Below are 70,638 nucleotides of genomic sequence, written 5' to 3'. Positions count from 1 at the left end.
CTTAGTTTTAATGTAGGGACAGTTTTCCCTTATCTTTCCTTAGTACATGTTGCAAATCATAACAGTAAGTCCAGTCCAAAAAAAAACTAAAAGGAAAGAAATTCGGGGATCAGTATGGTTTGCATCCAGGATTTGGCTCAACGCTTGCAGGGATTGTCTCTGGAGGTATAGCTTGTTTACGCTTTGCAGGAGTATTTCTTTCTGGGAGTACTACTTTGCAGCAAAATTTGATTGAATTTCAGGTATTTGTGGATTGTGGTTCAACACTTAATGTGATTGATAAAGGGTTTTTGGAAAACCTTAAATTGAAATCCAAACCTTTGTCATCACCTATTTCTGTGATTGCAATTGATAACACTCCCTTGAAATGTATTACTCACAAGGTTGCTGCATTTCCCCTCACTATCAATGGAGTTCACCAAGAACTTATGGACTTGGTTGTATTAGATAATTTACCCTCTCCGGTCGTTCTAGGATTGCCTTGTTTAAAACTGCACAATCCTTTGCTGGACTGGTCTACTAATGTGATAAAGTCTATGTGCCCACGATGCAGAAATGCTCTGGATTTTTCCTGAGCGTTTCTGCATCTCCCTGGCAGAAAAAACGCATCCGGATTGTACATGCGTTTTTTCCTGCCAGGGACATGCGGATGTGAAGCGTTCTTCACATGCATTTCCGCATGCGGGTTGACAAGCGCTTTCCAATCGATTTTAGCATCACTTGGAAAGTGCTTGTCAACTTGGTCACACTATATAAATCCATGCAAACGCATGGATTTATATAGTGTGACCGTAAAAGAATGGTTAAAAATAAAAAAATAAATCTATACTTACCTTCCGATGGCCCCCGGAGTCTTGCTTCGCTCTGTCCTGGCTGCCGGCAGATCGCGGTACACTGAAGGACCTGCCGACGTCAGCATCGCGTGACCCGTCACATGACTATGACGTCAGCGCAGGTCCTTAAGTCCATCGCGAGCTGCCGGCATGGGAGGACGAGCGCAGCGGGGGCCATCAGAAGGTAAATATAACATTTATTTTTTATTTTATTCTTTTTTTCACAGGTTCTATGGTACCCGGGTCCGGAGGAGAGTCTCCTGTCCTCCACACCCGGGTATCATCCGCTCATTGGAACGCATGGAATGCGCATCTACATATACAGTGATGCGGAATCCATGTGTTCCAATGCAAGTCAATGGCGGCGAAAACGCAGCGCTTCCACAAAATGATTGGTAGTGCTGCGTTTTTTTCCGCAGCGATAATCCGCAGCGGAAATTTCCGCAGCATGTGCACAGCACATGCGGATTATCATTGGTGAAGATGGCAGGCCTTCTACCATGCATTTTTTAAGCGTTTCTGCAGCATTTTTGCCGCTGCGGAAACGCTTAAAAAACGCATCGTGGGCACACAGCCTAAGTCTTGGTGTCCGAAATGCTATGATAAATGTTGTAATGGTCGCATTGCGGCTGTGGAAAAAGGGGAATTACCTGTACCTATTTAAGATTTTTGGAGGGTTTTTTCAGAGGAGTCGTCGCAAGTTTTACCTCCTAATAGGGATTATGATTGCGCCATTGAGTTTGTTCCTGGAGCTACTCTTCCCAAGAGTCGCTTGTTTAATCTGACTATCCCTGAAAGAAAGACTTTGGAGGAATACATACAGACTAGCCTGGCTGCTGGTCACATTAGACCTTATAAGTCGCCTGTGGCAGTTGGATTTTTCTTTGTTAAAAAAAAAAAGGACGGGGGTTTACGTCCATGTCTGGATTTTCGTGAAATTAATAAGATTACCGTACGCAATTCCTACCCATTGCCGTTAATTCCTGTTTAACCAGTTGGTGGGGGCCAAGTGGTTCTCTAAAATTGATCTCCGGGGAGTATACAATTTGTTACGAATGAAGGAGGGTAATGAATGGAAAATTGCTTTTAACACTCCGGTAGGTCATTTTGAGAATCTGGTGATGCCTTTTGGTCTGACCAATGCACCTGCATTTTTTCAGAACCTTATTAATGACATCCTGAGACCTTTGATTGGTAAGAATGTGGTTGTGTATTTGGATGACATTTTGATTTATTCACCAGATCTAGAGACCCATTGGCAGAGTGTACGTGAAGTCTTATTGAGTGATAATTCACTCTTTGCTAAGCTGGAGAAATGTGAGTTCGCTGTGCAGAAAATGAGTTTTTTGGGCTACATTGTCTCTAGCGAGGGCTTTGAGATGGACCCGGTGAAGGTTCAGGCTGTGCAGGAATGGCCTAGGCCTATTGGTTTGAAATCTATACAGAGATTTTTGGGTTTTGCCAATTATTACAGGAAATTCATTAAGAATTTTTCTGTAATTGTTAAGCCTCTAACCGATCTCACCAGAAGAGGTGCGAATACGGTCCAATGGACTACTGAGGCCATTGAAGCGTTTAAGTATCTCAAAGAGAGGTTCAGTTCTGCCCCTATCCTTATGCAGCCTGATGAAACCAAGCCTTTTTTGGTCGAGGTTGATGCTTCATCGGTGGGGGTCAGAGTAGTTTTGTCTCAGGAGAACAAGGATGGGGTACATCCTTGTGCCTCCTTTTCGAAAAAAATTTCGGAAACCGAACTGAATTATGATGTTGGAAATTGGGAGTTGCTGGCTATTAAACTCACATTTGAACATTTGGCGTCATTTTTTGGAAGGCGCTAGATTTCCTATCAGGTTTTCTCAGATCATAAGAATTTGATCTATCTGGATGCTGCCAAGCGCTTGAATACTCGTCAAGCTACAATAGGTGGGCACTTTTTTTTTCTCTGTTTCATTTTTCTGTTAGCTATATCCCTGGTACTGAGAATGTTAAAGCCGATGCTTTATCTCGCAGCTTCTCTTCTACGGTCGGTGCCGAGGAGGAGGAGAGCATTTTACAGAAAGGAGTTGTGGTGGCGGCATTGGACTCTTTTGGAGAATGGGATTCTGAAAGCTCAAGATGATGCTCCATCTAACACTCCCCATGGGAGGTTGTTCGTGCCTAGAGCCTTTAGGAGAGATTTGTTTGTGGAGTGTCATGAGTCTCGGTTGGCAGGTCATACAGGAATTTCGGAGACTAAGAGACTTATCAGTCGCTGTTTTTGGTGGCCTGGATGGCAGAAGGAAGTCATCAAGTGGGTGCGTCAATGTACTGTGTGTGCTAGGTCAAAGGCTTCACATACTCCTGCTGCGGGGTTGCTTTGCCCTCTGGAGGTTCCTAGTGCGCCTTGGACGCTTCTCACAATGGATTATATTACTGATCTTCCTGTGTCTGAGGGTTTTACTGTCATCTGGGTGGTCGTGGACCGTTTTAGTAAGATGTGTCACTTGGTTCCATTCATTAAGTTGCCCTGCGCCAAGACACTCGCTAAGGCATTTGTTAAGGAGATTGTCAAGCTCCATGGCATTCCCACGGATATTGTTTCTGATAGAGGACCTCAGTTTGTGGCTCGCTTTTGGCGTGCTTTTTGTGACAGGTTGGGAGTCCATTTGTCATTTTCGTCTGGGTATCATCCTGAGTCTAATGGACAGACTGAAATAAAGAACCAGGATGTTGAATAGTTTTTGCGTTGTTTTGTGGCGGACAATCAAGAGGTGTGGTCTGAGTTTCTGCCTCTCGCAGAATTTGCTCTCAACAATCATATACCCTCCTCTGCTGGGTGTTCTCCTTTTTTTTGTTGTACTGGGAGACATCCGTCTTTTGGTTCGTTCTCCAAATTGGGGTCGGCGGTGCCAGAGGAGGAGAATTTTTCCGGTGATTTGGAGAGAGTTTGGACTAATGTACGTTGCAACCTTCAAGAGGCTAACAAGAAGTCCAAGAAGTATTTTGACAGGAAACAAAAGGAGGTTTTGTTTACTGTGGGTGACATGGTTTGGTTGTCCTCAAAGAACCTGCAGTTGAGGATTCCCTCTAAAAAAGTGGGTCCTAAGTTTGTGGGTCTATTTAAGGTGCTTCAGGTTGTTAACCCGTCTGCTGTTAGGTTGGATGTCCCTACTTCCTGGAAGATTAATCCTGTGTTTCATGTTTCCTTGTTGAAAAAATACAAAGAGAGAGAGAGCGCAAAGCCCAATAGGGTTACACCTGTAGGCATAGGGAATAATAGTAAAAAGGTGGTTCTCACCTGGTTAGGTTGTTTGTGGACACAACTACCATAACATATAAAAGGCAGCTGCAGCGGATCTTAAATAGGTGTCCCACAGGACCAGAATAAATCCAAAGGTGGTGAAGGTAGAGATATATGTCCGCGCCGCTGAAAAATCCTCAAATCAGGAACATAAAATAAAATCCTTGTTTATTGGTAAATGCTTATGCGTTTCTGGGTGTTCCACACCCCTTCATCAGGGTACCAACAGATATCCACTGTGCCACCACTGTGGCTTTACGGCTTCCCAGATGGGGGTCTCCAGCCCTCATCCCTTCAAAGGCTACTGGTATGTGGTCTCACCTCACATCCAGCCTTTGCCTTCCAGAACTCTTGCCTTCCAAACCTCTGGCCCTCCAAGGCTACTGGGATCGCTTACACCTTAGGATCCAGCCTCCGCCTTTCAGGCTCCACCAGGCTTCAATAGGCCTCACTAGGCCTCTCACTCTAGCGGTGTCCCACACAGGAACAGGCCTCACGCCTTACACACCCTGTCTCAAGACTACCAGGGTTTATATATCTTCCAGTGCACAGGACCTGTGCTGATGTCACAGTCATGTGATCAGACATTCTGTGTGCACAGGACCTGTGCTAGGTCACAGTCATGTGACCAGTCACCTGAGAGGGAGGTACATGGTCAGCCAAAACACATCCTGGACCAATACAGTAATGCCGCAAGCCGCTGCATTACATATCCCCCCACTCTGTTCAAACTTGTGGGGTTGAACACATAATATACACAATCACATTATAACCCCCAGTTCACACAGAGACCATGTACTTGACAATTGCGCTGCTCAGCCCCTGGAACATTAGTCAATGACATTAGCCCATTCCTTAGGGACCTACCATCTGTCATTGTCACTGACTTCGTCAAGTCACCTTTCCGGGTCGTAACCTTGTCAGACCTCCCCCGCTCCCAGCGTCAGTCGTAACCTAGTCAGACCTCCCCCGCTCCCAGCGGTCCATACAGCAGTGTGACTTACATGCCATGGTATCTAAGGTCCGGTTCGACTCCGTACTGTCCCGTACTCTATTGGGTCGTTTGTATAAGCCTCTCAAACCTGAGTTACTGGAGGTCTCACTACCTCTAAACCCACGCCCACAACTCTCAGGACATCTTGAAAGGTCCCTAACTTCAGCTGTAGCTGTTCTCTTATTTAGGGGGCACTTTCTCTGTCTGGTCTCACAATTTCTAGACGGCTGCCATCTTCTGCTGCTCAGATGATGCTGTCTATCCACTCGCAGTCTAGCGAGATTCAACTGTTCTACCTCTCGCAGGTCGGTCACTCGGTACTCCATCAGCATGCGTACATATGCAAGACTTTCTTCCGTTCCTACAGCGGAGAATGACACCATGCCGTCTTCATCTGGTATCCAGTCCTGACGATCACGTGGACTGCTTACTTTCACCAGACCAGACTTCTTTACCATCATCTGCATGGCTCGGCCATTTCTCCCAATGAGTTTTCTCACCAGAACATGAGGCACCTGGATGACCTCTTCCCGCCGACTGTGAGCTTTTCTCATAAGCTCCAGTTGTCTAACGGCTTGTTCCGTCTTCAACCGGAGAAACCGCTTCGTGCGAATACATCGCCAGTGCATGTCACTTAGGATCACCACCCTCTTCACTGTGACTTCAGTCGTGGACAAGACCACCAGCTGTTTAGCTTCTGAGGTCGAGTACACCTTACAGGCTCCCACGGCCTTCTTAAAATCTTCATGCACGGACTCACTGGTGCATTCTTCTCTCAAATCCTTGGGTACATCTATGAGGCACTTGTACCGAGAGGTTTCTGTCTCACCAGTGGTCTCCAAACGATCATCTAGCTCAGGTTTCAGTGGCAACTGACTTTCAGCTTCTTCACCCTGTATGCTTCCCCTGAGCTGACTCACAGCTACAAATTCAAGAATTTTCATCTTGACCACTTCCATCTCATACTTATCTTCTGTTAACACTCTCTTAGCTCTCCTCAGGTTCACCTTCTCATGGTTTAAGGGAGTGAGTGCAACTTGTTTGCCCTTTTCCTTTTCCAAGGAGGCCTCGTTCACTAAGTGATACTTTGCTAGGCGACCATTGAGCTCGAAAACTTCTTCCTCTAGCTCAGCTACTCGCCTCTCAGCAGCCCATCTCTGAAGCTCTTCCTGCTTCAACTGCTCCTTTAACAGTAGAGTTCTCTCAGACCTGTCTCCAATGCGCCCACTCGGCTCTCAACAGCCAATCTCTCAAGCTTCTCTTGCTTCAAATGGGTTTTTAGCGACTCCTTGAGCTCCTTGATCTCGGCTCCTACATCCACCGAATCACCCGAGCTCGTATTATTCGAGGAGGTATCTGTTTCATACCTCCCATCTCCAGTGGCCAACTACTGGCCCTGGTCTGTGGCTTCTCCGATAGACTCCTCCATCTTTTTCTGCTCAGCTTCCATCTTGCTGATTCTTTCCTTAAGGCACGTCTCTGCCCTCTGGAGATTATCACAGAATGTCTGCTGCTCCTTCACCTGAGCTTTCAGTCCTAGGGTCTTTCTGCGGAGATCATCATTTTCATCACGGGTGTCCTGCAGAGTGGTCTCAACCACTTGGCGCATGTGTTCTGCACCCGCCTTATCCTCTAGTTTTTCTTTAACCCTGAGGAGATCCTCATAGTCTCTCTTAATTTGTTGCAGTTCCCCACTGCGTTCACTATATTCCTTCTTGGATTCACAGCTCCCGGTTGAACTGTTCGCGCAGACGTTCTAGGTTTTGTTCACGCCCAGAAACTTCATCCTGCAGCGCCTCCTTGAGGGCAGACAGCTCTAACTGTACCAGAGAGAAGCGATCTTTCACCTCGCACAACTCATCTTCACACTTCGCTTTGTCAATCTCCAATTGAAAAACCTCCTCCTTGATTTTGCGGCGGTCCTCCTTAATTTTGTAGAACATTTCCTTCCATTGGTTAATTTCCTCGTTGCTTCCCTCCATGTCTCGCTGTAAGTTCCTCACAACCTGGTATATTTTCTGCTGTTCAGACTCCAGGCTCCGCTGGTCTGAGGACACGTTCTCCAGGTTTTCCCATGGTTGCTGCACGTCACTCTGATACTGCTGCCTGATAGGCTCCAGCTCTTGGTCATGACTGGCCGCCTCCTCTTTCAGGGCTGTCAGATCCTGATCCTTCTGTCTCAGTACTGTACCGGAGGTTGATACTGGCAACGTCACCTCCTCTTCTGCCTCTAAAGGAGGATCCACACTTGAAACAAAGGCACACAGTACTACATTTTCTTTATTTTCACTTTCAGCAAAGACTACAGGAGCAACCTTTTTGTGGCCCTTGCGCCGTCGACGACGAGAGGGGGACTCTCTCCTCTCGTCTAACCCCTCCTGACTTACCTCTCTTTCTACTTTCATAGTGTCACCATCAGCTACGGGGTCTGTGTCACTCCCCATGGTTTTCTGGACTAACAGGTCACCTCCCACTTTGACGTCAACCCCCTCTACTGGAGCTACCCCGTTATCAATGGTCAAATCGTCATTTTTAGGCAGTACCACCCCACAACCAGTAACAAATTTTGGTTTTCTATACTCCACGCTCTTGTGAAAATCCGCCCCCTTTTGAGACTCCGCCCCCTTTTGGACACCCACACCTGTAGGGGGCTTTTTACAAAAAAAATCAGCAATAGTCTTAGGACTCAGTTCACAACATCTCTTACCACCTCCCCGGGCACTTTGGGACAATACTGGCGCCCCCGAAGAGTTCACAGAATGGTTCACTGCCGCCATTCTATATGGTGCCCACAGCTCCTGCGGTTCCTGCACCATGTCCTGCAGACGTTTCTTAAATACCTGCTGCGGTTTTAACCGGCACTTTAATCACTCAATAGCTTCATTTTCTTTTGCTGCTCCGTTCACAGCCATCGCAGTACACTATTCACACTAGACACTTCACCGCTTTCCCCAGAAAATTTTTCGTGGCCCCGCCGAGCTACAGCAAACCAGGTTTGAGTGCGAGGACAATTTTCGGAACCCCTCCGAGTTACAGCAAGATGCTTTAATTTTCATGACCCCGCCGAGCCACAGCAAGATGCCTGTATCCACACTCGTCATCCTGTGGCGTTGCCCCTAGCAACTGGGCTGCAGTTGTCCCTAGCAACCGGGCTGCAGTTGCCCGCATTCTCCAACCACATGTAAGGCAGCGCTAGTCATCATATTGGGGGATACTCGCTGCACCGGGTCAATTAAAGCACATCAGCCACGTTTTTCCAGTTTTCACACTCCAGCAGTTTATTATACATCATAACTGCTATAACCGAGTCCAACTCAGTGGCTCGCTAACATATTATATATAATGTCCAGGAGCCTTTCAAGCAGCAGACAGGCCCACTTGGCTCCAGTTGCAGCCCACAGCAAAGTCACTCATAGAAATGTCCACATCAAGCAGTGTTTTACCTTTTGCCCGGTTTTAGCTGCTCAGATTTGTTCTGCCACTACTGTGGCTTTACGGCTTCCCAGATGGGGGTCTCCAGCCCTCGTTCCTTCAAAGGCTACTGGTATGTGGTCTCACCTCACATCCAGCCTTTGCCTTCCAGGACTCTTGCCTTCCAAACCTCTGGCCCTCCAAGGCTACTGGGATCGCTTACACCATAGGATCCAGCCTCCGCCTTTCAGGCTCCTCCAGGCTTCAATAGGCCTCTCACTCTAGCGGTGTCCCACACGGGAACAGGCCTCACGCCTTACACACCCTGTCTCAAGACTACCAGGGTTTATATATCTTCCTGTGCACAGGACCTGTGCTGATGTCACAGTCATGTGATCAGACATTCTGTGTGCACAGGACCTGTGCTAGGTCACAGTCATGTGACCAGTCACCTGAGGGGGAGTTACATGGTCAGCCAAAACACATCCTGGACCAATACAGTAATGCCGCAAGCCGCTGCATTACAACACTTAAAAGATACATTAGGGATGAATTTCACAGACACGTCCTGCAAAACCCAATTAATCCCACAATTGCCCATAACAGCTGTTCATGGTGCCGCTTTCACTTTATCAGAGCAATTTAAAAACTGGAAGCTGATCTCTGCGAGTCACGACACTACTGGAACGGCGCTGGCACGAGAGGTGAGTATAGGTGTTTTTATTCTAAAAGGGGCAAATGTTCAGATTGAGAAGGGGTTGTCCTAGTAATGGACAACTCCTTTAAGCAAGAGCACAATACCCCAGCAAGCAGGAAGCCAGGAGGCATGAGAGCAGTGTCCTTCAGAAGACAAGATGAGACAACCTCTATTAAAGCACACAGACCTCTTTTATTAAGACCATCAGTAGACTTTTTTTCACACAGGTTTTTTTGTGGATTTTTTTTTGCTTGCAAAAAAAACTCCATTGTTTTCATGCATATTATTACTAGCTTTTTCCATATTTCATTTTATTTAATTCAGATATGTTTGTGTCTTTTTTATGCCTTTTTAAGTCCTGCAAAGAAACTTATGGGAAAACACAAGAAAGAAACACCACACTTAGGGCATGTCAAAAAACGCACTTAATGTGAGCTATCACATAATAAAATAAAAGCCTGAGGTTTGTAGTGCATTTAACATTTACCTGTTGTCTTTTAAGCCCCGGTCTCACATAGCGAGATCGCTAGCGAGATCGCTAGCGAGTCACGGTTTTGGTGACGCGACAGCGACCTCACCAGCGATGTCGCTATGTGTGACACTTTGCAGCGATCAGGCCCCTGCTGTGAGGTCGCTGATCGCTGCAAAATGTCCTGGACCATTTTTTGGTCTTTGCCCTCCCGCTGGTCAGCACACATCGCTGTGTGTGACCAGCGGGACCAGCGATCAGGCTGGTAACCATGATAAACAGCGGGTTACTAGGGGCACACACGCACTTAGTAACCCGCTGTTTATCATGGTTACCACTCTGCTACGGTAAGCGGTAACCTCCCGCTCACCGTAGCAGAGTGGTAACCATGATAAACAGCGGGTTATTAAGTGCGCGTGTGCACTTAATAAAAAAACTTGCTGGCTGCTGTGCACTATGCTGATAGCACACTGTCACAGCGTGGATTGCAATCACTCAGGACAAGACAAGTATGTGCCCCATTAACCCATGAACCATTAGCACTCCCTGAGTCCTTTCCAAAAGCCCAGTATTGCACGTGTATTGTAATTTAAGGAAAATACTGATGTAATTATACTTTGCGATTTCATCTCTTAATTTTTTTCTTCTTTTTGCTGAAATCAGATCTCGAATTTTAAATATATAAAATTGTATACATTATTCTATTTGTTTGCTTTTTATTTTCTTATTACATTTTTCATGTAACAATTTATTACCTTAGCCCCATTCCTAACTTTAACCATAATCCTTATCCTTAACCCTAATCCTAATCTGGTCCCCAACCCCAGCCCTAAACCTAGCCCTAACCATGAGCCTAATCCTAAATCAGTCCCTTGCCTTATTTGTAACACTAGTTCAAATTAGAAAAAATGCTAAACTGTAAAAGCAGCTCCCAGTAATAAATGAAAACAGTATTGAGTGGCAGAGCGAATGCCCACCCAATGCTACTTATGCAGAGCGCAGAAGGTGAGATGAGTTTGCCATTGGCTGCTGCTCTCTACATAAGCAGAGATCGAAATTACAAAGCTTAGTATAATGAAGTGAGCTTTATCATAAAAGTCGCTGACTAAGCAGAGCACAACAACCTATGGCAAACTCATCTCGAGTGCTTCACTCTACATAGGCCGAGACTGAGCCAACAGAAAATGAGTAGCGAATGAATGAACACTGGTTATATGCACTGCACATGATTAGAGCTGTTTTCAATAATTTAATGCTCATTTTCTGTCATTTTAGTCACTGCTTATACATAGCACTGAAGTTGAAATTAGTTTGTCATAGATTTCTGCACTCTGCATAGGCAGCAATTCAAAACAAACATTATTATGCTTAGCTTTGTCATTTTAGCCACTGCTTATGCGGAGTACAGCACTGGATGAGAAACTCATCTTGCTTGCTTTGTTCGCAGCCACTCGATGAAATTAATGTAGCGCTCTCAACTGTTTCTTAATAAGTACAATGGTCAGGTATATAATTTATTGATTTTCATGTGGATAAATAATACAGCATATTGTTAAAATGGGCCCTAAAATCCTAAAATTATCTGTGAGATAATACTGAAGTGATGGAAAATGGAAAAGATAAAGTTTAAATCAAATAACTAAAAAACAGTAGAACAGAAACAAATTTAATTTCATTACAGCCCTTGCATCAAACTGATATATTTCTATACTAATACTGTAGCATACACCTTGGAATCTTATTGGTCAGTTACTGATCACATGACCAGTTCCATCCAGGTGCCCGTGTGCTCAGTTGACAGTTGAGGAAAGTGACAGTTGGAGTTGACTGGTGACAGTGAAGACGCTGTCTGCGGACTGTGAGCAAAGCGCTTATATGGAGAAAGAGGAAGTTGTAGGGAGGAAGAGAATGAGCATTCATCGGTTGATGAGAAGTCTTCAATCAAAAAACCCAAAAGGAGGGGAAGAAAGATTAAAAAACCAGACTCAGGACGGAAGATGTCTTCCACCTCAGAGATGGAGCGAGTGGATGAGGACATCCTTGTCCAGGCAGAAGGACTCAAGAACAGAACACACTTGGACTCATCGGCTTATGAGAAGTCTTCAATCAAAAATCCCAAAAGTAAGGGAAAAAAGAGGAAGAAACCAGACTCAGGACGGAAGCTGTCTCCCACCAGAGAGATGGACCAAGTGGATAAAGACGTCATTGTCCTGAGTAAAGGACTGAAGAACAGAAGAATCAGCCTGGACTGTTCAGAGGAAGGAAAGAAACCAATCATCAAGACCAATATTCAGAAGAAAGAAGACCTACAGGAGGACCTGGGAGGCTCAGGTAAGTAGAGAAATGTAACTAGTAATTATAGGGAACATTATTGTACATGTTTTATACCTCCACATGTAGTCCAGGAATAAAGTCAGCAAAATGATTCCAAATCTACCTTTATAATAAAAAAATTACCCAAGCCAATATTATATTACAGCAGATGATTACATGGGTTGTAGTCAGTTTACCAAGAAAAAGTGGTCAGAGTTATCTGTTCCCAAATCATGGTGAAATGTTCTTATCATTGTGTAATGTCCAGGTTCAGTTCTGCTGAGATTTACCACAAGACATGGAAAATGCTGACACCTTTTTAAACGGAATCTGACAGCAGTTTTTTGTTACTCTATCTGAGAGCAGCATGATATAGGGGCAGGGACCCTTATACCAATGATGTACTACTCATTGGGCTACATAATTATGTTATAATTTTGATAAAATCACAGTTTTATCTACTACAGATTTACCAGTTCTCTGAATTCTGAGCTCTGTATAGCTCTGCTAACAACACTGATTGGCAGCTTTCTGTGTGTATACACTGTGCATAGGCAGAAAGCTCACAATCAGTTGTGGGGGTGGGGTTATACAGAGCTCATGAATATGGATGACTACCTGGCAGTCCTCTAGAGATAATCTACTAGATAAAACGGTAATTTTCTCAAAACTACCGAAAGCATCCAAATAAGTGACACATTTCTCTTTATATACAGAATTATATCTATATATATTCTATCTCAGATTAGGTGTCAAAACCTTGGTGACATAGCCCCTTTAAATGCTACAGTGCCTGAAATAAAATAAAAAGCACATACCTCCTGGAATGGTGCCATTCCAACGATGTTGACACTGAGTCTCTTGGTAAATATGAAGTCTTTTTCGTTTATTTGGGGCACTGTAGCATTTCAGAAGTAGTTGACAAGTAGTGGCAACCCGTTAATTGACTTTTTCTGCAGAAAACTGTCCAATAAGTTGCCAAATTTGTGCAAATGTTAGAATATTGCAATCTCCTTCTCTACTCCCCTCTTATCTCCTCTTCCCACAATCGCATACAAGATTTCTCCCATGCATCCCCCCTACTCTGGAACTCTCTACCCCAACATATCAGACTCTCACCTACTGTGTAAACCCTCAAAAGGAACCTAAAGACCCACCTACTCCTAAAAGCCTACAACCTGCAGTAACCATTACTCCACCATACTGCTGCACGACCAGTTCTATCCTCACCTACTGTATCCTCGTCCATCCCTTGTATACTGTGGCCCTCGCGGGCAGGGTCCTCTCTCCTCCTGGACCAGTCGCTGACTTGTATTGTTCATTATTATTGTACTTGTTTTTACTATGTATGCCCCTTTTCACATGTAAAGCGCAAATGGCACTATAATAATAAAAATAATAATCCTAGTGATACTTGTAAAAGGATTGTCCGTCTCTTAGGAGCTTTATTTCATGAGCATTGCAGTTGCTTCTCATCACCATACGTCGTACATTTAGAAATCCTTGTCTGCCTTGTGTGCCTGCTGTAGCGGATGTGTCATGTCTTCGTTATCTGCCATATTGAGGTCTTCTAAATATGGTTCCTGTAATGCAGACCACATTACCCATAGTGCTAGATTCTCATCAGTTGTTCTTGATCCCATCTCCTGACAGCAGTGGTGGATCAGTGACATAGAGCTGCTGTCCCCTGATGTATAATGCAGAGTCTCAGAGCTTCATTTATCAAAACTGTTCATGAGAAGACGCAAGTGAAAAATGCAGAAAAATGCTCGTTTTTGCCATGGGGTTTTTCCTGCCAAGAGATGCAGAAATTTCTGCACCAAATACTTAATGTGTGCACAGAGCCTCAGACAGGTTTGATGATGCCTTATCTGATGCGGCTTCAGCCGGTCTTCCCTACTATGTCACTGCTCACTTACATAAACTAAATTAAAGCTGTTCTATGGTTGGCTGCTATGGCGGCAAAGACAGGATTTCTTTAGACAAGTCTACAAACATATCTTTAGCTGCATGGGAGGACGTACAGGGCGACCAGGAGGCTGAGGCTGGGGGGTGAGGGGAAGAGTCTGAGCTGACAGGAGGGATTTGATAGGTGATGAGGTCATCGTACAGATCACATGAGATCAGAGTCTGACTCCTGTCAACATTAGTGCATGTACTGGAATAGTCAGACTGGAGATCACATGATCCAATTCCTTATAATGTAGGGGGATGTGTAGATATAACTGAGGTGGGATAAAATAAAGTACTTCTGGACGACCCCTGGATTATAAATTTCTGCGCGGTCCACTCATTACTCTGCATTGACGTTCTAAAACGTCAGTGGAGTGTACGCAGCTTGCACAAGATCGTGAAGCTGTGGGGTGGGAGCAGGCTGTCATACACAGCCAAACAAAAAAACTGACCAGCACATCCAAACTAGTGTGTACAGGTGCCAGCTAAGACACTTATTCTAAGAGAAAATATAGCTGCACTCTGAAATACTAAGAATAATACATTTAGAAAATTGGAGCTGCATTACTGCCATAGAAAATAGGTAAACACTATGTAATGTACAAATAGAATATTGGAAAAAATGGAGCTGCAATATTGCTGTAGAAAAATTCACAGTAAAAAGAAGGTATTTAGCGCTTAAATTGGCCAATATATATGAGCCCAACAGCCATTCTCAAGGCGTACCTTATTGTTGGGTCCCTGTCCTGATAAGACACCTCTCCTGGAATAAAAAGCCCACAATTTATGGGGCAGGAAGGAACCAGCTAATTAAAACCACCTAAGGCTGATGGCAGTAGGAGTGCAAATGTCATAGGACTTTTCTACAAACAAAAAAACTGACCAGCACATCCAAACTAGTGTGTACAGGTGCCAGCTACCTTCTTTATACGGTAATTTTTTTATAGTAATATCGCCGTTCCATTTTTTTCCAATATTCCATATGTACATAATGTAGCATTTACCTATTTTCTATGGCAGTAATGCAGTTCCAATTTTCTACATTTATTATTCTTAGTATTTCAGAGTGCAGCTATATTGTCATACACAGCCAGACATCCCAGACAGACGTTAGAACATGGCATTTTACCAAACTTACCATCTCCATGGCTATATATACAGAGCTAAACCAGCACTTTTGTATACAGATTAAAAATAGATTGGGAAGCACTGACCATGCTGTCTCCTCCAGATCCAGGAAACATGTGATCACTAGCTGTAGGGAAGGAACAGGAGCTGCTGGGTAGCAGGAGATCAAGTCAGCTTTGCCATGCAGTCAGCAGGCTGAAATTCCCCTGTAACTGGGGCGAATATACCAGTGTCAGTTACAGGGCAAATTAGCAATAAGAAGAATATTAATATGTTAAAATGTCCCCCAAAGGTCTTTTAAGACTTTATGGGGAGCATAGTGTGTAAAATGTATGAAACAATAAATGAAAAAAAGCAAAAATAAAATAGAAAAAAATGCATAAATAAAAAAAAAAAAAAAAGAGAGACCCTACTAGTCTGAATCACTGTTTCTAGCTCTGTCCCCATTGAAAAGAAAAATATGTTCAATATCTAAAAATCATTTTTATGAAAAGGGGAATGCAATTTAAAAATGTTTTACTTGTCCTTTGTGGGGAAAAAAAGTGCAAAAATAGACATATATTTCCTATTTTTATTTACATTTTCCGCCCGATATTAACAAGAAAAAAGGAATATAAAAATGACAAATATTAAGCTCCATGTATTGAAAAAAAAGGCAAAACTTTTGAATATCTAAGCAAGAACATTGTTTTCAGAGCCCTTAAAAGCACATGTATGATAAAACCTGAAAATGTGTATGGTCAGGAATAGGGGAAAACAGCCTGTCATAAACTGGTTAAATAACTAGGATATTGATGGCGAGTAATCTTTATATATGGCAAAAAAATTGCTGGAGTGATTTTCTAAGAAGGAGTCTGTCAGCAGGTTTGTCTGCAAATTTTAATTTTTAGCAGTGTTGTGACTGAGAAAATTTAGCTTTATTCTGGTGTACGTTGCTCCCTATTTTTGGGAATTCTGTGACTCTGAAATGCTCTTTGCATTCTGCAGTAAGTGCTTTACCACACTTCTGCTCTTGAGTGACAGTTGTAGCATCCGTCCAGATGCCCATCCAGATGCCCATCCACATGCCTGTCCAGATGCCCAACCACATGCCTGTCCAGATGCCCGTCCACATGCCTAGTGTTAGGGAACTCCCAGAAAGCATTTGTGGTTAGATTGTGCACCAGATTAACAATAAACTGCTGCTAAAGCCCTATTAGAGAGGTACAACATGTTTAAACATCTTTTCTGATCTCCCATCTAGAGTTGCCAGCAGAATACTGTAGCACTTTGCTGTTTCAGTCAGTCCCATAAATATTGAGTTGAAAATATATGCATGTTTCACCACCACCCTATCAAACCCCTCCTCACTGGTCAACTGCAGGTGTCCTATTCTAGTGATCATGAGGGTCCCAGAATAAGATAGGTGATAAATAGAGTTGGGGGAATTTACTCAAGTGAAGATGAATTTTACAAAAATCAGTGTTCTTTTTCATATTTTTTGTAATTTGCTCCTAAGAAATTCAGCAAAATGGTGGCCACCATCTTGTTGAACTGTGCAGGGCCGGCAAAAGGTTTAAAAAAAATAATGTTTCTGTTGCTCGTCCCTCGTATGGTCCTCAACACCTCTACTTACCTTCACCGTGCACTGACAGCTCAGGCATCTTCATTCTAGGCTGGGAGTAGACCCTGGATGTCCCTGTGTCTGGAAGTCATGGTCTAGAGTGAGCGTCATAGGGTCGTGGCGCATGTCGTAACAGCATGATGACATGCGCCACGTAGTAGACTTGGGATATTCCTTTGTATACGCAGGGACATCCCAGGACTAGTCACGACGGGAAGTCTTGGCCTAGTGTGAAGATGACCGGGTTCCATCAGCGCATGCTGTCAGTAAGGAGCTGGGTTCAAGGACCTTGTGGGAGAGCAGAAAAGGTGAGGAGTGAGGTGAGTATTAGTTTTTTGGGTCTTTTTTTTCTACATCTTACCTTTACTGTGCTTTGGGAGTCTTTCCATACCCTAGTACCCCAAAGCTTAATAAAGGCAACTGAATTCACTGAGAATAAATCCACTGTAAATAGAATGTCCCAGTAAAATCCATACAATTTGTCTCTAGTGATAAGTGTCATTAAAGGGGTATTCCCATCTCCAAGATCCTATCCCAATATGTAGTAGGTGTAATAATAATATTAGCACATATCTCCAATTAGAAATGTAGTATAGTTTTTCTGATTCGCTATGTCTCTTTCCTCATGTGCAGGCATCGCAGGACCTTGGGTATCCATGGTTACGTCCACTGATAAAGTCACAGTTAGTTAGCTCGTTGCTAGTGGTCGTAACCATGGATACCTAAGGTCCTGAGATGCCTGCACATGAGGTAAGAGGGATAGTGAATCAAAAATACTATACTACATTTCTAATTGGAGGTATTTGCTAATATTATTATTATTACACCTACTACATATTGGGATAGGATCTTGGAGATGGGAATACCCCTTTAAGGAAAAACCCTTTAAATGTTCATATTGATCAACCCTATAACAGCCAAGTGTATAATGGAAATGTAATCAATTTATGACTTCTCCTTTTTAAACAGACAAAACAGATTGATTACAAGAATACTAAGTTGCTTATTAATAAAGTTCATTAACACAATTTATAAAATGAAGTACAAGCTTTACTTAGAACAAAAGATTTCCTCAGACTGAATAATGTCCTGTAAATGTTAGATTTATTGTGATATTTCCCATTTATCTTCCCTGATAGGATGCAGCGGTGTTTGGCCATCCAAGCTCCAGCACAATCTCTCATTCCATAAAGGAGTGATTATTATTCCAGCATGTGCTCGGCTTCGGAAGCTTTGGAAAGGTCCTGATGGCGGAAGATACTTTAACCCACCAAGAATTTGCTGTTAAGATCATCAGCAAAAGAGCCCTGCTAGCCGGAGGTGATAAGCTGGATGTGATGGTAGAGAGGCGAGTTCTTCAGCTGGCATCTGGAAGCCCCTTCCTCGTCCACACGGACTTCGCATTCCAGACCAAGGTAGAATTGTGACTACTTACTGCTAAAAGGTTTTGCCACTTCTTTGATGTTGATGACCTATTTGTCTGAATAGGAGCTGTCCTGCAGTACCCAGGAGCGACCACTACACATTGCTCCGTACACTGTTTACATCCGGTTTTTGGCGGAGATGGTAACAGCTGATTGGACCCCCAGAAATCTAATATTAATGACATATTCTAAGTATAGGTAAATCATAAGAATGGAAAACCCCTTTAAAAAATGTCACTGCATGCACTGCAAGCTTCACTGCTCAATGGGCAATACCTGTGCCAGGGACAAACTCTACAGAGGTGAAATACAGGGTATTAATGTTCAGAACAAAATGGTTCTGTATAGTCTTGAATGTGGCTGAGCTGAAATACCAGGCGCAGCTCATGGGCAGGGAACACTTTTTTCTGAAAGAAAAGCAAGTCATTTTTCTATCCTGAACAACCTCTTTAACCCCATAAAGAAGCAGCAGAGGCTGTAAGAGAGCAGCAATTTTCATTTTGTTTTTTTCATCTCTGCAGCCTAAAAGCTGTAACTTTTTTTATTCTTCTATCACTTTAGCTGTTTGAAAGTCTATATTTAATTTTGCATGAAGTTGTATTTTTTAATTGCACCATTTTAGAGTGCACATATTGTATTAGATAACGTTTATTCATATTTTTATGGTTGGATTGAAAAAAAAATAGCAAGTCTGCTATTGTTTTGGGGGTTTTATGGCACTTCCAGAATATGATAACTTTATTCTCGGCCGAGTGTGATCTGATAATTGGATCCAACTCGGGCATGCAGCGATCGGTTAGAGGAAAAAAAAATCGGACATGTACATAACCCCATAGAATAACATTGGTCCGAATGTTTTGTTGGATCGCACTCAGACCGAAAATATGGTAATGTGCAAGAGGCCTTAAAGCTTAGTTGCACTCAGTCCCTCCGCCCTGGTGACCTGCAGACTGATGCCCTGTAGCTGGTGTCTAGTAGTCCTATCTGGTATCATTGTCAGGAAGCTGAAGCTGAGCGGCCATCACATGTAATGCAGTGATCCCTACATTGGTACATAGGGCATATATTATTGGAGTTATCTCAAATGAGGAAAGTACAGCAGTAAGAGAAAATATGTTTATTCATGTATGCCATCATTTCCCCACAGATATAGGAAGAACACTTACTTTATACTCAGGTTACTTTTCTTTTTCTTACAGAGACCTGAAGCCCGAGAACATCCTGGTGAATGATACGGGCCACATTAAGATCACGGATTACGGTCTTGCACTTGAGAACATGCACGGAGACCGAACAGCCACCAGTTTCGCTGGGACCATGGGTTACATGGCTCCTGAGATGAGAATAAAATGTTTTAATTTTTTGTATTTAAAAGGTTTTTCGGATACTTTCACATCGATGAGATTTATTTAGGTTGGTTCATCAATATAAAATCATTGGGGGTCCGATCCCACTGATTAGCTGTTCCTACCTCTGGCAGCAACCGGATGTAAACAGAGCAGAACATCGCACCTCTGTACGGTTTACTTGTCAGTGCTGAGATCTGCAGATCAGCCCGTGTTCATTTCAATAGGGGCTAATCTGTAGTAACCAGCAGCCGTCATTAACCAGTGAACGGAGCTGTGACGTCTATTTATTGGTTATATCTAATCACCAGCAGAGGTAATAACAGCTAATCAGTGGGACTGCCAGTTGTTCTTATATGACCTGTTCTGGTCATTAATATAAAAGTACTAGAGAATCCCTTAAAATGATTGTCAATAGATCACCCGTTCCCAGAACATGTGAAATATGTGTGACCTCTGGGTGCTTCACTGCTATGAAAGCCACAATCATCAAATGGGAGGACCAGCGTCTCCTATTCCTCCTAGCCCGCATGTCTACATGGATAGTGAACTACAGATGTCCTAAAGTGGCAGTAAAATGTGTAATAATGATACAGGACAATGTATTATTTTATGTGCATTTATTACATTTATTAGATAACAAGTATCTGAAGTATCAAGTACATCGGACTAAGCTACTCTGTGTATATTAGACAAGGCCAGCCGTCACCTCAATACTTTCAGCCATAATGTCACAGATAGTTCCTTAATCCCTTCATGACATATGACGTACATGTTGGTCATATGTCGTGTCCTTGCCTTTGATGCGGACTCGCATGTCGAGCCTGCATCTTTCTTGGCTGATGATGGCTGATTTAATCAGCCATCATGGGCCTTTAACAGCTGCGGGTGTAACACTGCTCGGCCTGTGGCTGTTAACCTGTTGAATCTCACTGTCAATCTCTGACAATGTCATTTAACACATGCCAGCGTCGGGGGGGCGCCTTTTTCAAGACATACATCAGCACGCCCCCGTGACATGATCACGGGGTGCCAATGCGTTACCATGACAGTCACCCCCAACTGCTGAAGACCTCCATGCTTGTCATGACAGTACTCCTGTCAAATCCAGCGTTTAGCTTGGCATTCATAGGAGATTGTGATTTTAGCTATACATAGCAGTGCATCAGCGATCAGAGAGTCGCAGCTTCAATTACCCGAAGGGGGCTAATAAATACAGTAAAAAGTGTAAAAAAAAATTAATAGTAGGAAAATAAAAAAACAGAAAAGTTCATATCACTCCCCTTTTGCTCCATTAAAAATAAAACAAAAAAAAATACACGTTTGGTATCGCTGTGTATGTTAAAGTCTGATCAATCAAAATATAAAATAAATTAATCTGATGAGTAAACGGCATAATGAGAAAAAAAATCAAAACACCAGAACTACTTTTTTTGTCCGCAGCAACATTGTAATAAATTACAATAAGGAGTGATCAAAACATCATATCTACCACCAAAATGATAACAATAAAAAAGTTATCTCAGAACACAAAAAAATAATCTATCACACAGCACAATATTCATGTTACATATATATGTTACATATACATATGTTACTATGTAATATTATGAATATTGAAAGCGTTACGGGTCTCAGAAAATGGCGACACAAGCAAACGTTTTTTTTTCTTACAAATTTCTGAATTTTTTTTCACCGCTTAACAAAAAAAAACTAAAAAACTATACGTTTGCTATTTGCTTATTTGTACTGACCCGGATAATCATATTGCCAGGTTAGTTTTACCATATAGTGAGCATGGTAAATTTAAAAAAAAAAATTGAGAAATTGCACTTTTTTTGCAACTTCAATGTGCTTTGATTTTTTTTTTACTGCTTTCCAGTGCATCACATGATAAAATGAATGGTATCATTCAAGTGCAACTCGTCCTACAAAAAAATAAGCCCTCGTACGTTTATGTGGATGGAACAATAAAAAAATTATGGCTCTTGGAAGAAGGGGAGGAAAAAAAAGAAAACAAAAAAACTCTCCTCCAAAATTTTGGAGGAAAGTGGGGGGTGCGTCTTATAGTCCAAATGTGGTGTATGTGTGTGTATATACAGTATATATACTGTGGCTGGTGAGGGGTGTAGGGGGAGCAGCAGCGAAGCAAGGCACAGGAGGCAGGAGCCTTCACTGTGCCCTCTACTAAAGAAAATGAATATTCACTGGGGCATGGGGAGCACTAAATATTCATTCTCCTTAATAGTCGGCACACAATGTAGCCGCAGTGCGGCTCCTGCTGCAGCCAGGCGATCGAGTGTGCCATGAGCATGAATATTCATTACTCCCCACTCCCATGCCCGGCAGCAGCCGCTCTGCGGCTACATTGTGTACCGGCTATTAAGGAGAATGAAGTCACTACTACCCACGCACACAGTCCCGGGGAGCAGTGACTATTCCCGCAGCTCATCTCACCTTGTGAGGGTGCATGGCTGTGACATCATGGTGAGATCAGTGCTGGCAGCAGAGCAGGACGCAGCGCTGGAGCACAGGGAAGAAAGGTGAGTAGAACTGTTTATTTTTTTATGTGCAGCGTGATGGGGATTAGGGATGCCATGCATACCAGGAGGAGGGATGAGGGGTGCCATGCATACCAGGAAGAGGGGTGCCTTGCATACCAGGATAGGGATGAGGTGTGCCTTGCATACCAGGATAGGGATGAGGGGTGCCATGCATACCAGATAAGGATGAGGAGTGCCTTTCTTACCAGGATGGATATCAGAGGCACCATGCACACCAGGATAAGGATGAGGGGTGCCATGCATACCAGGATGTAGGGGTGTCATGCATACCAGGATGGAGGAGTGCCATGCATACCAGGATGGGGATGAGGAGTGCCATGCATACCAGGAAGGGGGATTGGGGTGCCATGCATACCAGGAAGGGGGATTGGGGTGCCATGCATACCAGGATGGGGGATTGGGGTGCCATGCATACCAGGATGGGGATGATGTGTGCTATGCATACCAGGAAGGGGGATTGGGGTGCCATGCATACCAGGATGGGGATGAGGTGTGCCATGCATACCAGGATAGGGATGGGGGCCACGTATAATAGGAAGGTGGGGGCCATGTATACCAGGATTGGGGATATTAACATAATTGGGGGACATTACCCCTATAACCGTGTCAACAGCTGACCCCCTGCCCCTTAGCAGTGCATCATGACCACATTTTTTGCTAACATTTTTTTTTCTATTTTCCTCCTTTAAAACCTAGGTGCACCTTATCCGGTGTGTCTTATAGTCCGAAAAATACGGTATATTACATTCATTCGGATTTTTAATATCCTTTCTTAATTTCATTTATGGAGCATAATTACGAAAGATACTTTTTTCTCTTGATTAAGTAGTACGACTTACTGTCATTTACTATAGAATCACATAACAGTATGAGTGACATATAAGTATGGTGACATACAAGAGGTAGCACTACTAATAATGCTTCTCTATGACAGATCCTCGACATGGAGGAGTATAACGCCGGAGTAGACTGGTACTTGTTTGGAATCATCTTAAACGAAATGCTGACCAGTGAGTGTAGATACAATCCCACACTCTTTGATGAATCTTCCTCCGGCGCCAAGGACATCATTGAACAGGTCAGCATGTTCCTGGTATAAGGTTCTAGTATTAGTGACATGTCACAAGGGTTGTAATTGTACTGAACACAGCTTTAGGCCATAGCCCCACTATCAGTTTTTGGTCAGTATGCGGTTAATATTTTTTCTCAGGAGTGGGAGCCAAAACCATGAGTGAGTGATAAACGCAGAATTGGTGCACTTGTTTCTATTATATCTTTTCTCTGATTGTTCCTCATCTGGTTTTGGCTCCCACTCCTGAGAAAAAATACTGACCAAATACTGATAGTGGGGCCGTGGCCTTACTCGAACGTTTTCTCCCAATCTACAACCTCCTTTGCAACATTTACAATGCCCTGTTTTGGATAAGAGAAGTAGAAATCTATTGTTTGCACCGCCTTATCACTAAATATTGCTGACATATACCATAAGAGCAGACAACACATTATGGAGAGCAACAATGAGAAAGAAGTTATCACTGTGTTATAATCTTTACTCCTCAGATCACAGGATTCACATAATAGTTTTTTTTTATTTATATAGCGCCAACATATTCCGCAGCACTTTACAATTAAGCGGGGACATGTACAGACAAATTCAATACAAATTAAGACAGTTTAAACAGTTACATTAGGAGTGAGGTCCCTGCTTGCAAGCTTACATTCTACAAGGAAATGGGGGGACACAATAGGTGAAAAGTGCTTCTTATTTCAGGTCTGGCAATTATAATAAATAGGGATTTTCATATAAAGCTGCATGATCCGGTCATCATTTACTAAATTCTACCTATAGTTCTCATTTTCAGCTCCTCCAGGAAGATCGTGTCCAGCGATTAGGAGTCAATCGTAACATTCGAGAACACCCCTTCTTCCAGCGAATTGATTGGGTCTCAGTGGAAGCCCTTAGGATGGCCCCACCATACATCCCTTTAGTAAGTAAATGTACAGAAATGTCACATGGATCTGAATAAAATACTCTCCCACAATCTTCTAGGGTTAGAAAATAATTTGGTTAGCGTTAATCTTTACATTACTATTATAGATGATCGGGGCACTCATAGCAATCTTTACATGACAACCACAGGGGTCTGATGCAGACCCCTGGTTGTCATGCCCACGCATCGGTGACCCGCGATCATCTGACTGGGTCACCGATGGGCGGGGCTAATGCCACACTTCCGGAACGGCGATATTAAATGCCGCTGTCTGAGATTGACAGCGGCATTTAACTGGTTATCAGCTGCAGGTGGATCGCGATTCTACCCGCGGCTGTTGCGGGCACATGTCAGCTGTAAGAATCAGCTGACATGTGCCCGTTTCAGTGTGGGCTCAGCACCGGAGCCCTCACTGAACCGGGGGTGATGGCTTGGGGCATACTAATACGCCCAAGGCTTTAAAGGGGTTGCTTAACAAGATCCAAGCTGCAGAGGCTGCATTATCTATAACACCACAGGACCAGGCCGTGTTCAGAGGGTTTTCATTTCATTCGACTAGAAAACTCTCAACAAGACACCAGTTCAATAATATCAGAGCAAGCTGTGTACATGAGCTTCCAGAAGACCATGCAGAGAAGACCATAAGATTGAATGTCCAACGTCATCAAGGACCTCCACATGGATAACTATAAGTGATAAGTATAGGTATATATAGGTAAGAAAGGATAATTATATTTAAAATTCAATAAAAAAATAAAAGGATAAGTATAGGTAAGAAAGGATAAATATAAATAAAAAGGATAAGTATAGGTAATTATAAGTAAGAAAGGAGAAGTATAGGTAAGTAAGGATAAGTCTAGGTATGGGAGGATAAGTATAGGAAAAAAGGATAAGTATATTTAAGAATAATTATAGGTAATAGGAAAAATGGATAAGTATATTTAAGAATAATTATAGGTAAATATTGGCAAGAAAGTATAAGTACAGAAATATAGGTAAGAGAGGATAAGTATAGTTTAAAAAGGAAAAGTATAGGTAAGAAAGGATAAGTAAAAAAGGCTAAGTATAGGTAAGAAAGAATACATATAGGTAAAAGGATAAGTATAGGTAAGATAAGCATTGGTAATAACGTAAAAGTATAGGTAAAAAAGGATAAGTATTGGTAAAAAAGGAGAAGCATAGGTATGAAAGAATAAGTATAAGGTAATTATCGTTTTGTGATATTTATAGTAATTAAACAAAAAAATATGCAGAATTGTTCAGGGGTTTCTAAGTCAGAGTAAGCATAGTAGGAATAATCCATCATACATTATTATTACACTTTTTTCAGTCTTTGCTTATTTGCCACCAAGTAATCTAGAGCATTGCTAGCTTTCAGTAGAGTCAGGACATTGATGTCCATCCCTCCATGTCATTAATATCTGATCACTAGGCAGGGTCAGGTGCAGTTTCCCTTGTAAAGGATTAGTACAAACTCCGTCTTGCGCAGTTGCATTATATGTACATTATATGTAGCTCTGGTATAAACTACTGATAATACAGGGGTAAGGTAAATCTAAGCTGAATAGATGGATTTGTGTAATATAGGTAACTGCTAGACAGAAAGAAAAGTGCAAAAATATGATAAGATATCACTGCTGGCTGGAGCGGCCCAGTCCTGCTGTACACACCTCCTCTGTGCATAAAAGTAATCTACTAAAGGAGATGCGTGTGTGTGCACGTATTCATGGATGTTTCTGTGTGTGTCACTGTGTGTGTGCAAATACATACCATATATACATACAGTGGTGGCCAAAAGTATTGGCACCCCTGCAATTCTGTCAGATAATACTCAGTTTCTTCCTGAAAATGATTGCAATCACAAATTCTTTGGTATTATTATCTTCATTTAATTTGTTTGCAAGGAAAAAACACAAAAGAGAATGAAGCAAAAATCAAATCATTGATCATTTCACACAAAACTCCAAAAATGGGCCGGACAAAAGTATTGGCACCCTCAGTCTAATACTTGGTTGCACAACCTTTAGCCAAAATAACTGTGAACAACCACTTCCGGTAACCATCAATGAGTTTCTTACAATGCTCTGCTGGAATTGTAGACGATTCCTTCTTTGGCAAACTGCTCCAGGTCTCTGATATTTGAAGGGTGCCTTTTCCAAACTGCCATTTTGAGATCTCTCCACAGGTGTTCTATGGGATTCAGGTCTGGACTCATTGCTGGCCACCTTAGAAGTCTCCAGTGCTTTCTGTCAAACCATTTTATAGTGCTTTTGGAAGTGTGTTTTGGGTCATTGTCCTGCTGGAAGACCCATGACCTCTGAGGGAGACCCAGCTTTCTCACACTGGGCCCTACATTATGCTGCAAAATTTGTTGGTAGTCTTCAGACTTCATAATGCCATGCACACGGTCAAGCAGTCCTGTGCCAGAGGCAGCAAACCCCAAAACATCAGGGAACTTCTGCCATGTTTGACTGTAGGGACCGTGTTCTTTTCTTTGAATGCGTCTTTTTTTTTCCTGTACACTCTATGTTGATGCTTTTTGCCAAAAAGCTCTACTTTTGTCTCATCTGACCAGAGAACATTCTTCCAAAACGTTCTAGGCTTTCTCAGGTAAGTTTTGGCAAACTCCAGCCTGGCTTTTTTATGTCTCGGGGTAAGAAGTGGGGTCTTCCTGGGTATCTTACCATATAGTCCCTTTTCATTCAGACGCCGATGGATAGTACGGGTTGACACTGTTGTACCCTCGGACTGCAGGGCAGCTTGAACTTGTTTGGATGTTAGTTGAGGTTCTTTATCCACCATCCGCACAATCTTGCGTTGAAATCTCTCGTCAATTTTTCTTTTCCGTCCACATCTAGGGAGGTTAGCCACAGTGCCATGGGCTTTAAACTTCTTGATGACACTACGCACAGAAGACACAGGAACATTCAGGTCTTTGGAGATGGACTTGTAGCCTTGAGATTGCTCATGCTTCCTCACAATTTGGTTTCTCAAGTCCTCAGACAGTTATTTGGTCTCCTTTCTTTTCTCCATGCTCAATGTGGTACACACAAGGACACAGGACAGAGGTTGAGTCAACTTTAATCCATGTTAACTGGCTGCAAGTGTGATTTAGTTATTGCCAACACCTGTTAGGTGCCACAGGTAAGTTACAGGTGCTGTTAATTACATGAAGCATCACATGATTTTTCAAACAGTGCCAATACTTTTGTCCACCCCCATTTTTAGGTTTGGTGTGGAATTGTATCCAATTTGGCTTTAGGACAATTCTTTTTGTGTTTTTTTCATTGAAGACAAATTAAATGAAGATAATAATACCAAAGAATTTGTGATTGCAATCATTTTCAGGAAGAAACTGAGTATTATCTGACAGAATTGCAGGGGTGCCAATACTTTTGGCCACCACTGTAGATATGATGTATGTGTGCCTCAGTGGCTATCTGTACATTTACTCAGACCCACAAAATACATACAGGTGCATCTCATTAAATTACAATATCATCAAAAGTTAATTTATTTTAGTTCTTCAATTCAAAAAGTGAAACTCATATATCATTACAAGCAGAGTGATCTATTTCAAGTTTTTATTTCTGCTAATGTTGATGATTATTTCTTACAGCCAATGTGTAAGAAATAGATATTCCTCACATGTAATAAAACTGTCAAACAGTTGCAAAACATGCACACGGGAGCGATTCAACCATATCACCGAGCAGCTGTAAATACTCGGAGCTCGGCCCGAGCATACTCGGCGAAAGGGTTAATACTACATACTCGCTCAACACTAATGTTTACGAGTTGTTGTATGCGTATCTGCAAATGTATGCATATACATGTATGTGTCACAGCGTGCATATGTCAGTGAATGTGTGTGTAACTGTGTCACATTGTATAAATGTATGCATATATGTGTATGTGTCACAGCATGCATACGTGTGTGAATGTATGTGTAACTGTGTGTCACATTATATAAATGTATGCATTTATGTGAGTGTAAATATATGTACATTCAGCATATGTGTATGCTCGTATTATCTTACAGTGTATGGTTAGTTTGTGCTTGTGCATATAGGCATGTACATGTCAATGTGTATTCACAGGTTCTTTGCAACTGTATATGCCCTCTCCCTGCACCTTTCCAAATACAGACACATAATTAGAGCAAATGGATGGGATAACAAAAACAGTGCCTTTACACTTACAGACCACATACATAAGTGGGGCAGAATGAGTGCATGAGTGAATTTTTAAGCAACCAACCTTTTGTTGGCTGAGTGATCGCCTGCCTGTTTACACTGCACAATTATCGGAAAATGACGGTTCCTAAGAACGCACATTCCCGATAATCGACCAGTGTAAGTGCGCCCTTAGTTAGACATAAGCTATGAATAGTCTAGATATAGAGACAAGATAGAAATCTAAGTATTATATATGTATAAAAGGTGTGACAGGGCCCATCCAGAGCTGACACTGCAGTGGACCAGGGATTAGCCGATCGCCAGTACTTGGGGTCAGGAAGGAATTTTTCCCCACACATGGGGTTGTTTTGCCTTCCTCTGGTTTACATCCTTTTTATGCAGTAAATCTGATTAATTTAATCATCCAGTATCATTTAACTAAATTTGATAATAACAATAAAAATGAATAAACTCTATTCATTATGTCTGTGCCTTCTTTATATTCTGTTCATTCTGCTGTGACTATAATATTTCATTTTGGACTGCTTCAGTGAATGTTATAAATGGCAAGGAATTAAGAGTTAATCCGATTTTTTTTTTTTTTGCAGGGAGTTGGGTCACGTGATCTCGTTGACGATTCTTTCTCATCATGACAATGATGTTATGGCTATCTGTCATATTGCTTTCCCAGACTAATGTCACTGCCCCAATATGCAGCAAATCATCAATCACATGTTGTACATGGGATAGGGCTAACATCATCAGCTACTGCTCTGTAACCCAAGTGTAGTCTCCTCCACTTATGTCCCCACACGCATATCACAGATCATGTAGAGGATGGTCATATTTCATAGTCACTGTACTTACCCCACAGTAGCTCCACACCGTGCACCATTTCAGTAGCCTCCAGCCCATCACATATGGAAAAGTGGACCTGTTGCAAGGGGATGTAATGGGAATAGAATATATTAGTGCAGCAAGAGATGTATTCAGTGGATATAGATGGAAAAAAGAGGTGTCGTTGGCCTTGCAGAACAAGGAGGAATAGCGGCAGGATCAAGATGGTGGGAACGGGATGCCACAATGTAAATTTATAATTGTAGTAAGCTGAACTGGCAACATGACCACAAATCTGAAAGCAAATGCGTGGCATGTACCCAGGATAATGGTACCAGAAAAAAAACATTAAAGTGAGAGAAAATGCATTGAAATTATTTTCAACACAAAAACTTTTCAGGTTAAGAATTTTTTGACTCATAGAAAACCCCTTTAAACATTAAACAGTCTAATAAAAGGGTATTTCCAACATAAATAGTTATTGCCTATTCACAGGATATGTCATCACTGTCTGATAGATGCACTCCAATTTCTAATGAATAAAGAGATGAATGTGCATATCCATGGTCCATGGGACCATTTATTGATTACCATGGGAGTTACGGAATAGACATAAAAGCAGGATAGGGAACTTACCTTACTATGGCCCAACTATGGACATGTTCCTGACAGTTTTTCAGCTGCATATATTATTTATTCTGGTGGCCAGTGGTATCTGGAGGTTGGGTCCATGGTGGGTGGTAGATATATGATGGGAGCATAGAAGAAATGTTAGAAATGTCTTATGTAAATATTGCACATCATTTATAAAATAAAAAAATAGAAAAAAATTACACTTCTCAATATTGAAATTGTTACACCAGTAAGGAAAAGTCATGGAATTATGGAAATCACAGGATGGATAGAAGCAAAATTTCAAAACATCTGTCACGGTACTGTTACAGGATTTCTCGGGAAAAGGGGCTCCTTCCCTATCCCGCACACTTGGGGGCACCCTAGTCTATCCTTGTCCCCCAGATTACCCTGGAAGGTGGAGACGCCGGGGTCACGTGCCTTGCTATGCTCCTGACTTACCCTTATCTGTTCCCTCCCCCACCAAGGAAGGTGTGAGGCTGAAGTGTATAGGATAACACTAACCAGACAGACAAGGGAAGACAGACTGCGATAAATGAAAACTGCAATCATGCAAAATACACTTACCAAACAACAAAGTGGAACACAAGGGAAGGTAATGTAGGTGAAACCAAATAGGAGAGGATGAGGATAAATACACAAACAAACACCACGCAGAAATCTCCAGAACAACTCTCCAAATGCCAACTCCAAACACCGGACAACTCCTCCAACTCCAAACCAGGCAGAATGAACTATCACTGGCAATTCCCAAATGCCAGTGGCAAGCATATATACCAGAGGGGAGTGTCCAAAACAGAACAGCTGAGGCAATTCCTGATGGAGAGCTCCAGGAGATCAAATGAACTGATTAACCCTAGCAATGATAGTGAAGCAGTTCTAACCAGTGCAGAAGATCGGGGAACCAGATGCCACAATCTTCTGTCCCCTCTCTGTCGCGGTATCCCCGTGTCAACATCTTGATTTACTCAGTGTCAAGTATGAGCGTCAAGCGAAGAAATCCCTTTACATACACACCTTGGCTGCTGTGAATGAGATGAGGAACTTTCTGCCACACTGAATGCATTTGGGCAAATCATCAACTTCTGCTGTTGGCTGATCCCTGTGCAATTGCCAACCAATGACGTTTCAGATGTGCTTGATGGGAGATAAGTCTGGAGATGTTGCAGGCCATGTTAGGACATTTAGGCCATGTAGGCTGCTCACAGTAGCAAGTGAAATATGTGGCCTGTGTTGTTGAAAAATGGCTCCTGGGATACTTTGGAGAAGTGATCTTACCACTGGATCCACGACCAAAATCATTGTAATGCCAATCAGTTAGTATACCTAAAATTAGGACTAAAGGCGTCCGGCTACCATACATTATGCCGCCCCACACCATAACCCGAGGAGTATATCCAGTGTGATTTTCCTTTGTGAAGGCCTCTTCATTGACCTCACACCACCACTCTTATAGGCTATGATGTGATAAGTCCTGCCTTTTTCTTCCAGAGATTGGCCTAAAGACCATGTGAGCAACATCATGAAGTGGCATTGCCTCTGAATGGTGGATTTAAAAAAAAAATCTAGAATACTAAGGGGAACAGCAGGAATAAAATAAAAGTAAACACTGCCCACTTTTGGCCTACTGAACAAGTCCTGATTAAAAAGTAGGTCATTTTCTGATGACACATCCCCTTTAACTGCCTTAATAAAATCTAGCAGCTTGTCTTTGCGCAGAAGATAATATTCATCCAGATCATTTGAATCAGAATCGCCTGAAACAATTTCCTGGCAAAAGATGAATCTGAAGATAGATATGCCAAAGGAGAAGGGGATTTCGAGAGAGATTTTTTTTTTAACTTGCTCTTCTTTTCTTTCTCTTCCAGCTCGTACACACAGGCACCATACTAATAGTAGTATTTCCATGTGTTCCCCAAGCTGAATGCTATGCTAATTTACAGCATCTTTCTGTGGCATTTATTCCTTGGGCAATCCCTATATCTGAAGAAGATCCCTGTGAGATCGAAATGTCATATGTTTGCTGTGGATTGCAATTAAATCACTTTTTTTATTTATCACTTGAGTCACAAGTCCTTATATATCATATTACAGATTGGGCCCCTACTTGAGCACCAACCAATCAGGAGTGCCGTGTTCTTTTTATACTGGCTTGATAATGCCATCAAAGTAAGAAAAATATGTACCTGAACCTCCAAAAGACCATGAGGAGAAGACCAGAAGATTAAATAGCTAACATCACCGGTGACCAGTACAAGGATGGAGTTCTCCACTACTTTGAAGACACCTGATTGGGATGAAAGATGCCAGGAGGAGAACAACAAGAAGAAAACCCAGCAGAGCCATCTAATAGCTGGTAATAAGTGTCATTATACCTGTACTACAAGTCATAGGCATGTGTAACACATTTTTTACTTACCAGTAAGTGGATTTCCCCGTGCTCATGAGAGCACCAGCTTCTATTGCTGTGTTGGTCAAATGGTAAATTCAAAGATGTGTGGTGGCCAGGTATTAAGGGGAGAGGAGGAGGCTGGACTTTTTTATTATTAACATTTAAGCACATGCATATGATAATTTTAGATTTACTCATAATTTAATTTCCTTGAAACAAGAGGGGTTTATAGGGAGAGAAAATAGGAAGCGCAGGCTTCTTAGTAGTTAGATTCCAAGGGTATATACTGAGTATAAATCCACTCACCTATTTGGTGCCTTGAGGTTCTGCATGTAAATCCAATCAGTGGATCACTCCATTCCTCTTTCCATTCAGTTTGCTGTAGAAATCTGGGAGCTGATGAGAGCACTGGACAGTGCTTTCATGGGTGATACCACTTTGTAAATATTTTTCCCAGCAATATGCGCTCCTGAAGGATGATGATGGAACTCGATATTTGCAATATTTGGATTTGAAGATAATTTTTATTTCAAACTAAAATACAACCGGTTTCGACTTCTTTGAGCCTTCCTCAGGTATAATATCATGCATATAAACAGATCTATCTAAACACATTTTATAGCATATCCTTGCTTGTCATTTTGGGTGGGGACTGAAAGATCTGTTTTTCAGACACACTCAGATACTCAGATATGCAGGATTTCGCACTCTGAGGAATCTAACAAAACCCATATACTAAATGACTTTTATTGCACAGTTTTTTTTCCCCTTCTCTCTTTTTTTATTTTATTTTTTTCATTTTTCCCCTTTCCCCTTTTTTCTTTAATTTCCTTCTCCCTATGACAGATGTATCATGGGTGATGAGGAAAGAGGTGTGTGATGGCCAGCTATTAAGGCGTGAAGGAGGCTGGATTTTTTTTTTTAACCAGTTCAGGAACAGTCCTTTTTTTCCCCATTCCTGAATAGGCAACAGTGATGTCGCTAGTGACAAAGATCTGGGGCTCCGGCCCCGATCTTCTTGCCCGGAGCCCCAGAAGTCCTGAGTTCGCCACATTGAACTATGTCGTCATCAACATGAAGCCGACGCAGTTTAATTCCGTGATAGAGCAGCAAGCCAAAAGCTCCCTTCTCTATCACTATCCATCTCCTAAGCTGCAGACTGCTATAGGCCTTTTGTTTATGAGACGTCAGCGTACTCAAGCAGGCATCACAATGACATCATTGCATTGCGCCCTCTCTGCAGGCCAGCTATAAAAGAGGAGACGGAGGCTGCGCTGCAGGGAATCAGGATTAGGTGAGAATAATCTTTACTGTTTTTTATAGAACGAGGAGGCTCTTGGGATAGTGTACTGGGCTGTGTTGAAGAAAGTGCGTGAAAATGTTCCATGTCAAAACAGAAAAGTTCATGAAGATGAATGCCTACTATCTGCTGTACATAGATCCTCATAAGTTATTCTTCAATAAAAATACATTTATCTATGCAACCACCCAAAATTGCAATAAAGTACTCAAAACAACTTATGTACCCCAAATTGATACCAAATAAAATTTACAGCTCACCACGCATAAAACAAGCTCTCACACAGACCACCATGCCCTAGGGCTTGATAGGGGTTCAGTCACACGGCCGTATAACATGGACAACGATAGCATCGCAATGCTCGGACTGGCAGGCAGCTCTCCTCACCCGAGCGTGACCGCATATATTTCTATGCAGCTGTCACACTTGGATCAGAAGAGCTGCCGGCCAGTCTGAGCACTGCGATGTGATCATCGTACCTGTTATATGGCCGCTTGACTGCACCCCTACTCAGATGTGTCTCAGAAAATGAAAAAAAATTGGTTTGTATCACCAACCACTAAAATATAAAAGACTATAAAACGATGGTGTTTGGGATCACCATAATTGTACTGACCTGTAGACTCACGCTGTTGGGTCATTTTTTATAGCACAATGAACACATAAAAAAGAAAACCCAAAACACAATGTTCCCAACCCCCACCCCCTTAGTTTTTCAGTATATTATGCGTTAAAGTGAAAGGTGTCATTCAAAACTACAACCTATCTTGCAAAAAGCAGTCCTCATATGGCTAAGGTATAGCCTTTTAAGAGGTTGTCCACAACTTTTACATTGATTGCCTATACTTAGGATAGGTCATCAATGTCTGATCGGCCGAGGTCCAACACCTGGCACCCCCCGCCGATCAGCTGTTATCGATGGCCGCAAGTACTCACTTGCTGAGCTGCTCCGTCTACTTGTAGTGGCTGCCGCAGGGTACTGCACATCCACCTCCTATTGATTGGGATAGGTGGCGGATGTGTAGTACTAAGCCTAGACCACTACAAGTAGACGGCCAGCTCCGCAAGTGAGTACTTCTGGCCACCGCCAATAACAGCTGAACGGCGGCGGTGTTGGACCCCGGCCGATCAGACATTGATGACCTATCCTAAGGATAAGCCATTAATGTAAAAGTAGTGGGCAACCTCTTTGAGGCTATGCTCCCACAATGAGCTTTAAATGCTGCATGTTTTCTGCACCCATTAAAGGAAACCTGTCAGCAGGATTTAGCCCTATAAACTAAAGGCATGGCCAAAATGGTGCTGTGATGCTGATTAATATGATACCTGATGTGAAGGGATCCGCTCAGTGGTTGTTTAATATTCGCCTTAAAGTTTTCAGAAAATTATCTCTTGTATGCTTCAGGGCAGGACGTGGAGGCAGGGTCTTCTTCTTGTTCTCCGCCCCCCCACCAGCCTCCTCTATTTCTTGTGCAGGTCACTGATTATTCAGTAACCTGCCTCCTTTTTAAAATTCAGCGCAGTCGCTATCATTGTGTGAGCGAGGCATGCGCAGTGGGAGCCGGCGTCCTGTGTGCAGGACCACAATAAAATGGCGTCGGAGGCAACGCATGTGCAGATTGAGATTTTGGCTCTGAACTGGGAGGAGAATGAGAAGAAGATCCTGCCCTCACGTCCCGCCCCGAAGTACAATGGCGCACACAAGACGTCATTTTCTGAAAACTTCACAAAGTGAGTATTCAGCAACCACTGAGCGCATCCCTTCACATCATGTATCATATTAAAGATCTTGTCCACTACTATACGGAATGCCCCGATTGATTCAAACGGTGGAAATAAGTTTTTTAGTAATTACCATCTGTTGTGATTCTTGCCTGTGAGTGGCGCTATGGCTGACCATTCACAGGCATCAATTGACCCCCGGCTGCAGCCGACTCTGACATCCGCTGATGTCACGTCAAGTTCTGGCTGTAGCCAGGCGTGACCCAGTGACGCGCTCCCCCCTGATTGATGGGCTGTGGGAGGGTTTTACCGCACATCACAGCCCAGCATCCACCGCGCTCTTTCCCTCTCCTCTGCATTCATTTGGAAAACCCCTCCCACAGCTCATCAATCAGGGGGGAGCGTGTCACGTGATGCCTGGTGAGCGGTCAGCAATAGCGCCGCTCACAGGCAGAATGACAGCACAAGGCAATTACAAAAAAACGTTTCCACCGTTTGAATTGATCAGGGCATTCTGTATAGTAGTGGACAATCTCTTTAATATGATACCTGATGTGAAGGGATGCGCTCAGTGGTTGCTGAATGGGAAGTTTTCAGAAAATCACGTCTTGTGTGCACCACTGTGCTTCGGAGCGGGACGTGGGGCCAGGATCTTCTCATTCTCCATCCAGTTCAGAGCCGAAATCTCAATCTGCACATGCGCCACCTCCATTTTATTGGAAGTCCTGCACACAGGGCACCAGCTCCCACTGTGCACCCCTCGCCCACACAATGATGGCGGCGGCGCTGGATTTTAAAAAGGAGGCAGGTCACTGAATAATCAGTAATCTGTACAAGAAATAGAGGAGGCTGGTGGGGGGGCGGAGAACAAGAAGCACACAAGACGTCATTGTCTGAAAACTTTATAAGGTGAATATTAACCCCTTTAAAGCCCAAGACGTATTAATATGTATCTGTGCCCTGGGACTTAAGAGCCTGACATGTATTAATACGTCTTATCTTTAATGCGGCACCGCAACGGTTGCGGTGATCGCATTCAATTTCCAGCGTCATCTTACCTCTGGGTAGATGGCGCCGTCATCCCGGGGGGTGTCGCCGCCCCCCACGCACCAGCAATCAGATTTGAACAGCCAATCACAGCATTTCTCACTGTTTCCGGCAATGTAACTGCCGGAAACAGTGATCTGCAGCCTGTTGGTAGGACACTCCAGCCCTGGACCCAAAGCGCTAAGATCGGTGCGATCGCGCGGTGACAGGGCGGTCATGGGGTGGCGACCGGCTTGTGACCTGCCTGTCACCGCCCCATGACCCCATGTAATGTGATCAAAGCCCCCAGACTGCTGTGATTGGAGCGATCGATGATGACATCGATCGCTCCAATCAGAGTACCTGAATACAGGTGACCGGGTGGTCACAGGGAGGTGTCACCTCCCTGTTACCTCCTGTGGTCCGTGCTCTGCCCCAGCCATGTCTGATTGGTGACATTGATCGCACCAATCAGATGGCTGGGGCAAAGCATGCACCACAGCCCGATCACCTGTATTCAGGTACTCTGATTGGAGCGATCAATGTCATCATCGATCGCTCCAATCAGATTACCTGACCGGGAGGTGATTGGGTGGTGACCTCCACCTGTCACCACCCTATCACCCCCTTGTGACCGCCCTGCAGACCCTCACACTTGGTGAGGATTTCTGCAGAGCGGTCACGTCTGATGTGTCTGTCGCTGGGCCTTGTAGTGCCACAGAATATTCTGTGACACCACAAGACCATCTTCTCACCTGCTCGTCGTTGCTGCTGCTCCTGGATCTTCTGCTCCGGCATCCTGGGTCTCCTGCTCCTGACCTGTTGTGGTTCCTGCTCCAGAGCTTGCTGCTGATCCTGCTGAAGAACAGAGAAGACTTTGGTAAGTCTGTTCTCCCCTCATCTAACCCAATCCCCCCTCTTTTTACCCCCCTTACCACCATTTTTTTTTTGTGCGTCCTGCAGCGGTCTCCAGCTCCGGTCCCCAGCGCCGGTCTTCAGGTCACCAGCCCTGGTCTCCTGCTCCGGGCTCCCGGTCACCAGCTCCGGGCTCCCGGTCTCCTGCGCCGGGCTCCCGGTCACCAGCGCCGGTCGCCTGCGCCGGGCTCCCGATCTCCTGCTCTAGGCTCTGTCTCCTGTCTGGGTCTTCTGTTCCGGTCCAGCTGCTGATCCTTTGGTAAGACCATCTCTGATCTCCCCTCATCCACCCCAATCCCCTTCTCCACACTCCCCCGTCTTTTTACCTCCTGCTCCGGGATCCTGGTCTCCTGCTCCGGGCTTCTGGCCTCCTGCTCCGGGCTCCTGCTCCGGTCTCCTGCTCCGGGCTCCCGATCTCCTGCTCTGGGCTCCTGCTCCAGTCCTGCTGCTGAAAGAAGAACAGAGAAGACTTTGGTAAGTCCATCTCTGATCTCCCCTCATCCCACTCCCCACACATCCGTGCGCACATCCAGCAGCCGCCGAGTGTTGATCGGTGACATGGTTCACCAATCCACACTTGTGCTCGCTGTTTGCACCACATACAGTATTTCCTTTTTCCACACACGCTAAATAAAGTACTGACACACACACACTCTAAATAAAGTACTGACACACACGCACCACATACATAACAAAAAATGTCCCGCTCATCCCAAACTCGCTATTAAGCGGAGGAGTCATACGCTTTTCTTGCCTCCAACACTGACAGCGAGGGCGAGGATCCCACATTTCTTTATTTTTCCAACTCCTCGTCGTCTTCCTCCTCCTCTTCTTCCTCCTCTTCCTCCTCAGGTGCTGCTGGACCGCCCCGCAGTCGTCGCAGGAGAGAAGATGATCCAGCGCTCCCCACTACTGATCCCATATGGACCTTGCCCCCCGAAAATTATGAGCCATTGATTCCTGATTTTGTGGCGGAATCAGGAAGCAAGTATAACACCACCGGCCTCACAGAACTAGACTTTTTCAAAGTCTTTTTCTCTGAGGATTTTGTAAACCTCATGGTGGGCCAAACTAATTTATATGCTCATCAATTTTTGGAACAAAACCCCCTCTTCATCATTTTCTAACTGGTCTCCTGTAGACGCAGTAGAAATGATGACGTTTTGGGGCCTGGTCCTTCTTATGGGGATCCTGAAGAAGCCAGAAGTTCGGCAATACTGGAGTGTTGACGTTTTGTATAACACTCCAGTGTTCCGAATGGTCATGATCCGGAAACGTTTTCAGGCCATCCCCAAGTTCTTGCATTACCAAGATAATGCAAGGTGTCCGTCACGCAATGACCCAAACTTTGATCGTCTTTTCAAAGTTCGGCCGGTCATCGAACACTTCAACAAGTTTGCTGAAGTGTACGTGCCCCAAAGGGACATCTGTGTGGATGAGTCCTTAATCTCTTTTAAGGGGCGGCTTGGATTCCGGAAATAGCTGCCCAGTAAGAGGGCCAGGTATGGAATCAAGCTGTATAAACTGTGTGAGAGTACCTCAGGGTACACTCACAAGTTTGGAGTTTACAAAGGGAAGGACTCCCGGATTGAACCCCGTGAATGCCCCCCTGTTCTGGGAGTGAGTGGGAAAATTGTGTGGGACTTGGTGCACCCACTGCTGGATAAAGGTTATCACCTGTACGTGGATAACTTTTATACAAGTATCCCACTCTTCAAGTCCCTCTCTGTGCGACGTACCGCAGCCTGCGGTACGGTCCGCAAAAATCAGAGAAGCCTCCCAAAGACGCTAATTGGGCAGCGGCTCAGACGGGGTGAGAGCAGAGCCCAATGTAGCGACCACCTGCTGGTGGTCAAGTACAAGAACAAGAGGGATGTCCTTTTCTTGACCACCATACATGATGATGGCAGCACCCTCAGCACTGTACGAGGTTCCACTACACAGGTAGCCAAACCAGACTGTGTAGTGGGATACAACAAGTACATGGGGGGAGTTGATCTCTCCGATCAAGTCCTCCAGCCGTACAGTGCTTTGAGAAAAGCCAAGGTATGGTATAAGGAGCTGGCCGTGAACATTGTACAGATGGCAATGCACAACGTTTTCCTTCTGTCACAATGTGCAGGCCAGACTTCTACGTTGTATCTTCACTTCCAGGAGACAGTTATCAAGGTCCTGATATTTGGCAGCGGTGATGGAGCAGGCCCCAGTACTTCCATAACTGAAGGACCTCGAATTGTACCAGGCCAGCATTTCCCGGGGCAGATCCCTCACAGTGGAAAAAAAGGAAAGTCACAAAAGAGGTGCCGAGTGTGTTATAAAAGGGGAATACGCAAGGACACCATTTATCAATGTGACACCTGCCCCGACAAACCTGGCCTGTGCTTGAAAGACTGCTTCAAAAGGTACCATACTTCCATGGACTATTAAATTAATTTCTGACGTATGACAACCTGACGAACACTACACAGCTGACGTAGTGTTCGTCAGGTTGTCATACGTCAGTTGTGTAGTGTTCGTCAAGTTGTCCCACACAACTGACGTATGACACTACATTATATAATTCAATAATCAGCTATCACTTCCAAAAAGGGGGCACTTGTTGGGCATTTCCACTGTTTAGGCACATCAGGGGCTCTGAGAACGTTACATGACACCTGCAGACAGTTCCATCAAAGTCTGCATTCAAAAACGTCACTCCTTCCCTTCCAAGCCCTGACATGCACCCAAACAGTAGTTTTCTCTAACACATGGGGTATCAGCGTACTCAGGAGAAATTGCACAACAACTTATGGGGTGCAATTTCTCCTGGTACCCTTGTGAAAATATTTTTTTTTGCATTTTTGTGGAAAAAATGCTGTTGTTTTTTTATTTTCACAAGTCAACATTATAATTTTCTGTGAAGCACCTGCGGGTTCAATGGGCTCACCACACATCTAGATAAATTCATTGGGGGTCTAGTTTCCAAAAAGGGGGCACTTATTGGGCATTTCCACTGTTTATGCACATCAGGGGCTCTGAGAACGTGACATGACGCCCGCAGACCGTTCCATCAAAGTCTGCATTCAAAAGCGTCACTCCTTCCCTTCCGAGCCCTGACATGCGCCCAAACAGTAGTTTTCTCCAACACATGGGTATCTGCGTACGCAGGAGAAATTGCACAACAACTTTTTGTGTCCAATTTCTCCTAGTACCCTCGTGAAAATAAAAATATTGCGGTTAAAAGATCGTTTTTGTGTAAAAAAAAAAAGATGATTTTTTTTTTCACGGCTCTACGTCATAAACCTTTGCAAAACACTTGGGGGTTCAAAGTGCTCACCACACATCTAAATAAGTTCCCTGAGGGGTCTAGTTTCCAAAATGGAGTCACTTGCGGGGGGGTTTCCACTGTTTAGGCACATCAGGGGCTCTCCAAACGCAACATGGGGTCTGCTGTCAATTCCAGCGAGTTTTGCATTGAAAACGTCAAATGGCGCTCCTTCCCTTCTGAGCCCTGCTGTGCGCCCAAACAATGGCTTTCCCCCACATATGAGATATCTGCGTACTCAGAAGAAATTGCTCAACAACTTTTGGGGTACAATTTCTATTGGTACCCTTGTGAAAATAAAAAATTGGGGTCTAAAATAACATTTAGTGAAAAAAATTAAATGTTAATTTTTTCCTTTCACGTTGAATTAATTGGTGTGAAGCACGTGAAGGGTTAATAAACTTCTTGAATGTGGTTTTGTGCACCTTGAGGGGTGCAGTTTTTAGAATGGTGTCACTTTTGGGCATTTTCTGTCATAAAGACTACTCAAAGTGACTTCAAATGTGATGTGGTCCCTAAAAAAAATGGTTTTGTAAATTTTGTTGGAAAAATGAGAAAGCGCTGGTCAACTTTTAACCCTTATAGCTCCCTAATAAAAAAAAATTTTGGTTACAAAATTGTGCTGATGTAAAGTAGACATGTGGGAAAGGTTGTTTATTAACTATTTTGTGTGACATATCTCTCTGATTTAAGGGCATAAAAATTCAAATTTTGAAAAATGCAAAATTTTCTAAATTTTTGCCAAATTTCCATTTTTTTCACAAATAAACGCAAGTGATATCGAAGAAATTTTACCACAATCATGAAGTACAATATGTCACGAAAAAACACTCTCAGAATCAGGGGGATCCGTTGAAGCGTTCCAGAGTAATTACCTCATAAAGTGACAGTGGTCAGAATCGTAAAAATTGGCCTGGTCATTAACGTGCAAACCACCTTGGGTTCTAAAGGGGTTAAACAACCCCTGAGCGGATCCTTTACATCAGGTATCATATTAATCAGCATCACAGTGCCATTTTGGCCATGCCTTTAGTTTATAGGGCTAAATCCTGCTGACAGGTTTCCTTTAAGTAAAATAAGTTACTTGCATTTATTCAAAAACACATTGTGTAAAAAAAAAATCACCAAAATCTCATGATAACGCAGCCTAAAAGGAAAAAACAAATGAAAGTATACAAAAAAACATTTGTCTTGCAGCAGGAAGGGGATTACAGCGGCTCTCCAATAAAAACAAATTATCACCCATAAACAGCCTAGATGTAAGGCCACATTCACACATTGTGTATTTGGTCGGTTTTTTTACCTCAGTACTTGAAGCCAAAAGCAGGAGTGGGTGATAAATACAGAAGTGGGGATGTGTTTCTATTATACTTTTCATCTGATTCCACTTCTGATTTTGGTTTACAAATACTGGTAAAATACTGACCAAATACTGATAGTGTGAACATGGCCTTAAGCCGGTTTCACACGTCCTGACATTTCCTGTACTGGAGATATCAGTGTGCACCATACGTGTGCCGCATACTCCCCGACGTGAGCAGTCAGGAGGATTACAGCAGGGGACATCTTCAGACAGGTGAGTATAAGGATTTTTTATTTTCTTCTTATTTTTCCACCAGGACACAGCGAGAGCAGAATACTACTCTCATCATTGTCCCCTGCTGGTGCTGATCGCAGTGCTGGCAGGGGACAATGATGAGGGCAGCGTTCAGCACCCGGTGCTTGGGAACAGCAACTGTACCACTGATTCCCAGTCACCGGTACGTGTGATCCTGATGCGGCACATGGTTGCCACACAGGTGCACACGGACATCTCCGGTACTGTTTTTTCCGATACCAGAAATATCAGGAAGTGCGAAACCAGCCTTAGATGGACGCAGTGCACCTGCTCCGCTTATTGTTTACAGGGCAGCTGGAAGAAGCCAAGCGCAGCGCTCATCAGCCCCATAGCCAATGCATGGAGCAGCACAGGGCAAGCACGCACACTGACACTGCATTGTAATGGGGAGAAGAGGTCCTGTTCTGCTCATCAGCCTGCCTCCCAGGTGGTAGCCCCCACCGATCAATAAGCAATAACCTGGCGTATTCTCCACAGACAGCCCATTTATACAGTCACAAAGCCCATAATGTGAGCAGGACTCGGGAATTCGCCTGTAATGGAGCACGGCACAGTATACTGATAATGTATTCAGCCTCTGGGAACGCTGCCATAGTAATGACTGAGGCCATTAGAGGGACGAGCTCTCATACACTCCCACAGCCCAGTGACGCCACAGACCGCAGTGCGCTGCTCCACTCCTGGCAGTATAGGAACTCAGACTACAGATCGCTCTTTAGTGTTAAACTACACTTCCCAGCAGCCATTGCAGCACGTACACCCCGTGATCACGCGTGTGTCTTTAAACCAACCAATGACGAGTCGCTATTATCCGTCACGTGGGCTGTTCCGAGGCCAGAGGGAAGTTTGAATACTGCAGCCGTTTGCGCCGCGGTGACTGGTGAGAGCCGGTTGTGGTGTCCGGTGCTCATCCTTCCCTCCCATGCTGCTGCCCCCGGATGAGCGCTCCGGTTATCAGGTGCGGTGATATGTAGTGACGATCACATCCAGCCTCCATAGTGTGCGGAGTCTCCGGCTCTGTGTCCGGTACATCTGCGGTGGCGTGCCCGGGCTCTGTGTGCATGTGGTTGTAGAATGTATAGCAGGCCCCCCTAATGCCCTGACCTGGCACCCTGGTCTCTTGGTAATGTGCACAGCGGGTCCTCACCACGGGATGCCATATACAGTGCTGTGGGTGGTGCCAGCTTCCTGCACCCCAAGGACTGTAGTGCGTGTAATCTATCCCTGTATATCGCTGCTGTGTGGCGCTGGTCCCTATCAGTGCCGCATTGTGTAGATGCCGCCCAGGACTGTGCGGTAAGCTTGTACTCCTGTGTGACCTGTAAACTCCAGTATGGCAGTGTGCTTATCTCTAGGCAGAGGTCCCCAACCTTTCTGACCTTGAGAGCCACATCCAGCGTAGCCACCCTCACAGTAGTGACACCCAGAGCCCCCATTACCGGTATGATATGAATAAAGGAAAAGAATGTGGATTTTCTGTGGGGCTGATGAGTTGGTACAGATGGTATTGTATCCAGATACAAGAACTGTATTAACTCTGGTTTTATTATTGATGCGTTTTGAAGTTGACCCACCCTCAGGATATAACCACATAAGATATCCTATATGAACCAGTCGGACCACCCGTGGACCTGCAGAAGCTGCATATAATACTTATTATTACTCTTTTTATTTATATAGCACCAACAAATTCTGCAGTGCTTGACAATTTACAGACATTATGGGCACTGTCCCCATTTGGGCTCACAATCTACATTCCCTATTAGTATGTATGTTTTCAAGCTGCTGTGGTGTGTGTGTGTGTATACACAACTCTCAGGGTTTGCACAACCTTTAAAATGTAATTAATTTTATACTGAATAAGACCCTATTGTGCTCTTTGCTCTCCCGTTCCTTTGACAGCCAAAGATTTTCCACAGAAATCAATGCAAAGCAGAATACCAGGATCAGGGGCTCCCACAATACCCCATTCAGTATTCTCTCATCAAGCACTCCCAACACACTGTTGCATACAGCTTCATGCGCCCCCTCTGACAGGTAGTATTATCCTGTCTTCAGCCCACCATACTTAAATTATGGCCACGGCCCCACTATCCGTATTGGGTCAGTATTTTTTCTCAGGAGTGGGTGATAAATGCAGATTTGTTGACTTGTTTCTATTATACATTTTCTCTGATTGTTCCTCACTTGGTTTTGGCTCCCACTCCTGAGAAAAAATACTGACCAAATACTGATAGTGGAGCCGTGGCCGATCTCTAAACCTCTAAGACCAGTATATGTGCATCCGGATCTGCTCTTCTGCGACGGCTACTCACAAAATTCGCCATCTGGAGACCTGCTCTTCATAGTTGTTTGCTAAACCTGGTGCTGCTGCCCCAAGATGGCTGACAGCCACGAGCCACACATCATGGGCCTGCGAGCCACATGTTGGTACTCCTGGCAGCCATGTCGATTTACCATAACCTATCCATCTGTCTTTTGAGTGAAGGCTGTTTACTTCTTAAAACTGTGTGGGCAAGATCAATCATCACAGAACTGCATGTTTGGTGGTCTTCCCACCAATGTGTGTACCCTAATACACCAGCCCATTAGGGTGGGAGTTGTACACTGAGACCCTGTATTGAATGCCAGGCTGTGGGTGGCTAATGCTTGACAGCCGTTTCACAGGCCATCTTCCGCTTTGATTTACGCTGTCCCATGTACCATAGTTTAGAGTATGTTCCCACTGATGCAGCAGATTTTCTACCTCGATTTCCCTGGAAGAAATTCTTTTGGGTTTCCCAGTAGCAGCGCTGAGCATCAGCCCATAAGAGATCTGCACACGGCAGAGGATATCCACAGTTAGGCCGGGGTCCCACTAGCGTATGGCATCGGATGCGATATGCTAATGACATTCGGCTGCTGCGAGCGTGTGCCAAGTGTCAGTGCTCTATGCTCCAATCCTCTCACAGCTGCAGAGGAGACGAAGAAATAAATTCCCCCATCTCCTCTGTTGCTGGCGTCTGCAGGAATCGCACTGCACTCAGGTGATATCCGAGTGCAGTGCGATGTTTCATATGCACCCATAGGCTTATATGGGTGCGTGCGATCAAAATTGCTGCATGCTGCATTCGTTTTTTCTTCTATCCTGATCGCAATCCGATCGGCGCTGGGAAAAAAAAGCCACTGAGCACACCATCAGGATAAAATTGGTCCAAATGTAATCCGATTTTTTTTTTTTTTTTTTTTTTTTTTTTTTTTTGAATCTGATTGCCTTCATCCAATTTAATTGCAAGTGAGAGTGAGCCCTTAGCATGTTTGTTTTCTGCTGCACATGTTGCCGATCAGCTTAACTGCAATGGTGTTTACCACTGTGGATTTTTTGTGGCATTTCCAATGCCTAGTGAAAATATCCCACTGTATCGTACCCTTAGTCACTGTGTTCTGTAGTGCAGCTCGCTCCCATTCATTTCTATTGTCACAAGCTGCTACTAAAATAGTTGTCTGCTGAACAGTAAAGGTGACTGCGCTCATTGAAGTGCTATTGATCCTCCAAACGGCTCATTACAGGGGTGCTATGAGCAATACAGCTTGTGGCCTGGGTGAGAACGTGATCAAACATGCTGGATTTCATCTTCCCATTATCTGAGATGTCTGGCACTGCTGTGCTCCCCACTACCATCTGACACCAGGACAGATGGCTGTCTGCCAATGACTGCTTCATTCTCCTGCTGTGGACGCTGGCTCATTCCATGAAATCATAATGTATTGCTTTCCGGGGTGACTATTCCTACTATGGCTAAGCTGAATGTGACAGACAATTTGATAACTCTCATTTCTCAGGTCATTGTTAGTAGCACTGCCGGAACTGTGTGAATACGCCCCACAGATGTTACTTGCATGCTAATGATGTGTTCTTTCTATAGGTGGCATAAATCAAGCCTTTTTCCATAATGGATGCGGCTGGAAGTAAGGAAATGTAACTTTTATATTAATTGTATGACTATCTACATTTAACAATGAAATATCTGGTTGGATATGATCTCTTCAGAGCACAATAAACTGTTAAAGGGGCTATCCGCTACTGGACAACCGCACCGTAATCACTTCACAGCCCCATTTAAAATAAAACCAGTAGATGCTCTCCTCCCACAGCAGCACTGTTCCAGCAATGTCGGATATTCCTGCAGACAATCGGCGGCCTCTGACCAGCTGCAGCTCATCAGTATTTTTATGACAGCGAGCGTCTTTTCTGATGAGATGGTTAAGGATGCAGCCAATCAGCCCACGCAGCTGACAATGTCTTGTGACCCAAGAATATCCGACATGGTTGGAATGGTGCCACTCTTCTTACTTTAAATGGGTCCCAACAGTGATTAAACGGTGACTGTCCAGCAGTGGACATCCCCTTTAAGCTGACCCTTGGGCATGATATGGCTGAATGTTCATTTGACTATCTCTCCTGCTATATATGTTAGCGCCTGGCCATGCATTCATGTGTTTTCAACTGGGAGAGGGGAGAAAGCTGCTGCCAGTGGCTTATCTTTCATGAAAACAAAAAGATCAGATGTTGAAATTCCAAGTGCAGGTGATGGCGTGGGTTAGGGTCAAGATGATCAACTTTCATCTAATGTTGTCTTGTTGGAGAATCCCAGCTATCAGTTTTAGCCTTGTGACAAGTAGTTCTCTTTTGGAGGTGCTTTAGTTTCTACTGTTCCTATGTGTTGTGAGAATGGATTATGCAGAAGGATTGAGGACTCCATTGGTGGTAAGCATGTAGACCCCAATTGGCTGAAGTCTATAAGGCCCCATTCACACATCAGTTTGTTAGGGAAAAAAAAAAAATGCAAAAAAGCAGAACAATTTTGAACCTTATTCTTGGTCAGATTTTCGTCTGTTTTTACCATCTGTGTGCAATTAGGTTTTTCTTATCAAACAAGAAAAAAAAATTATGGTTTCCCATACTTTTATCTGTAATTGATGAAAATCCAACATCATAAGGTTGCAATTTATATAGTCGTCCTGAGGGTATGAGTGGGGTTGGAGTAGAATTGGAAGGCTTTTATCTTCACAACTCTTTTAAAGCCCCTCTGCCCAAATTCTACATTTTGTGTTTTGAATTAATATAGTAGACTTAATTTCTCTTAAAATGCTTTCTAATCTTTCTGGTTTTAGATTTTACCCTTTTGGCTGACGAAGAGTTTGATTTTGATATATCATTTTCTCCTACGAGGTAACACGTCACCATTATTGAATTTATTCTGACATTCTGGTTATCTACTACATTCATACTTTGATTTTATTTTTCCCTAACAGTATTAAAGAAGACAATGATGACGAAGTGTTCGTTGGACCAGTCGGGCATAAAGAAAAATGTGTTAGTGCTGTATTAAAGAGTCAGTCATCTGAAGAGAGAGTCTCTCCACTGAATACTGACCTGGTGGTATGGAGTCCCTTGAGTGGTGATAAATTTGTTGAGATTTTTAAAGAAGCCCATTTACTCGCCCTCCAGCTGGAATCTTTTGTTACCAATGACCAAAAGAAAGAGGAACCTCCACAAACTGTACCAAACCCAACTGTAGAGAAATTTGTTCTGGAGTCAAAGTCGAAACTGAACCTTTTTGATGAATTTAATGAGGTCCCTAAAACTCCAGTGGCCATTAAAAGAGAGACTTATTGTATACAGGAAAGTCCATTCCACCAGCTTCCTCCCTCTGTTCAGCAAAGACTTACCGGATCTAACAAAAAGGCTGAAACTTCATGTAGTGTGGAGTCTCAGAATCTTACTAGCCCCCTGAATGTACCAAAAGTGAAGAGCCACGTGTCATCGCCACTTGTAGTGAAACCTAAAGCTTCTCAAATAAAAAGTGGTGGTCCATCGGCAAACAATGGTAAAAGTGTAAGCAAACTACAACCCATGAAGGCACCTGCTGCACACATGAAAAACAACCGTTTGGCTGTGGAGAAGGTAATTACACCAATATTTGTTCTCTTCATGTATGTGATTTTGTATGGAGGGCACAATTTGGCTTTCACATATAAGAAACATAAACGTTCCTACAAGTCCATGTCAGGGCTTCATAAACGCAACATGGAATCCTTCATAAGGTGGATGGTGCAGGCATCTGAAGAACATCTGAGGTTTGTGTAGGGTTTCTGCCTCAGATTTCAGACACTTCGGCTGCCTACACACAACTGTGGGTCCCATGATCTAAACCAACAGCCTCATAGGCAAATATGAAGCTTAGTTCAGGTCAGGAGCCTCGTGGTCACTCCTGACACTGTATCCTTACATGGACTGTGAAATGCAGATGTATGAAGCTACCCTACACAAACCTTATTAGCGTGATAGAGGACCTTTTCCCAAGTGTTACGTTTGTGCATACTCGCTGATTTGAGAAACGTCTTGATGTTTTATTTACATAAAGTCTGGTTTCTAGCAGTTATGCTCCACGGACCTTTCATCCACATGATGTATCAGCTGTGTTGTACAAAACAAAACGCAAGTGTCAAGAGCTTGCTGGGTTATTTGCCAAGATAACCCCCTGTCCATGTGGCCTATTCAGGTACATGAGCGTAATAGAGGGAAATCCTATGCTTGTGCTCACCCTCTGTTAGCTATATCAGAGCCACTCTAACTGGTACTCTATTTTCTAGCGGGCTCATGCTGTTGTATTACAAGGATGCCATTCCTCTAATTAGCGGTCTTGAGGTTCTATATTTCTCCTGTGGTAGCTGCCATGGGGCACATACATGATGGGCCTTGGCTTCTTACTGGCATAAATCAGCTGATTGCCCCAGGTCCAACACTTTGCAATCAGCTGATCACCCTGGGGCTGCAGTGTGAAAGGGGGTTGTCTTAACCCTTCTTAAAGAAAATCAGTCTCCTGTGTACTGTTCATCTGAGAGCAACATGATGTAGGTGCAGAGATCCTTTTTCCAGCTAGGTCACTTACTGGGCTTCTTGTAGTTTTGATAAAATTGCTGTTTTATCTGCTGCTGTGCTATTCTTAGTGATGAGCTCCTGCTGTGTAATCCTTGATACTAATGAGCTCTGTATAACCCAGCCCTCAACACTGGCAGCTTTCTGCCTATGCAGTGTAGACAGAAAGCTATTCCTCAATGGTAAGGTTAGACAATTCCCTGAGTGAGCGAGCAAATAGAACGGTGATATAACTACACTAGGGAGCCCTGTAAGAGAAATCATGCTGAAATAAGGGCCTCTGTCCCTATTTTATGGTGCCTCTTGCTTCTCAATCTTAAACCTGCTGGCAGATTTCCTTTATGGTTGTGTTGAGTGTTGTGCTGGGATTTCCATGTGATATGATGACCAGTTTATTAGCGATAGCGGCACACTATTTTTCCCCTTCTCCCATGACAGCACCACCTGAGAGAGGGTATCCACCCACCAAGGACAGGAACCTACTGAATAAAAAGGCGGTACCTCTCCTCCGCATCAGTTTTGGTTCCTGTCCCTGATGGGAGCCTCACCAGGTGGTACCTCACGTACCTGGATTATGGACGGTGCGGCCTGGAGGCCGTGGAAGCAGCAGATGGTCCCTGTTCCCAGCCCATTTGGCTGCTGCCCGGGTCTGCGTGTGGGGAGGAGGTGCTGTTTTTTGAATTCCTCCCCGCGTGCGCCGGGGCCTGCGGCCGGGCCTGCGCCTCGCAAGACGAGCTGAGCGCGCCGGCCAGCAGGTCTTCCGGGTCTGCGCACGTGGGCGCGAGTCGCACCCTGTGACTTAGCGCACCGGAAGTCCGGGCTGAGCACGCGCGGGGTGCTGGAGCGCCCTATCGCGGAGTGCGCCGGAAGCCGGGTCTGCGCATGCGCGGGTGGAAAGCCGTTATCCCGCTGCAAGCGCGCCGGGTGCCGCTGGGCTGCGCTCGCGCAGAAGGGAGCATATCTGCGGTGTAGCGCGCCAGCTGGCTGAATTTAAATTTAAAAAAAATAATAATTTTTTTTTTTTTTTTTTTTTTTGAATGAGCACTCTGCCGGAAGGGGAGGAGCCTAAAGGAGGTGGAGCCCTACTGCTTTTAAGGCTGGGGAGCAATCAAGAAATCAAGATGGCGGTGTTTGCATCCCCGCCATGATGAATGAGGAGCCGCAGTCACCTGGGCAGCAGCTGTCACTGCCACAGGAGGTGCAGCGCAAGCAGCTTAAGCAAATGGAGCATCGAGAATCTTCCCATCGACAGTCACAGCAGTGGAGGGTGTGCGAGTTCCGGCAAGACTGGTCAGAAAAGACTTCGTCAGTCCACCTCTGCCAGATGGGAGCCCTCATGTGAACGGCAACCACCGCCTCCGGTACCCTAGTCTGAACGGCAGTGTGGTGAGTGATCTTTGTGAAAGTCTCACCCTGAATAATGTGCTCTTCTCTCTTTTCCTCCTTCTCCTTTCATTTCTTGGGGCAGGAGGCGAAGAAGTGTAGTGCTAAAAGTAAAAACAGGGAGTGTGCTTTATGCAAAATCGGTCTTCCCACCTCCTATGCCAAAAACCTTTGCTCGGACTGTATTCAGAAAACCATTGCAGAGGAGTCCCCCAGGTTTTCTTTAGAATTAAAGGATCTAATCCAAACAGAGGTCAGAGAGTCTTTAAGAGGCTTAACCTCACGCAAAAAGAACAAACGAAAACTAGTTTCTTCAGAATCAGAGGAATCGGTGGAGTCCCGTTTTACAAGAGAACTGCTTTCCTCCTCTAATCTCTCCTCATCATCATCGGAGTCTTTGGATGATGATGATGGGGGGGGGGGGGGGGGGCAGACCTTGTTTTTCGGTTGATAATACTGAGAGACTAGTTAAAGCCGTCAGAGGGACTATGGGTATTACCGATACCAAGGTGCCCAGAACAGTCCAGGATGTTATGTTCGGGGGCTTAGACCAAAGGAGGAGACGCTCATTCCCGGTCAATGACAGGATTAAATCTCTGATAGAAAGGGAATGGAAGAAACCGGAGAGGAAGGGTCAGCTGCTGTCATCCTCCAAGCAGAGGTACCCCTTTGAGGATGAGGATGCGGCTAAATGGGACAAAACCCCTAAGATTGACGTGGCCATTTCAAAATCTTCAAAAAAATCCACTCTGCCCTTTGAGGATTTAGGAGCCTTAAAAGACCCGCTGGATAAAAAAGCTGAGTCCTTCCTTAAACAAGCCTGGGAGTCGTCAGCAGGGGCCCTTAAACCGGCAGTAGCAGCCACCTGCACCGCTAGATCTATGATGATCTGGCTTCAACAATTGGAAGACCAGATCAGGGGGAATGTGTCCAGGGAGAAAATTCTATCGGACCTTCCTCTTGTGCAGGGAGCGGCTGCATTCCTGGCAGATGCATCGGCAGATTCAGTTAGGCTGGCTGCCCGGACTGCAAACCTCTCTAATGCAGCCCGTAGGGCGCTATGGCTCAAGAGCTGGCCAGGGGATGTGCAGTCAAAGTCTAAACTGTGCTCAATCCCTTGTGAGGGGGACTTCTTGTTTGGCAAAGGTCTAGATGACATCCTAGATAAAGCCGCAGACAAAAAACTTGGATTTCCCACGGTGTCTGGTTCCCGGTTTAACAGCTCCTTTCGGAAGAGAAAATACAGCCGCAGTAAAGCTCCCAGAGACCAAGGAAGCTGGAAAGACAGAAAGCCGTATAACAGAGGCTTCATGTTCGGGGGTCCCTCCTCCGAGAATAAGAAAGCCCCTAAGTGACAGCCCCCCCCCCAGGTGGGAGGAAGATTGTCCCACTTCCTGCCTGCCTGCCTGGAAGGAAATTTCATCCAATCCTTGGATCTTAGGGATAATCAGGAGGGGGCTCACATTAGAGTTCAAAAGCAGGCCCAAGAACACTGTCAAAATATCAGCCCCCAGGGGTTTAGCAGGACAGATAGCCTTACAGCAGGAAGTTCTCTCTCTGCTCAGGAAAGGAGTTCTGGTGGAAACACCTGCACCCGAGCAAGGAAGAGGATTCTATTCGACTCTCTTCCTAATAAAGAAGCCGGACAGCTCCTTCAGGACCATTGCGAACTTAAAGAGGCTGAACGACCATTTAGTCTACAGGCCGTTCAAGATGGAAACAATAAAATCGGCCATAAAGATGTTATTTCCCGACTGTTTTATGTGCGTCCTCGATCGGAAGGACGCCTACTACCACGTCCCGATTTTGCCACATCATCAACAGTTTCTAAGAGTAGCTGTACAATTCGGCAGGCAAGTAAGGCATTTTCAGTTCGCAGCTCTTCCCTTTGGCATTTCCATGGCGCCAAGAGTCTTCACAAAAATTATTCTGGAGGTCACAGTATTCTGGTCATCCCTTATCTGGACGACTTCTTAGTAGTGGGCAGATCAAGTCAACTCTGGGCTCTTGCCCTGGCGGACGTCATGGCCAGTCTAAGACGCCTAGGTTGGCTATTAAATCTGGAGAAGTCAAGGCTGGAACCAAAGAGGGTTCAGTCTTTCCTGGGTCTCATTCTGGACTCCGAAAACCAAACCTGTCTTCTGCCAGAGGAAAAGAAGCTGAAGATCAGATCCCTAATATCTCAGGTTATCAGCAATCCGACCGTGACCCTGAGGAGTGCAATGTCTCTGTTGGGTACAATGACATCTTGCATCCCGGCAGTTCAGTGGGCCCAGTACCATTCCAGATGTCTTCAACAGGAGATTCTGGCAGCGGACAGGCGGCTCAAAGGTCGTCTGAATGGGAAGATGTCTCTTCCAGATGTCGTGATCAACTCCCTGGACTGGTGGACATCTCCGGTCAACCTATCTTTGGGGGTTCCTTGGACCTTCCAGGTGTCGGATACAATTACAACAGACGCAAGTGCAGAAGGTTGGGGAGCTCACCTAAGGGATCGTTCTGTACAAGGCCTCTGGTCGGACAGCGAGACAAGTCTCTCTTCCAACACGAAAGAGCTGTTGGCAGCGATAAATGCTCTAAAAGAATTCAGTTCTGCTCTTCAGGGTCCTTACGTCAGGATAACGTCAGACAACAAATCAACAGTCGCCTACATCAATCATCAGGGGGGGTACCAGGTCTCTCCCTCTGATGTTAGTAGCGGATCAGATCTTCAGGTTTGCCGAGAGTCGGCTGGTCACGCTCTTGGCGCTGCATATAAAAGGGGAAGAGAACATAAAGGCCGATTTTCTTGAGTCGTCACACCTTTGAAACAAGGAGAGTGGGAGTTGAATCCAGCCGTTTTTCAGCAGATTACGGGTTGGTGGGGACAGCCCCAGACAGACCTATTTGCAAACAGACACAATCGGAAGACCGAAACCTTTTGCTCCCTGAATCCAAAAGAGGGGGCGTTTGCGGTGGACGCGCTGCAGATTCCATGGGATTTTACTCTAGCTTATGCCTTTCCCCCTTTAGTACTGATCCCTACTATCCTGAGGAAGATCCGAGAGGAACGGGCGAGGGTTATAGTGATCGCCCCGTTCTGGCCCAAGAGACCATGGTTCACTTGGATGAAGAGAGTGTCCCAAGCAGATCCATGGGTTCTTCCGGACATCCCGGATCTCCTCAGGCAGGGCCCAGTCTGTCATCCCCAAAGAGCAGGCCTGCATTTGACGGCCTGGATTTTGAGAGGTCGCTATTGACGCAAAGGGGGTTTTCTCCGGATCTTGTTATTACCCTTCTGGCAAGTAGAAAGCCGATAACAACTAGAATCTATGGTAGAACCTGGGCTAAGTTCTTGTCTACCTCGGGTCAGTCCGCCAAAGGGAGGATTCCTATTGAGGCCATACTAGAATTCCTCAAGAAGGGGTTAAATATGGGACTAGCCACCAGTACTCTTAAGGTGCAGGTATCAGCTCTGGGGGCACTGTATAATTATGACTTGGCAGCAAATAATTGGATCATTATATTTATTAAAGCTTGTCATAGATCCAGACCTATTCCTATTCCAAGAATGCCTCCTTGGGACCTTAATTTAGTTCTGGAAGCATTAACCAAACCTCCCTTCGAGCCCTTAGAGAAGGTTTCAGAAAAAATCTTAACTTTAAAGACTGCTCTACTGGTAGCCCTGACATCGGCTCGTAGAGTCAGTGACTTACACGCACTATCCGTTAACCAGCCATTCACTCAAGATTACTCTATCCGTACATACTTAAGTCCAGACCCGGCCTATCTTCCAAAAGTAGCCTCCAAATTCCATAGGACGCAAGTAATCACTCGCCCTTCCTTCTATCCTAATCCTAGGGATTCTGAGGAACATAAGCTTCACACCTTAGATGTTAGGAGGGTGTTAGTCCGGTATTTGGAAGTTACAAAAGGGTGGAGAAAGAGTGACGCCTTATTTATATCCTTTCAGGGGGCTATCAAAGGACTTAAGGTTACAAGGGGGACCATAGCTAGATGGGTCAGGGATACTATTACCTTAGCCTACTCTTCTAGCAATCTGCCGGTTCCAGAGAACCCGAAGGCCCATTCCACCAGAGCGGTAGCTGCTTCCTGGGCTGAGAAGGCGGATGTGCCCATCGACATCATATGTAAGGCGGCAACTTGGTGATCCCACACACACACCCCCCCCCCCCCCCCCCGCTACATTTTACAAACATTACCGTCTTGACCTTTCCTCTTCTACTGATCTGTCCTTTGGTAGGAAGGTGTTGCAAACGGTGATCCCTCCCTCCGGTATTTGATCTCTATAAATCTCTCAGGTGGTGCTGTCATGGGAGAAGGGGAAAAGATCCTAGTTACTTACCGGTAACGGGATTTTACAGAGCCCATGACAGCACCCTATTAATTCCCTCCCCTTTATCACTGTGGTGTGCACTTTTTAAGGTGTTTAGTACAAATATTGAAGTGGTGGTTATGTATTAACCTGTCTTCGGAGGCCCTCTCATGCTCTGAAACAAAACTGATGCGGACGAGAGGTACCGCCTTTTTATTCAGTAGGTTCCTGTCCTTGGTGGGCGGATACCCTCTCTCAGGTGGTGCTGTCATGGGCTCTGTAAAATCCCGTTACCGGTAAGTAACTAGGATCTTTCCCTATACTGTGAAATATATCAAATCCACTGTGTCTTTATGTAATACTTAATGAACTTTTTTTATTTTATTTTTTTTTTAATTCCTCTTCCCCCACCTCTTAACAGCCCAAAGCCATTAAGAAGACTAGTCCAGCTAGGAGGAAAAATCTCAGCAGTCTGGGTTCTACCGAGGACTTGCTTTCTGATAGATCTTGTATGGCTTCTGATGTCAGTGATTCTTCCTTCAATACCAGCATTGTAGGCTCAAGCAAAAGGACTCTACCTGTGCCAAAGAAGGTGATCGCTCAGACATGAACTGGGGTCGATTTGGCTTTTTAGGACTATTGGTACAGTCTCCTACACTGATCTCAGCTGTAACCATGGTGTTCACAAGCCTTTGTATCAACTTGTGTTTTACAACTTCCAGGTTTCTATGATATACTTCAGAACTACATTACTTCCGATAGGGGCACATTTAAAAGTGAAGGAGAGGGGGGGGGGGGGGGTATTTAAATTAAGTAGGTAGGCAGGCATTTCTTATTGTCCCCCAGTTGCCAAGCCTAGGAAAACTGATTTTGTAAAAAGATATATCAAAGCAAGCAGACCTCTATTATGGGCCATACAGGTATGTATAGATTTACATTTCTATAACCTGTATGCCCATAGTAGAGATCTGAAAAGTCCCAGGGGGTGACAGATTCCCTTTAAAGAAGACAAAGTAGGGAGGAAGTTACCTATGCTATTTGCACCTATGAATTTTTTTTATGCCTTCCCAGCTGCATGATCCACTTTATTGCCAAGGAGATCCAACCTTTCTTTCAGTCCAGCGGCTGAACTCTGTGCAGCAAGGAGGTTGTTGCACACTTGCGGAGACAGGGGGGTCTCCCGTTGGCAGAATACTACTCGGACAACAGAGTGGGGGTAAAACAGTGTGGCAATACTTTATTGAACCACCAAACAGACAATAACATAGAACAGTCCCTGCAAATACCCATGATTTTGCAAATTAGAGTCTCACCCTTCCGCTGACTTGCTGGGATTAAAGCAGCAGCAACTCCAAAGGGCTTCCAGACTTCCCATAACAGTGGGGCACCCACAGAGAGGAGGTAACGACAAGCTTAGGAAGATGATAGTCCATTGAGGTATGTGGCCAGGAGACCCGAGGGTCCCATCCTGGCTTCTCCAAACATATCCATGGAAACAGGTGACCAGATGGTCCCAACCTGGCTTTCTCAGAGCGTATCCATTGGTTCCAGGTGACCGAATGCTCCCACCTGGCTTCCCAAAATGTATCCATGGGTTCTGTGATAGTCAATGGAGCAGATCTGTATTCCTCCAGCCAGGGCCGTGGTCCCTTAAGCTCGCACCCTGTAGAATCCAAATCTGTGTCCCTCTTGATGGAGCCATGTTGTTCTAGCTGTTGCTTTGGCAATCACGCCGATTCTTTTTGCGGAAGGATAGAAATCACTTTTTATACCCAAATGTGTCTCGGGTCCTCATTAACAAGTCAGGGGGAGGTAGCAGAGGCTCATCTGTCTTGTTGGAGCATTTAATCAATTTGCATAGTTTGTCCTCTATTGCTCTGCAGGTCAACAAGCCACATGGACTTATACAATGGTAATCAACGTATTTGGCAGACAGCCATTGTTCCATGACCCGGAGTCCCTGTCCTGCAAAGCTAGCAGACAATAAGTTGCAGTAAATATCAACTCAAGTGTCAAGATCCAGGCTTACACAAACAATATTCTGTGCTTATTGACGAACCAAAGAAAAACACATACATTCAGAAGTCAACATAAAGATAATAGCTTATTTCTCCTGGTTTGCTGAATTTATGTCTGGATAATTAAGATTAAATGCGGTCGTCACAACACTGTAAAAGAACTGGCAGAGGGTACCGCCGCTACCTGTAATCCGTCCAGCTTCTCTATAATTAGATGGGTCAGTTTTAACATTCAGTGGACAGCAAGATGTAAGAAAGTGAGACGTGTAGTGGCCATAAATTTAGTGCAGCTTCTCGCCCAAGAAAGTATACTACAATGTTGATAGTGTCTAAATTGACAACCCAATAAACGTTTCTTTAAACAGCAGTGGCCATTTTAAAAGGGGGTTGCTGACTTTCAATATAATTTTTCCACCAACTAGGGTTTCATAGAAATGGAGATCTATTCTTTTTTAAAAAATAAATTATATTCTCCTTTCCCAGGTCCACCAGCAAGTCCGCTGGAGTCTGGCATTGGCTGCAGCTTTGGCGTCATGTTGACAGCTCACCCAACATGGAATTTAGTCTACATGGAGACGCTCACTGGCTGGCATGATGTCTGCTCCGCAGTCAATACTAGACTTTGGGAGCAGCAGCAGCGACTCGCCAGTGGGCCTTGGGATGGTGTGTAGCCCACCCTTCCCTCCTCCTTTTAAATGGTAAACTGCAACTTGGGGAGAAATGTTAGCTGAAGAACAGCCCCTTTAAGACTGTCCAAAAGTTACTATTTTGTGGCTTCCCACATATTTTGATGTCCTATACACTTGTATTGTAGTGAAATATGTACTCACTATGATATGGCCTTTTGTATGGTCCATTTTTTTTCCTTCTCTCCAGGCTGGGTTAAACAAGGTACAGTTCAAGACCCCGTCGGCTGCAGCAGGTTCTAGAAGGAATACCTCCTCGTCCTCATCCAACCATTCTAACACGAGTCTGAACTCCAGTCTTTCCCTCTCTCCACCTGCAGCTAATGGTAAGCAGCTGTCACTTGATCATGATGCTTGGTATTGGTAGAGGTCCTAATCACTTCTTACACTGCAATATTTGGGTTTGCTGCTAATTTTGTCCTGGTTATATGCTTTTCAGCCAAACTAAATGCATCTCTTAACACATCCATGAACACATCAGTCACCAGTTCAAGACTAAAGCCAAATACTAGTCGGCTTGCACTTGTTCGCCCTCATAGTGGCGTAGGGTCTTCTGTAAAAAACACTGACTTATCCAATGGTCGCCTGAAGCCAGCGACAGAATCCAAACCAGCTGGTAACAAATCTGCTTCAGTGACTGTTTCCCAACCTCAAACTCAGTCTGGCAAGTTTCAGAGGCAAACGTCTGCACCCAACTTACAAAGATTGCCTGCGTCTATTAAAATGGAAAGTGCTGGAAAAGGAACGAGTGCCAAACCCCAGGCAAGGGTAATGCCTACTCCTACAAGTCGCCTAAAGCTTGCACAGAAGCAGGATGGTACGAGCTTATCTAATATCTCCTATCTCACCCCTCTTCTCCCCTTCAGTAACGCTTGGTCAATAATACCTTCTGCTTCACATGTATATTTTCATACAGTACTGTCACCTGATCGTGCCACGGGAAAGACCAGTAGGCCAGCTCGGTTACTGTCGTGTGGTGAAATTGGAAGGTAATAACAGCAGGTTTGGCAGGCTAAAAATTATTCCCCCCCTTCACCCCACATATATAGTTGTCTATCAGCAAGTTTGAATAATCTCACCAGGTTTTTGCTACCCTGTCTGAGGAGCATAATGTAGAGACAAAGACCCTGATTCCAGCGATGTCACTTGCTGTAGTTTTGATCTTTTGCTGATTAAAATACTTATCACTCAGAGGACTAGTAATCCTGCAGCAATGTAGTCCTCCATATTCAGGACCCTTGTCTATCCCATAGACTGTTTATCGCTGAGAAAACTGGTAAATTTAGTTCAGATAAGTGTGTTATCAAAACGACCTCATGAAGCCCAGTAAGTGACAAACCGCTGGAATGGTGGGCTCTCAGCCTACATTATGCTGTTTCAAATAATACAAACCTGATGACAGATTTTCTTTATATAAATAAAAAACAATTCTAGCATGACCGTCAGGTTTGCATCCATCCGTAGCAGCCATGTATATGCATAACTGCATCAGGATGGATCTCAGAGCAAATCAGTTCATCACATCACAACCCCTCTCTTCTGTCAGTTGCTACTCTTATCCTGTACAGACATTGTCCAGGACTTTTTTTTCCTCTCTTGGTGTATAAAATACCAATAATGACCAATTCAAACACTCACTGGCCCTGCAGCAATCGCATCAATTATACCCATGACCATCGACCTAAGGCCACGTTCACACGATCAGTATTTATAAGCGAAAATCGGTAGTGGGTGAGTAATGCGGAAGTGGTGATGTTTCTTTTCTACTTCTCCTCTGTTCCATTGCTGGTTTTGCCTTACAAATGCTGAGGTAAAATACTGACCAAATACTCAACTTGTGCACAGGGCCTAAGTGTTCAGCATTTAAAGAGTAACCGTCTTAATTTTTATTTCATAAATCAATTGTACTCATGGACATAAGCTACTTTGTAATAAATCTTATCAGCAAAATCTGCAGAAGTAGCAGATGTCTGAGATATATTACAAAGTTGCTTATTATGTGTACTATTGATTTATGGATTATGGCTGTAGTAGTCATATTAACAGAAGTGATATCATTACTGAAGGATCATTAGTGGCCACCAGATCTCTGATGCCAGTGGGTTAAATGGGTAATGATTCTATTTTTTTTATTTATTTTTTTTCAATTAAATGGTGCTCCAGATAAAGGCTTGAAACTTGATTTCCATAGATGTAGTTCCCGAATACAGGAGGGGTAAAGCAATGTATTCCTGTTTACACTGGGCCCTATTGTACATGCTGTCATTTTTAGTTTTTTTCTTTTCTTGGCCCTTTTGTAGAAGTGTGTAATCAAAATACAAAAAAGGTTTTTTTGTTTTTTATTATAGTGGGATTGCTCAAAGCACACCATTAGGAACCACAAAGGGCATGGCAGGCAATCTAGCACTAAGGAGCATATCTGCTACTCCCAACTCAAAGCCTGTGTCTGCCTTACCAACACCTATCGCCCGCCGAGCATCTGGAATTGTGACACCAAGAACTATCCCAAGACCCATTACTTCTCTTCGACCTGCAACAGCTGTCAATGCATCCATCCAATCTGCTAAAAAGTCGCTTACTGGGTAAATGAGTCAAAAGTGAATTAATTTCTCTGTGTAATAGCCTAGATAAGAAGAACAAGTCATCAAACCTGCACCGTGACTGGGGGACAACATAGCCAGAAGTCAAAGCATTACTGCAAACCCCACTGCCTGTAGCTTTGAGCACTTGCTTTAGACTGGTGCAAAAATTCAGCTATAGTTGGTGAATGTCCTTTTTGTTAACTTTTTGTGAGTTGTATCACCCCAGCTTTACTAAGGTATGGTTACTCTGGGAAACAACTGTTCAAGCTTTTAATTTCCCATAAGTGGAGAATGCATCGGTAGCCATTACTTTATGTATACTAATAATTGGTGCAATAAAGTGCTTACACCATGCTAAAAGTATCTCTAAGGCCATGTGTAGACACTGCCAAGAGTCAAAAAATGCAACAATATTTACTTATTTCAGTGAATTCTGGCACAAACTTCATCCATGACAATGTGACAAGTCTAAAAAAACTAAATGGGGAGGGCATGACTCTCGGTTCCATGTGGATTTTTCCTCATATTTTGTATTTTGATTGCTGATTTTAGGTGCAGGCTGTATACAGGTAAGTCCATAGCTCTCCATATGTGTATAGGGGGAAATCTGTTACCAAATTTTGATGCAGTGATGAGATTGGCTACATTTACTCCTGTATGAATTGCTTTATATATCTGCTTCTAGGTCAGACGAGTGTGAACAGATTCCGAGCAAAGTCACCAAGAGTCCATGTTCCCCAACTAAGGAAGACCATACAGCTTCTACAATACGCTGCTCCTTGAACTTTTCTCCCGAAAGCAAACCTGACCTCATAGCACAAAGTGAAGAGACAGTGTCGGTGGCTGGGAAACCATCAGAGGTGAGATTGCCATTTAATAGGGTGGTCTTGTGTTTTTTTTTTTTTGTGTAGGATCATAGAATTGAAGACATAAGATTTTAGAAGTTCTTGTTTTGTTTTCTAATCAGGATTTGTTAATTGACATTGCGGTGGATAAAGCTGATATCAAATTAAGAAAGACCTCATCCGTAGATGCTGAATGTCAACCTCTTATAGACCTGTCAAACACTCCTGAATTTAACAAAAGACTTGTCCCGCTCAAGCCAGCAAATATTGGACAGGTAAGTTACACCCAAATTATGTTATAGCTCTTGATCAGATTGCTTTTTCTGAAGTAATGGTTCTTGCTGGGAGACTATATTGAAAATACTCTTCTTAGTATGGCTTTTTGTCTGCTTTCATTAGTTAATATTGTTCTAGCAGCAAGCTGGCATCTGGTTTATCTTGCTCATATAGCGCCATTAATTCCATAGCGCTTTACAGACATTATGATCGCTATACCCATTGGGGCTCACAATCTAGATTCCTTATGAGTAAGTTTTTGGAGTGTGGGAGGAAACCGGAGAAAACCCATACAGACTCCTTACAGATGTTGTCCTTGGTGGGATTTCAACCCAGGACCCCAGCGCTGTAAGGCTGCAGTGCTAACCACTGAGCCACCGTTTTGCTTCCTTAACACAGACGCTGTACTAACATTGAGACCTCATGAGGTAATCTTGACTACTGGGCCATGGTTAATCTGCAGTTTGGATGATTTACATAAGTCTTTAGCCATTTCCTAATGTATTCCTCCATACAGTAACGAACGCTGCCCATAGGGTTCCATTGTGAAGAATAAAAATGATCTGTACAGAATGACATCCACAGCTTTGCTGGTAGCTATTAAAACCACCTAGCAGAGCAGCTTGGGTTCTAGACTGTAAAGATAAAGTAGTTCCAAGTTTTATTTATAGGGTGGTTAGATATTTAACTCCTGTTTCTCAAATGCACAGTCTGATATCAACATACTGAAGGTGAAATGCAATATATCTTGGATTGAGAGTCTAATAACTCGTCATTAGGGCTCTTTCACAAGTCAGTATCTCCGGTACGAGTGGTGACAGCTTCCTCATGTACCGGAGACACTGACACACGCAGACCCATTCATATCAATAGGTCTGTACACCTCAGTGTGTTTTTGCGGACAGTGTGTCCGTGTGCTCCACACAGAGGCAAGTCTGTTTTTTTGGGGGGTTTTTTTCGGCTACGCGGTCCACTAAACTTGCCACATGGATGATTTCCTTGTCATCCGTGTGACACGTACCAGCGCCTGGGAACAGTGCTGCCTGTAGTGCTGATTACCAGGTGTCTGTCCTTGTGATTTTAGATGCGGCGCACTGATGTCACGTAAAACACACACTGGGCACGGATATCTCCGGTACCGTGTTTTTTTTTCGCTACCAGAAATATCCGGACGTGTGAAACCGGCCTTAAATGTAGTTTTCTGTCCTGGTCACCAGTTGGATGGATTACATGGTAGTGTGACAGTGTATGAGGGCAAGCTCTGATCACAGCTTGGAAGCCTTGCAAGGCTCATTATTGACTTTTGGGACGCTACGTCCAATAGGTGCCCCTGGAGTTCAGGCTGTCTTTCCTCTGAAGAGGCTATATGCTTATTTAATATCCCTGAGGAGTTTGATGGCCTATACATCTCACACTGGCTTGGCTCTCTCCACAATGAAAAACGTCCCCTACTCTTAGATGCTACTATTGACTAAGACTGTGTGCCCACGTTGCGGATTCAATGAGTTTCCGCCGCGGCATTTCCTCCGCGGAAACGCATTAAAGTCGCTTGGTAAGAGGTCTGGGATGTATCCCAATGATCCGCATGTGCTGTGCACATGCTGCGGAAATTTCCGCTGCGGATTATCATTGCAGAAAAATCCGCAGCACAACCAATTTGGGTGCGAAATCGTGCCCGTTGACTTGCATTGAACCGCATAATATCTGCATGTATACATGTTATGCGGTTCAATGCGTGGGTGGTACCCGGGTCTGGAGAAGAGGAGACTCTCTCTCATCTGACCCGGGTACCATGGTACCTGCAAGTTAAAGTTATTATTTATAGAATTATAAAGTAAAAAATCTCTCCGGCGGCCCCCGGTCTCCTCCCAGCCGCGTCCTCTCTCCTCGGCGTCCCGTGGTGTACAGGAAGGACCTGCGGTGACGTCATTTAGTCAGCTGATGGTCACGCGACGACTGACGTCAGGTGATGGTCACGTGACCATCAGCTGATTAAATGACATCACCGCAGGTCCTTACAGTACACCACGGGACGCCGAGGAGAGAAGACGTGGCCAGGAGGAGACCGGGGGCAGCCAGAGGTGAATATAAGGTTTTTTTATTTCTTCTTACTTTTTTTTTTTTTTTTTTTTTTTTTTTTTTCTTTAGATGCAGCATTTGAAGTAGAAGTATAATCTTAATCTATTATTTTATTCATATTCTACTGTGTGGGCCATTTTATATGGATACACCTAAATTAAATGGGAATGGTTGGTGATATCAACTTCCTGTTTGTGGCACATTAGTATATGGGAGGGGGGAAAACTTCTAGATGGATGGGGACCATGGCGGCCATTTTGGATCCAACTTTATTTTTTTCAATGGGAAGAGGGTCATGTGACACATGAAACTTATTGAGAATTTCATAAGAAAAACAATGGTGTTCTTGGTTTTAACGTAACTTTATTCTTTCATGAGTTATTTACAAGTTTCTCACCACTTCTAAAATGTGTTAAAAGTGCTGCCCATTGTGTTGGATTATCAATGCAACCCTCTTCTCCCACTCTTGACACACTGATAGCAACACCGCAGAAGAAATGCTAGCACAGGCTTCCAGTATCCGTTGTTTCAGATGCTGCACATCTCGTATCTTGATGGGATGGTGTGGTATATGGGGTACAAAGATAGTGGGGCCATTCTTCATCAATGGAAACCTCAATGCCACTGGATATCTGAAATTGCTACATGATGATGTTTCCCTCTTTATGCACTGAAGATGGCACGTTCCCTGAGTTTTTCCAACAAGATGGTGCACAACCACATTAAGGGTGTCCGGTCCGAGCATTCCTACATGAACAGTTTCCTGGAAAGTGGATTGGTCATCGTGGGCCAGTTGAATGGCCACCAAGGTCTCCCAATCGGACGCCCTTAGACCTTTATCTTTTGGGTCATCTGAAGGCAATTGTTTATGCTGTGAAGATATGAGTTGGTGGTTTGGCTTACCGACTCCACAGCCCTGGTGTTAACTTGCATGGTGCCCATATAGAGGTGCATATACACTGGCCGACTATTGGTAATGAGGGTTCCTTGGTCTACTTGTTTCACAATTGTCCAGTCTACACCGGCTGCCCATCACCTGATAAATGTGCAAAGAAGTTATTCATCTGTCGATGTGATGTAAATGGCTGCCGCCAAGAACAATAACTGCCTATGTGCACAGGACTCTATTAACGCGCAGTTGATCTATTAACCTTCTCTGCACACACTGATAAGCAAACATGAGGCTGATTAGTTGATTGCAGTCATTAAATGACTGGTTTAACCTACCCCATCAGATATCCGATTTTCTCTCAAACAAGAATAATGACTCAATTTATTTTGCTCAGTGTGGTCAGTCCTTTAGTTTTTCTCATATGTGGAGGAAAGTTTCTCCAGTTTGAGTACGTGTAGGTTGTTTTTGTTTTTTTTTCTTCCCTCTTCCATGGACCTAGAAGACTTGCATAGCTGTTTGGGTTTTTTTTTTTTCCTTTCTATCTTTCACTGATTTCCACATGGAACCTACCTGAAATTGCTCAACTAACGTTAAAAACAATGAACATATGCACAGCAATGTCAAAATAACTTTAAAAGAAGTAGAAGACGGAATATATGCATATAATCACTTCAGGCTTTGTAATCTGTGAAGTGGCAAAAAGTGACCAACCCGTTCTTTCTGCCACTATTTGCCCCTTTTATATATAAAAAAGGCACTTCAGGAAAACTACCACCATCGTTTTCCTTAAGTCTTCTGGTTCAAGAACTATGCGGGTACGCCAGTGTCTCAGATGATGTGTGTACATGTGCCATCTAGATATTCAATGAAAGCTGGCACCTACCCTGAGCTTCAAATGAACCCTGAAAGCCATGTAGTTTTTCTTCTGTGACTAAAGGCATGTAAACTCGTTTCCTTTTATCCCGGCTTTTTTTTTTTTTTTTTGCTCTGTAGCATTTTTCACTCATTCAATTTGAATGGGTGAAAACGCTGAAATTGACGAAAATGCAGCATGGCCCAAAATATGAACAGAAATCTCATTGGTTATACTGTTCTGTGAAACGCCTATTTGACACAACAAATACACTGCTTTAAAAAAAAAAGCCACTAATGGCTACATGTGAACATAACCTAATAGACTGACATGTCCTTTTCACATCGCAGTAGTAATCTCCTCACACTGGATGACAAAAAAGAGGCTACGCAATGCCCAGTACATGGTGGTCACTACACAATGCCCAGTACATGGTGGTCACTACACAATGCCCAGTACATGGTGGTCACTACACTATGGCTCATGCACTGCTCACAGATCAGGTCTGTGCTCTCCCATAGGAGTCATGCCTAGTCTATGGCTTCCTATGCCCATATAGCTGCTGTATAGCATCTCTGAATGGGTGCAGGATGGCTGCCATATAGTCCTGTACAAAAAATCAAAAACAATTTAAAATCTGGTTCTAATGAGTAAAATGTGATGCGCTTCCATTAGTCATGGAAGGGCCATTTGTACTGATTTGCTATGCTTTCTAGAAGTGTACTTGACTGTATGAGATGTCGTCTTTTCCTGCAACAATCCATTTATATATTTTCTTTTCTTTTCAGTTGATTGATCTGAGTTCACCGCTTATTACACTGAGTCCAGTTGGAGACAAAGAAAATCTGGAATATGATTCTCCACTCCTAAAGTTTTAACATTTTGAGACTTTAAGAATTCTTCACTGATGGTTCACATTGAATAAAACAATTTCCCTCAAGGCTCTGTCTACCGTAGGGCATAGTTAAATGCCCCTAATGGAGTGAATGTGCGGGATGTGATGCTGACCCATTTACTGGGCAGTTATCTAGTTTTGCTGTATACATGAGCTCTAAAAAATGCAAATGTTCTGAGAAATTAAGCTGGCACATTATTCTTACAGTGCCAGTCTTATTAGTGGATGCTATCGCCTGGCCTTTCTACAAAGATGGGCATGTGCTGGCTAAGCCACAGCCAAAGGAGGCAGTAGGGCACAACACTTTAGATGTATAAGGCTTTTTTTTTCTCATGAAATTTTCAATAAAATACAATAATTATTAAAACCAGGGTTGGGCTATTTTTTTTATTTTTTTTAAAGTGGCACTGGTTTAGTTTTTGCAAATTAGACACCTTTTTCATAACCCTGTGCCATAGATGCTGATCTCTTAACTGGCCCTCTGTGTTTTATCATTATCTGTCTATTTTACGATTTACATTCCTCCTGAAATAACAATGCTGGAGTTTCTTCCCTAGAGCTTTGAATCATTCCATTCCTCCCTAATTCTTCCTGGAAGAGAAGGCAAAATTAATGTTACCATTTCCCTTGACAATGGGGTGTAAGGCCACATCTAATTCACATAGGAGTGATTGTGCCTAGGTGCCAGTTTATTTCATAGAAATGGCACAACAGAGTTGGAAGAAAAGAATTGTCAATTCGCATAAAATACCAGAATTTATTAAATTGCACATGTCCGGAAATCTTGCGGGTCCTCTTTGGATGTGCCATTTTTCGTGTAGTCTATGTGGACTTATTTGTATAGTGCCCAGGAAAAAACTGTTTAATTGTTGACAATGTATTATTGTCTTTACACAGAAGGTACCGTTCTAAATGTTTGTGTAAATGGAGTAATTGTTAAAAGAATGTAATGTACAGAAGCAATTGTCAAAATTTCTCATTTAATTGTAATTTTGTGTAATTAAAGATTGAATACATCTTTTCTATTGTCATCTGTTTAGCATATATTCTTTTTCTAATGGTATTTTTCCAGGATATTACATTAACTCCTACCTATTCTTACAATGGAACTTTAATGGATGGATTAGTGGAGGTCCAACCTGGGTGCTAGTGTTGGACTGGCACAGCTGAGCACTGGACAATCCTCCGATGGGCCCTCCCCCTTGCTTCTGTATGTTTTGGAGCAGAGACAGATCAGCTGAAGTCTGGATCATCAATTAAGTTAGTATTGGCATCTACATAGTTCTGCACTGCTACCTTAAAGCTCCCCGTGCAATTTTAACACCCCTTTCCTTTCCTCTCGCACACTCTTCGGTCTTCATTGCTTTAAGGGCAGACAACGGGAGAGGGTCTGCAGGCTGCGGCCACATTGAGTAAAGCCTTTACCACTGAGTACAGGATACAAGTATTTCACTGTATGTGAGCACTTATACTCAGGTATAGTTGTCAGTGTGAGCAGTGGGTGGGGTGGGGGTCTCATTCAGTTAGAGGGCTTCATCCCCCACCACAAATTCCTATCAGTTATGGGTGACTAGAGGCCTCCATCCCACAACACCCATATCTTATATTACTGAATGAGGGCCCCCCTTAATTACACTGATAATACTCATGTATAATGTATCTGTAGCTAACATTCACGTTCCATATGCGCATGTATACACATTTACTGACAGCTGTGTAGGTTAACATATGGGCCCTCAATCAGTTATGACCTTATAGGTGATACAGCACTTTCCATATAATGTCTATAGAGGTGGAAAGTTAGAGAAAAAGTTCTCGCGCTATATGAAAAAAAGCCATTACTAGGTAATAAGGGCTCTTTCACAGATCAGAATTCTTGGTAAGTGCTATCTATCCCTTTGCTGAAAGATCATGGATTCAATAGTGAATATACCTTTTATTTTTTTCAGAAAGGAAAGACACCATTCTATTTTGATCTGTATTTCAATAGCCACACTTATTACATGCATATTTAGCTGTGTATCTTTCCCTTATGCACTGAAACGGGTTAAATCCACAGTGAAAATTGTCACAAGGAATTGACAGGAAGTGAAGTTTCCACATTGCCCTGTACTTATCAAAAACGCTGTATGCAGTGGAAATCTAGGGCTTGTGCTGTACCTGCTGGTAGCTGACTCCATGTGCTGCTCACAATGAGACCAAGATATACTAGGTGAGGATCACAGCAGGTTATTTACTGGATGTAATTGTGTAAATTACCATGTCCTTTTATTTAAAGGGAACTTGACTGATCCCTTAAGCCTCCTAAACAACCAGCAGGTGAATGTTCCTGTTTAACCCCTTCCTGACATGCTCCACATATATACGGAGCTGCGTTCCCTTAAAGCGCTGTGTGTGTATATACAGCGCCGTGATCGCACGGGCTCACGCTGAGCGCCACCATGATCAAGTGCGGGTGTCAGCTCTGTGAGAACTGACACTCCAAAGCAACCCCACATGAACCATGCTAGCACCAATCGAGGGCGTTTAACCCCTGTCAATAGTGACAGTGGCATCGCAGAGGGAGTGGGCTCCCTCTGTGCTTCCATCAGCACAGTGATGCGATCGCATTGTGCTGATGGTCTCCATGGTGATTCCTGGTCCCAAGAGGGCCACGGGGTCCTGCCGGAAAGTGGCCATAGCTCAGAGACCAGGTGCTGAGATGCCTCCCTCCTGCTTGTCAGATGCTGAAAAAAAAAAAAGTATGTATGTAATCAAACTAATACATTTGTGTTAAAAAAACAAAACAAACATTTTTTTTCGTACTGAGCCGAAGAATAAAGCTACCTTATCAATTTTACTACATGCGGAACCACACACACAAAAATCCTCAAAACAATTCCTGAATTGTTTGTTTTTGTTCATTCTGCCTCCCAAAAATCGGAATAGATAGCGATCAAAAAATGTAATTTGCCTGAAAATGGTACAAATTAAAAAAAAAAAAAAAAAGCAAAGCCAACTCGTCCTGCAAAAAACAGCCCTCACATGACAGTCAGCTCAAATATGGAAAAATGTATAGCTCTCAAAATATGGCGATGCAAAATCTTGTTTATAAATAAAAAGCAGTTTTGTTTGTGACAGCAGCCAAACATAAAAACCCAATATAAATGTAGTATCGCTGTAACCGCACCGACCCGAAGGATAGTCATCTAATCACTTATACCGCACGAGTAACGGTGTAAAACAAATACCGTACATACTCATGTATAAGCTGACTTTTTCAGCAAATTTTTTATGCTGAAAAAGTTCCCCTCGGCTTATACACGAGTGGTTGTTCCACTCAGGGCTGTCATCAGCCCATGGGGGCCTGAGAAAGCAGGGGGCCCATGAGTCGGCCCCCTCGCTTGCTCAGGGCCCCAGCACTTCCAATACTTGCGTCTTCTGACACTGACGTATTGGGGCAGAGGGTGCGGTAACGGCACTATAGCACGTTCTCTGCTCTGAGAGTCAGTGCAGAGAGCGGGAAGACCGCGATGCTGAGGAGTGCAGAGCAGCGGCAGTAAGGAGCGGTGAGTTTTTTTTGTTTGTTTTTTTTTTGCGTGCATAAAAGCGCCATTGGCAACAGTTTTGAAAAGGACACTGCTGAACAGAGGCCAGATGGAGTCCAGAGTAACTCTGCTGCCTCATAGTGAATGGATCCTTTGGGGGGGGTTTCCTCTGAATCGCATCACTTGTAGATTTAATAATCTTTATTTTATATAGCGCCAACATATTCCGCATCGCTTTACAGACATTATCGGCACTGTCCCCATTGGGGCTCACAATCTAAATTCCCTATCAGTATGTCTTTGGAGTGTGGGAGGAAACCTGCGCAAACACGGGGAGAACATACAAACTCCTCGCAGATGTTGGCCTTGGTGGATTTAGATGGAAACCCCGATATAAGTGCTCATCGTAGAGCGCTGGATAAATGTGATCCAAAATATTATGTAAAATGTTCCCAATAAAAGCTTCAACTCCATTCACACAAAAAGCAAGTCCCCACTCAGGTCTGTCATCTGTTAATGTTAAAATGGGGGCTTCCACATTACAGTTAGTACAAAGGCTCTGGACAAGTGAAATGGCTCCTATAGTGGGTATACATGTCCTCAGGACAAATTGCACAACAAATTTTGGGGTCCATTTTCTCCTGCTGCCCTTGTGGGAAAAAAAGTGTCTAAAGTAAAAAAAAAAAAATTGTGGAAGAAAAAAAAAAAAAGCTAAATGTTTATTTTTTTCTTCCACGTTCCATTAATTCCTGTGAATCACCTGAAGGGTTAATAAACTTTAAGGTGTTTTGTTTTCCAAAATTGTGCTGATGTAAAGTAGACTTGGGGAATGTTATTAATTGTGTGTGACACAACTCTGATTTAACGGCATAAAAATTAAATGTTTGAAAATTGCAACCTTTTCACCAAATTTCCGATTTGACTTAGGTTTATTAAAAAAAATATCAAAGAAATTTTACCACTATCATGAAGTACAATATGTCACGAATAAACAATCTCAGAATCAGTGGGATCCGTTCAAGTGACAGTGGTCAGAATTTAAAAAATTGGCCTGGTCAGGAAGGTGTAAACAGGCTTCAGGGTGAAAGGGTTAAATTCCCTGCCCAACAGCCCCTATATTTCATTGGCCACACAAACAGATCTTTAGAAACACTTTTTCTAAAGTCCATTTATCATATGCAAATTGACCCTTTGACTAGACAATGGAGTGACAAAGGGTCAATTTTCATATGATAAACAGATCTGTAGAAAAAGTATTTCTAAAGCTTGCTGGGGTTCAATGAAATAAACAGGAACATTCACCTGCTGGGTGGTTTAGGGGTCATGAGGAACCTGTCGGGTTCACTTTAAGGCCAAATCTTCAGTAGACACACGACCCGTGAGGAAACAGGGATGGGGATACACGCTTGGTTTCTATCATCCCCAACCTACAGC

The 70,638-nt window shown here is 43.8% G+C and overlaps 1 protein-coding gene across 2 annotated transcripts; it reads left to right on the top strand.

The window, feature by feature from the left end:
* Positions 1-42,743: 42,743 nt before the first annotated feature.
* Positions 42,744-66,641, top strand: GTSE1 (G2 and S-phase expressed 1). 2 transcript variants are annotated; one of them, XM_073652152.1, is made up of 12 exons: positions 42,744-42,889; positions 45,837-45,879; positions 47,086-47,143; positions 47,227-47,878; positions 54,973-55,143; positions 57,446-57,581; positions 57,695-58,072; positions 58,172-58,244; positions 59,604-59,837; positions 60,523-60,697; positions 60,805-60,957; positions 65,571-66,641. In XM_073652152.1, the coding sequence occupies exons 2-12, from the start codon at positions 45,864-45,866 to the stop codon at positions 65,658-65,660; spliced, it is 2,136 nt and encodes a 711-aa protein (XP_073508253.1). In that variant the 5' UTR covers positions 42,744-42,889; positions 45,837-45,863; the 3' UTR covers positions 65,661-66,641. The 2 variants fall into 2 exon arrangements, with proteins under 2 accessions (XP_073508253.1, XP_073508254.1); XM_073652153.1 differs by lacking the exon at positions 54,973-55,143.
* The last annotated feature ends 3,997 nt before the right edge of the window (positions 66,642-70,638 follow it).

Source organism: Phyllobates terribilis, unplaced genomic scaffold (genome assembly GCF_046119375.1).
Source record: "Phyllobates terribilis strain yellow unplaced genomic scaffold, ASM4611937v1 Scaffold_11__3_contigs__length_659146591, whole genome shotgun sequence".
Taxonomy (NCBI): domain Eukaryota; kingdom Metazoa; phylum Chordata; class Amphibia; order Anura; family Dendrobatidae; genus Phyllobates; species Phyllobates terribilis.
This window is presented reverse-complemented; position numbering and strand designations above follow the sequence as displayed.

What these genes read in the sequence shown, in the direction of transcription:
- GTSE1 (XM_073652152.1), top strand. An exon ending in CTCTACCTGTGCCAAAGAAG is followed by an intron (nt 55,144 to 57,445) that starts GTGATCGCTCAG and finishes CCTTCTCTCCAG; the next exon opens with GCTGGGTTAAACAAGGTACA. An exon ending in TCGTGTGGTGAAATTGGAAG is followed by an intron (nt 58,245 to 59,603) that starts GTAATAACAGCA and finishes TTTTTATTATAG; the next exon opens with TGGGATTGCTCAAAGCACAC.